This window comes from Rhea americana, unplaced genomic scaffold, assembly GCF_003343005.1.
Source record: "Rhea americana isolate MKP2758 unplaced genomic scaffold, rheAme1 scaffold_258, whole genome shotgun sequence".
NCBI classification, from domain to species: Eukaryota; Metazoa; Chordata; class Aves; order Rheiformes; family Rheidae; genus Rhea; species Rhea americana.
The window spans coordinates 1069004-1141092 of record NW_028186377.1 but is presented as its reverse complement, the minus strand read 5'-3'; the positions used below and the strand labels follow the sequence as shown (position 1 = coordinate 1141092).

The window sequence follows — 72089 nt, the reverse complement described above, 5'->3', positions numbered from 1 at the left end:
AAAGAATAGAAAACTAAATCATGGCAGGACTTTTACATTCTCAGGCTTGATCACTGCTTATATGCTTTATAACATCACTAATTAGGTAAGCTAATAAAGCAGAGAATGGCATGGGGCAAACACATTTCTGGGCAGTGGAAGGAAAGGTGGTGCTCAGGTGGGAAGGCATGGCAAGGACACTGGAAAATGAGTTAAACCTTTCATTCCAGCAGGCACAATATTCATATTTGCTCAGAAAAAATTGCCAAGGAGACTAAAAGCTCTTCTGGCATTCAGGAAGGGTCTGAGACTAAAAAACAGCAGTGGTATTCATCTTTGGCCACAAAAGGACAAGGCTGTCCTGGCTTTGGCACGGTTTATTTCYCTCTTCTTAAAGGGATGACCGTCACTATACCCACATGGGGCCTTTTGGTGAAGAACGAGGAGGAGCACAAGCTATTGCCGGACAAGGAGTAAAGCAAAGAATGCTTTGAAGGGTATCTTTTTAATGTTTTTTACATTATTCTGCTGGCTGGACTGCAACATGAAGCATCTGTTTCTAGCTACAAAACTGCTCATGGAAAATACTCTGATGACTGTAAAGGCTCCCCTTCCCCCTCCCAAGGCCTCCCCCCAAAACCACACAAGTGCTGGCTTGCAGGCAACCACTGCTCAAGGCGTTTTGACTGTAATAATTGGCAACAGATTTATAAGTGGAGTCCAATTATGGCCTAAAATCTATTATTTATGATTATAACAGAGTGATTTACAATGTAAACAAAAGACCTACTGAGTCACAAGACTTGTATTCGTGTGTGTTTCAGCTTGTYTCTCCTTTGCTATTTTTTGTTCTTTCACATTGTTGGGGGGGGTTGTTTTTTGTTGTTTTTTTGCCAGAGAAGCTGCTTCCTCATAGCTCCACAGCAAGAGGGAAAAGGCACGCCAATAGGAAGCAATGACTTGTTTTGACTTGCATACTTAATTGTGTTTAATTTATGAGCTGTGTGCAGACAGTGGCTGCAACACATTCAAGTTTCTTTAGGCAGTAACACAAACTTTTTTTTAACACAAATTTTCAGTGCCTGAAAATTCTGAAATCTGAGTAACAAACTGTCACAGAGTATAGCCCAGCATCTGTATTGGCATAGCACCTGCTGTATAACTGATGAACCTCAGCTGCTGTTTATACTCAGTGCTTTTACTACATAAAGACAACCGAAGWATGAGAATACCAATGAAATCAGAATGGATTGCTCACTTTGAAGGTGTGCACTCTATGTCAAACAGCATAAACGATCTCTGTATCCACTTATCTTCTCTGAACTAGTGAGAAACCTTAAAAGAAAAAGTACAAAGAAACTAGACCCTGAGAGAAAGGAAGAGCTCTTGCTATGAATAAAGGATGCTAGATGGGAAAATCACTACACAGAAATGCAAGGTGAATTACTACAATAGGAATTATGGCTCTTTCTGTATACTCAGACATGTATACTCACTATATACTGTGTACTCAGAAGGCAGATATTGTTGCAGACACTGTATCAGAACCATGGCATATATTATATCTGCCATAAATAAATATTCAATCTCTGCTGATTTGGAACATCTGGATATAAAAAAAAATCTCTGTGAAAAGATTGAGTAGCTCTCTGGATCTTACTACTAACAATGGTGAAAAGGTAGAAAACCTTAAATTTGGTTCATGCCATGAGGACTTCAGCATTAATATCTTTCCACTCCAAACACACTTGACACAGGATGCTGCAGTTGGAAAAGTCTACTTGGGTTTTAGGGACAACTTTACAAGTTCACGGATCAAAAACACATCAAGAGCTATTAAGAACAAAGGATTTCCTCCAAATTGTTGGAGGATAGAGAAGCATCATTTCACATTTGCTTCAGTCTTACCCCATTCCCAGGCTTCCAATGTCAGCAGTTTTAGGGCAGAGTTTGCTGAGCTAGATGAACCTCTGTTCTGACTCACTTGGTTGCTCTTATGTTCCTGAGATGCATTTTAGAGCAAGTTYGGGTCAATGTGGTTATTTGCTGCTATGATTCTTACACTGGTCATTGCTTTTCTTATCTTTTCAATTGTACATCTTCCATAAGTAAAATAATGTTAACTGAGTGGAAAACACACTGACCAAGCTAACATGGAATTCTTGCAGCAAGTCACAGGAATTATTGAAAAGAGAAAGGAAAAAAAAGAGAAGTGTGACAAATGCACTGGCTGCTATCTCACCTCAGAGGATTTCCTGCATTACCCTTCCTCCCTCATTCACCATCAGCAGCCATTGGCCATTAAACAGAGCCAGGATCCAAGGAACAAACATGATTTAGTACTGCGCAGAGGCTAACATCAGCAACAGATGTCAGGTAAATGCTGCCAGTCTCCTCAGCTGCTGTTGTACCATATACGGAGGGATTCCTCCCTCACTTTGCTCCCTGATTCTGGGACTGAACTGCTGTGCTTAACTCCCATTGACCATGCATGCCTGGGGCCTTCTAGTTGCTTGTGGGCCTCCCTTGTGTGGCTCCCAGCAGGCCATCCTACCTATCATCAGAGAATTTCTACTCATGTCTAGCCCAGAGCTCTCCATATTGTAATTTTAGTTCATGTTTTGTCCTATCTAAGAAGGCAGTTTTCCCTTCCACTTCTGTTTTTTGCTTATTGGTAAATTGTTCCCATGCTGCCTTTAAGATCTTCCTTCTATGAAAAAGCATATCAGGTCTTATCTACAGAGTAGTTTGCAGCAGGGTAGCTATCAAGTCTGTTTTAATAATTTTGACTGAGCCAATGAAAGTTCATGCACAGATAACCAAGTACCATAAAACTCTATTTTGGCTTTCTTTAAACCACTTTTTCTTCAACACATTAAAACAAATCAAAACAAGCTACTCAGATCCTATTAGCCTGCACCTACACTGGCCCATCTAGCTATACCAGCTAAGAAATGTTACACAATGCTAATTAGTGCATGGCATTTGCATGTTAAGCAGGCCTTCCTTGTAGGACATTGGGGACACTTTGCTCAGTACCATGAAATTGTTGCTGCTGTAGAAGTGAATTACTTTTTGAGAGGACAGATGGAAGTGATGTACTGCTAGGTCCTGTGAGCTGTCAGGAGTGGTAACAAGCCCCTCTCTTGTCTTTGGGGGGCAAAACCCAGCAGTGTTGACACAGGACCAGTAAGTTCACATTCAAGCGATAGAGGAGATGAAGAGCCATCTCTTCTCTGGAAATGCTGCCTGGTGTAATAGGAAGCCTTCAAGGCATCCAGCCCAGAGTGGGATGAGCACTTTGTTCCACTGCACTAAGAAGAGCAAACTTAAGCTGGGAGTTTGGACTGTTTTGGAATACAAGTATAAATTATAAATAGGAATTATACCCAACACATACTTTGTACCTTGCAGTGACAAAATGTGCTTGAAATTGTACTTTCCATTTGTCTGTCTCTGGTTCCAACATAATGATTCAACTTTGCACACGACTCAGAGCTTTTACCTTGCAGGGGTTATTTTATATCCACATGCTTGCAGAGATGAGAAAGTCTTTTGGCTACAAGTCCATACTCAGGGTTTAAATCAAAATCGTATGGATAATATATTACAAAGAACCATATTGGGAATTTTGAGCCTTCAAATAAGACAGTATTTAAAGCAGCTGGCTTCTGTTAAAGGAAAGGGCAGCAGAAGTTGGTAAAGGCTCATGGTATCCCAAAGAAAGCTCCAAACTGAAGACAACACCTTCCACAATCCCAGTTTGATGTTAACCAGTTTCCTAACACTACAAGTAATACCTACCCCAGGGTCAATGCAATCAGCTTTCCTGGGTCAGTCTCATTCATTCTGCCTTTGTGCTTGAGAAAGGAAAGCATTAAAAACCTTCTGGGCTGAGCCTGAAGAGCAAGACTGTGCCAGTCCACATCTTTAAAAAAGAGAAAGTGGAATAGCAGCACTGTTTATATTGGCACTGCTGTGTGTAACTCACTCCTTGATATTCAAGCCTCCAGAGCAACAGTACAGCAATTGTAGTCAGGCTGCTGTGGAAGCGTTTTGTGACCCCATGGCAAAAGCACCAACAAGGGCCTGTGGTTTTACCCACTGACTGTGCCTCTCCATCCATGCCCTTGTCACCTGCTGGTGGGACTGCCTTGCTCTTCCCAGGGCGCACAGTTTGGGGCAGTCAGCGACCAAAGCTGAAGGAGGTTGAGCTCAGCCGCTGGGCAAGCCATGTTGCTGCCTCAGGGCACAGGAGAGATTTGTTCATGGAGCCATGCTGGCTGCCCATTGGGGCTCCAGCACCGCCTGGGAGTTTGGGAGGTGCCATTTGGGGCCCTCAGTGTTTCTTTCCACTTCAGAAGACAAAGCAAAATGCATGGGAACAGCTCCTCAGTGTGAACGGCAAAGTTACAACAGGTTTGTCTGTGGCAGAAGAGTCCTTCCGAGGCTGTTAACTCTGCTTTCTGATGGGTACTATTTTCCTGTCCCAGGCAGGGGGTGCTTCCATTGTGCACGCGGCAGCCCTCAGGATGTCATCTCATTGCTCCAAGGGCTTTGGGGGCTGCCAGCCCCAGTTCCTGCAGCAAAGTTAGACTGGCAGGGCTGGGGCTGTGCAAAGGCCATGCAAGGCCYCCTCCTTTGCCAGGGAATGGGGCCACAGGTGATGCCAGCCTTTCCCGGACACGAGACCAGAGCACATGGCAGAGCACATAGCAAGCTGTCAGCGGCGCTGCAGAGGGCCCCTGCCTGCCATCAGAGTGGGATAAGCAGAGACGGGGTGCTCACTGAGCGGGCCAGGCCCCTCTCCTCGGGCAGGGTTTCCAGGAGGAGCAGGGGCCATGGCTTGCTGCTCCTGCCAAGGCTGCTGTTTCCTCTTCGGGCTGCTCTTGGCTGCCTCCTTTGCAGCGGTACTTTCCACATCTGAAGGAACTTTTTGGAGAAGAGTGAAATTAGTAAAAATTAATATAATTGAACACATTTTGTTTTACCAGAGAGACTGTTTGTGGTTTGCAAATAGACACGAAATGATATAAAATATTTTATAATAGTACCCTATAGAGATGACTTGTCTGTAAAACATGAAACAAAATTGGCAGGAAATCACCACTTTGATTTAATAAAGAATAACATTAACTAATACCAAAAAAACAACCTAGTTAAGAAATAGAAAACTTTACAACCTCAGTTATTTGAAAAATATAGGGGCAGTCTGACTATAAAATTGAAAGGGATCACTAGGGTAATTTGCATTATTTGTTTTACTGTTATTCAGTATGAAGCCATAAATTCACTGATTTTGAATTTCCTTGACTGTATTATTCTTATGACTAATCCTGCTCAGAAAAATTAAGAGATAAACTGGCATCTTAAAAACACAGAAGGATTTGCAATTCTCATTTAGAAATATTTTTAGCTGAGCTGACCAAGCTTCAGATTTTATGAAGCATATATCATTTCACTGTATAATCACGCATACATTCTTGACATACTCTATGGATCAAATCAGGCAACTAGAGGTATTGCCTAGGTCTAACCTAGGCTTTGCAAGCATATGAACAATTGTATTTCTAATCCTGTCTTTTAACTGAGATTTTTCAAGAACATCTGTGCACAGAAAAGRGGAAGTAAGTACTAGGATGCTAACCTAGAAGATAGTCATTTATTCACAACTATATTTTTGTACTGGTGTAGTCCACAGGAACCCCAGTAATGAACTAGGACTCTAGCATGGCTGGCACTGTACAAATGTGAAACAAATGCAAGGCTTGGAAACAGTCTCCTCTGTATATTGCATTGAGTGTCTGAAACAGATGAATGAAAARGAAAGCAAAACCAGCTAAAGATGGTTTTAACCATTTTTAAGCATTGTAGCCTTCTGGGCAATAGCTTTTAAGAGTGGTTATGAAGCACCTCTAACCTCAACCAACACAGTCATTGTCCACCTGARTCCTGGGACTAATGCAATATGTAAGAGCAAATGATTCAGACTTTCCCCTTAAATTCTAAAATGGTGTGTCATTGTTCTAAAAAGAAGAGACTCCAAATGCCAGCATATAAAGATGTAACATATTTTTTCCCTTAGACTAAACTAAGGAAAAAATTGGCTGGACTTTCCTGGAGTTAACAGCAAACAGGTCACATTTATCATCCTGCCACTKATGTTCAAGAACTAGCAATTTAATTGTTCCTAAATGGGTATGTTCTGAAACCATAGAAGGACTGAGGTTTATATACAAGCTTATCTGCTAGAAATGTCTAATATTAGAATAACACAGCATTATAATCTTGGYATTCTGGAAAACTGGTGAGACCCCCAGTTTCAAACTGTACTGCTTAAATGCTGCTGGTAATTTCAGCTGTGTTTCAGCTGTATTACTATGTTTYATGCATATAGGTCTCAGACAAGTTACCCATCAAAGAAAAATTACTCAACAAATTCTCTGSTAGTCTTCTGAGTTGTTTTTTCCCCTCCCTAGACCAGAATTTCTTTAGAAAAAAAATGATTATTTTCTCTCCACAGCTATAAATTCCTCAGCCAGCTCCTCTGTTACAGTGCAGTCTGCTGGGCAAATTCCAGAATTATTTCTGAAGTTTTCTCAGACTTCCATATAAGATCAAAAATTCCACAGTCCTGTTCTGTGGCAGTATGACAACTGACCCTTACTGCTCGGTATACATTTTTGAAACACTCAGCTCCGCTGATGCTGAGATGTCAATTACACCAATCTGTAAATTAAGGACATAAAATACACACAGGACTTTAGGCCAGTGCTGTCAAAATAACTGCATCTCTCCAGCAACCGCAATATTTTATTGCAAACCAACTTTCCCCAGAAASAATGAGAACAGGAAGTACCAAGCCATCCCCACATGTTCTAGCACAAATAATCTCCAAAGAAAGGGGTGTTGCGGGGCAAGAAGGCAGAAAAAAAAGAAAAAACAGTATTTGAGCACAAATACATAAAAGATACCAAACAAAGCAACACTTCTCCATTGAAGGCAAAGAAATTATTCCTAGGCTCAAAGTTAAGCACGTCCTGAAGTGCTTTGCAAAAACAGATGCATCATCCTTAGCACCGTGGTGTTSCTGGTGCTAAGGGCTTCCTCCTGATACCTGGTGTCACAGATGTAGCGTAGTTCACACACATCCCACTGGGGGCAAAGGAAGCATTTGTTCATGGCCTGTGCATCTGTGTTCTGCTAAGAGTAAAGACAAATTGGCCAAGAATAATAGTGATTCTTTTGTTGCCATCTCAGTAGATGTTCTAATAGAGCAAATAGGAAAAAGAGAGCTCACCAGAGAAGGGAAAGGTCAGAAGGCTAATAAAATAAATGCAGCTATTGTACGTTCACTTGGCAATTCATAAGGGAGTGTGATTTTCTTTTCTTTTTTAATAGTGAGAAAATGCACTGATGAATCTAAAATTAAATTTCAGCTTTTCACATAAGGCTTGTTATTGAAAACCATGTGATTACAGAGTCAGATTTATATAGGCTACAGATTTAGCCTTACACATGTTAGTTTTCCCCTTAATATCATTTCTGGTTTTTGAGTTTTCCTTCCAAACTGTTCTGGCTATCAAAAAGAATCAGTGCAGTCTATGACAAAACATTGGCCAGAAAGGTAATTTTGCACTGAGAGCACTATATAGTTCATATAGGCCATAGCTGGCCAGATGCTGCCCTTACTTAGTATCTCCAGCTAAGCAATTCACTATTTTTAATCTTTAGACTCGTAAATGTTCCTTTGCTTACAGTCAAACACTTGCTGAAATGTTTGGCTGGACTGAGGCTTTGAGCTCTGATTTAGCAGAACACTTGATACATGGTTTATTCCTGACCATACTCCTCTCCAGCACAATATCTACACCATGGCTTTGCTGGAATCAGGAACCCTGTTGCTATTTATTTAAGAGTATATATATATATACCTGTACACATATACAACTATCCTGTGTATCTAAGAGTCACTTGGTACAAGCAGGGCTGGAATTTGATTCTGTTATAGTAGAAAAAACCACCACAGTGCTGGAAAACATGCCCCCATGGATAAGGAATTTTAATGGTGCTGCCTTTACTAGGAAGGTTGCATCTGCTCTCCCCTACCATCCTGCAAGGGTCGAGACTMTCAAAAGGTAAAGGTAGCCTGAGGCTATGAAAATGTAGGCACCTCAGGAGGATCTAAGTACCTGAGGTACCTGCTCTGCAACCAAGCAGAGCAAGTAACTTGGGCAACGCGTTCGCCTGCGCTGTCAGACTTTGGCTCTCTTCACAGCAAGTGGAGAGAAACAGTCCTCGCTCTGAAGTGAGGCAGCTGCTGTAGGGTATCTGAACACAGGCCATGGTATGAGGAACGAGCAGTTACCACTGTGGCAGAAGCTGGGGGAGAAAGCAGTTTGAAAGGCTGCTAAGTAACTTGTATGGCCACACTTAACAGTGCTGGATTGTTCCCAAGAAATAGCAAGAGAAAGTCACCTGTTGCTAATGAAATTTTCCTAGTTTTGCAAGAAAATACACTCAGACTAGATCCCTGCATTTTTATAGTAACCAGCACACTTCCTATTGATTTAATCCTATACAAATGTCAGCTGGAACAGTAGCATCTGTAACTGGCCTAAGGGCCCACAGAAAAAGTCTAGTTTAAAACGCATGAGAAGAGCTGCATCCAGGCTTCTTGCACAGCAGCTTGATGGAARTAAACAACTCCTCCAATGCTCTGTGGTGGAAAGAGGGAAGTGTTTTGATGGGATACACTTCCCTTCAGAGGCTTAAAAGGGAAACCAGTAGCTGAATTACTCTTCATATTTGAAAAGAARCTTTTTCCCTTCTTTCTTTCTTTCCCCCCTCCTTGTTTTTTTTGGAGGGGGGGGAAGGGGTTGCATTCCCTAGACAGTATATGTTCCTTGTTTTAAAAACTCTACCTTGGGATCTTTCACTTCATCCTCTGCTGAAATATGCTAAAATCGAAAAAAAACTCTTTTTGTGCTCTGTTTAGTATGTTACATATCTATTAGTATATGCTTTGCATGTAGTAATATATCCTGCTCCAATTCTCTTATTTCATTCCTCTAAAAAATACTGGCTTGATATTCTGCAAAGAGCTAATGGGATGTTGTGGTAAGTAAGCAGGGGAGTATTAAGTGACAGCAGAGGATGCTTTTATTCTCTGTGCACGGGACTTGTGAAGTCAGTACAAGCAGGGCCTTAAGTACCAGGCTGAGGAGCACACGTATAAAGGGATTTAGAAAACTGGAGCAGGTTCATGGCAGGTTTAGCTAAAAGAAAACTCTCGCCTTTGTTTGGTGTTCACATCCATGCAACCAGTAACAGGAYGTGCTACCAGGTAGCTCAGTTAAATAAACCCAAGCATAAGAGGATGAATTGGCTTGTGAGCACCTTAATTCAGTTTTTACTCTAGAGAAAAATCCACTGCTAGAACTTGTCTTCTTGGCAATCTAGCACTACAGCTCTCTAGGTTTCCCGTAAGGGTTTCATGGGAGCATATCAAGTGTTTGTCTGAAAACAAGGCTGACCTTCTCTTCCAAGCTTCTTATTCTACAGAAAAAAAAAAAAAAAGAAAAGAAATTACGTTATATCAGTGCCGTTTGTTTTCTGGATTAGTCGTTGCTGTTTATAGAACAGAGATTTGCTCAGCTTTTTGATGATGTCTTGTATTATTTGGTGAAGAAAAATCATTTCTCCCATATGCTTCAATGCAGAAGCTCAGAATAGCCACATACATTCTAATAATTCATGTGGAAGACAGGATTACACAAACTGATAAGACGGACACAACGATTTGATCCAAGTSCTCAACTTCTGCAGGATCCCCATCCAGGAAGAAAGGAAAAAAGTTTAAAGTAAAATGTGAGAATTGAAAAAAGAAATTAATATATATATCCACTGGCACCACTCATTTCATGTGACTCCTATGTAACCCAGGCCATGGTATCATTGATTTTGTCTAAATAGGTGGTTAGATTCTCTACAACTGTAATTACATGTATATTCAGAATAAGAGTATTAACTTGCATGCTGATACAGCAGTATTCTACCAGCATCACTCAACAGCACATTTACCTTTTGGAATACAATCATATACCCCTTTGTAAACACTGAATGTGAATTACTGTCCATATGTGCAAAAATACTTCATACCTGGCCAATATATTAATTAGGTAATCTCAGAAGAATATGGGRTGTACCAGACCTCTTAATGAGAGAACACATACTGCTATTTGAACTTCCTTTAAATCAACAGCCTTCAGAGCAAGAACTGCCTCAGATTTTTCAATGAGGTCTCATTACTACAGTGATATTTATGGTTGTGCCTTAGGGAGAGCAAGCAGCCAGAATAGCCTGTCCTACGCAAACCAAATAGTCTTCAGGCCCTACTTGTAATGAATGTTCTTTTAATAWAAATTTCCATTTCCTCTTATGTCAGGGGTTCAGGCAATGGCCTTCTAGACACTACTACAGCCCCTGCAGTAACTGCTTGGGCAAAATTTTATGTTTTCTGTTAAGGAGGAGCATACATCCTATTTGCTTTTCTAATCCAGTGCTATTAATAACAGACCACTGTCATTTTGGATGTGGCCTCAAAGATCTCTTTCAGTTCTCAATGAAACCAGTGGGAGTGGTTCAGTCAGATCTATCACTAAAGAAGACCTGATTCATCCAGTCACTCCACATGTAAAACTCTCCACTCTATGAGTAGGGACTGTCTGCATTGTTACCTGTTTCACTCACTAGCTTTGACTGACCTGAAAGTGAAAAAACAAAAACATTTCTCAAGATATTCAGGCCTTTTCCAAATACATAAGATGTCTTCAAAACCCAATAGCAATAGCAGAGTTTTTCAGGTCTCCATTGCTTGAGTCCTTTCTGAAGTATATCAATATTCTGTCTCTTGAAGAAATTAAAATTGAAGTTGCCTGAAGGACCTGTGAAGAATGAAATTTTTATCTGATATTCTGAATCCTGGTCTTTCACCAGTATTTACATCAATTTATTGCATCACCATTCCTCATCAATTCTCATAGTGTTGTGAATACTGAAGAAGGAACTCATTGATGGCATCAAAAAGTTCAGTTCTCCATGACATTTATACTTCTATTTGTTTGTGAGTATTCTCCTAAATGGCTGCCTAAATTCTGCCCAGTGCTATCAACAGAGCAGCAATTAGGAAGGCTTTGCTTTCCTCCCTGCAGTCACGTCCTTACTACCATACCAAGCAAGCACCTAAGCAAATACCTAAGGCAAGAATGTGTTACACTTCTCACTGTGACTCCTGTAGAAGCCTTGTTYTGCTGGGGACGAAGGACAAGACCAGCAGCAAGAAATGCTGAGATCATTATAGAGATATTATTGAAACAGTCAACTTCTTACTTTATGTCACTCTTGACAATACCATGGAAGACTGATTTATCATAGATTGGTGCTAAATGTATTTGTTGCTTTGTTGGTGGTGATCTGGGATATGAAACTGCTATGAATCAGGAAAGGTGGATATTTGAATTTGGACTGTTGATACGTCAGACAATAAACCCCCAAAACAGCTGCCACGCAGTAATACACACCTTCAAATCAAGAGGCCCAGATTTGTRTAAGGCTGTTTTGGCTCAATTTTCATTCCAAGAAAACATGTTACAACTTCTACTTTCATTCCAGTTAAAAAACAAAACAAAACAAAACAAAAAAACTCAACTTTCCATCCTTGAAACCTGCTCTGGCATAGGGATGCTACGCTCTGGCATGCTGTTTCTGCAAAGCTTTGTCGAAAGAGAGGCAGTCACTCAGCAGTGAGGAAGGGAAGGCTGGGAGAGCTGGGTTCATCAACCTCTTGGAAGGGTAGAGAGAAGATGAAGCAAGGCTTTTTTCAGATATGCACCGTACTACAAAAGACAATAGACACAAGTTGCAACAGTAGAAATTCCTATTAAATATAAGGAATAAAAATTTCATCATGAAGGTAGTCAAGCCCTGGCACAGGTATCCAGTGAGGTGGGGGAAATTTCCATCCTTGACCCTRGGCAACTTGATCTAGGTAGGCCTGCTTCAAACACTGGCTGGATCTCTGGTACCTCACAACTTAACCTCTTCTCTAATTCTGCAATGGACAGATCACTAGAAGGGTTTATGATCAACACAATATACCAGGTCTCGACATTGCATATCACTGTCTTCTAGTTTCATATTCCCGGGTGAGCATGACCACCTGGGCAGCAGAGCAGGGAAGCCATGATTCAAACTACAGGCCCTTCTGGGAGCGAGCATTTTCTTTGGTGAGAAGGAAGAACTACCTCTGGAGGACAACAGAGGGTGCATAGGTACCCTGCTGCCACTCAGTTTAATGTTAGTTATTTCTAAATTGAGAGTGAAAGTTATTGTAGCAATAGGAAACTGTTGAGTCTAGGGCTTTGGTGTGATCTGTCTTTTATTTACTATTTTTCTTAAAAAAATATTAATGTTAGCAAGACCGAGGGATTTTGGATAATCCTTGACTGAAAGCGCAGGATTTGACAGATTAGGTCAATGGAGGCAATGGGTAGTTTCAGCAGGTGTTGGTCTGGGGGAAGCAAGTAACTTGTTTATTGAATACAGGGTGTTGACCAGTTCAGAAGTAACTTCCTAATTAACCCAATCCACCAAATGGTTGGAACAAGAAAGAAGATGTGGGGTTAAATTAACAGAATGATAACATGGTGAGTGTAGATGTTTCCCCTCAAGCAGTCAGGATACTTGTATTAGAAAAGAACTCAGAAATCTAGAGTTCCTCTTTTAGGCAAATAGCTCAGGCACTGGGCTGGAGGTGGTCATGTCTGTCAGTCTGCCTCAGCTAATGAACATTCAGTAAGTTATACAGTTGCAGGAATTGAGAATTCCCTACCTCCCAGATGCTTTGGACACAGTAGGTAGGGCACTCTGGTGGAAGGGGTACATTCAGGTCCATTTAAGCAGAGGAAGAATTCAATGCTAGTCTCTCTTCACTTTGGAGGGGCATCCTAAATGCCCCTCCAGTGAGCAGAGGCAAAGCTGCAGCACTAGCCTACTCCCCTCTAGTATGAATGGTGCTTTTATCTCACCCTTTTACAGTCATCCAGAAAATAACCAAGGAGGGGGGAAGCAGAAGGTCTCATTTCAGTAAGGGGGAGGGGGAGGAACTCAAAACTTTTTTTTGCCTAAACTGTAGTTCAGTGACTAAAAAATGAAAATCATTCATAACCAAGCTGCTCTGGAAATGCCTGAAGTGAAGGGCAGACAGCTTTCCTTTGTCCTGCTCTGTAATATACCCCCCGCCTTCAATTTTGATGATATTTGTGGTGAATGTCCAGTGTTCTCCTAAGACCCAGAAGAGGTTAATGGAACCACACATGCAGAGGTAAGGTCATGAGCATATTTGCCTACTCAGGTGCATACAGATACTATCCCTTCAAATTTGTCATCCCTAAGGATCTGTAATTCAACAGCATGGCTAGGATTTTTGGAAATAAGGTCCTGATCAGATTCTGCAAGAAACTTCAAGTAAACAACAGCCAGATTAGGACTTCTTTGTATCTGTCATTGCCTCAATGCTGGCACCGACTCAAGGATCCAGCCCACATGATCTCTCTGCAGCTCACTCCAGTAGTAAGCAAGCATGCTCCAGGTTGCAGCATATGGCATCAGATCCTCAGGTAGCTAAGAACAGCTTTGCTCTTTTCTACCATGCAAAACTATCTTACAGAAAGCTGTTTGTGATTTGCAGTAACAAATACGGTAGGAAAATCACAGCAGTGCTATGACACACCATCTCCTGATGCAAGAGACTTGGTCAAAGGAAAAGGGCTTAGATGGGACAGTCCTAGATCCCATCACAATCTAGCTCCTGGGATGCTTCACTGAGGCTACAGACACACACCTTGTCAAATGAAGGTGACACTGGAGCTCATGGGCAGATCAGCCCAGAATCAGTAGATGCAGATGCTACTTTCAAGAACCAGTTTCAGAGCTGAACAGTCAGCATCAGTCCACACCTGGATATGGCCCATAGTTTGTATAACAGACAGCCACATCTGGAAGTAACAAAAACATTTAGTTCCATTTAATATTATGTACTTTCTCCCATACAAAACACATCTTCAGATGTCACATACAATGTGCATTGTACAGTCCTACMACAGCTGGAGAGAATGCAATTAGAACAGCAAAGAATATTGGCAGATGGATAGTAACAACTACTTAACTGCTACAACTTATGTTTAAGATAAAAACAAAATCCAGGAACAACTCCAATTCCCAGTTAGATAATACAGTAAAGCAGCAGTTCCGGCTCTGAACCACTTTCAACTGACCTAGATCCTGAGAAAGCAAGGGAAAAACTGCCATAGGAGCTTTTGACCCTCAGACAGGCAAGTTCCAGTCCATTGTTCACATTTTATTCAGTTATGAAAACAAACACTGAACACTATACTTAGAAATAATATTCTTGTATCCCCCAAAAATCTAGGTGAGAGCTTTAGATTTGTGATCCATATTTTTTTGTAAGGCAAGTAAATAAGCAGAAATTCATGAGTATTTCTTCTCTGTAAACATCAGTATGACTACTGTAATTAAGCTCAAGGTATTCTGAGAGCCTGAAATCTTAAGCAGAAGTAGGTAACCCAGATGGAAGAAAAGGGTACCATCATTTTTGACATGCTTTAAGTCTCGAATTACTTGGCAGCYTGGGAAATGCACTTGCAAACACACAAAGGACCCAAGAGACCAGCTATTCTCAGCCAGAGGGAGAAGTTGGTCATATTTGTGAGCATCTTTTATGGAAGGAAGAAGTCAAAAAACAGTTAGTCTATTGATGTATCCTCTGAAAGCTTTTATCTCCTCTCCTCCCTACAGTCTCTTACTCAATAGAATTCTTCTCAAGGGAYAGGAATGGCTGGAAGTTTCCCCATTAAACATTTAGTCAATAGACAGATACATAAATAGACAGACAGATACATAGATAGCTTTCTTAAATGCTACTTTGGTGAGCCCAAAATGCATTGTTTGAAAGAGCCCTATTTGATTGACTTTGGGAGAAGTCTAAGGCTTGAAGCCCACTACAGCTGCTGCAACGGACAGGAAGGTCAGACTCCTCCAGATGCAATAAGGCCTGGGGACTCTCTGGTTTCCTGGAAATYTTGTCAAGTTTTTGATTCAGGCCAGTTTTGACAAAAGCCAAATTACATTTCCTGCAAACTGGAAGCATTTGCTTTTAGCTACCTCAGGTCAAAATTTCTAGGGCTATAATAAGAGTACTGCCTGTTCCTAACAAGACCAAATACTGCAAGGGTACAAATGAGCCTGTCTCAGAACTCTGGGATTATCTTCAAGTCATGACACTTGAATTAACAGATGGTTTTTTTCATTGTCTTCTGGTTTCCAGACCTCTGACGCATGCGTCCCACAGCTCTAATGATTTTCTTTGAAAAAGAAGCATGAAAACTTGCAACCTTTTCTTAAAAATAAGGAAAAACAGAAATTCCTGCACAAAGTAGTCTTCCAATTCTGTCAGTGTTGCAAAACTCACTGATAAAAATACCAGAATTCCAATGCTATATGCTTCTAGATGGGGCTATTTAGAACTCAGCTCTATTGCCAATTGTATAAAGGACAAAACCTTGGTTAAAAAAAAAAGAAAAAAAAAACCCACTAAGTGGCATAGATATGGTTAATGTCTGCAGGCACTATCAAGGCAACAGATGGAAATGAAAACACCTACAAGGAACAAAAGCATTTCTAAGATAACTACAAAGGGGGTAGCCATCCATAAGGGACCTGGATGAAGCACTCTGTGCATGTGGAGAGAAAGGAGGTGGGCTTGGTTATTCATCAGAAAAAAAGGTGAGGAAAAATCAAAAAAAAAATCCAAAAAACTAAGGAATTGGAGTCTAACTGAAGATAGGCCTCAAATTTTCAGTTTGCTACCTCCTCTAGCATGGCAAAACCTCCCAGAAGAGTCAGATTCTCTATGTCTCCAATTTGCCTGCAAACACCTAGAGTTTCTCCAGAGTTCTATGAACACCTTCAAAACAGAACTTGAGAAATTGTGTTTTCTTCTGCAAATTTATGTGTAATAAGAGCCTGTAACTATGGGACTGCCAGCCATTTCATGTAGCCTTAATGCCAAGAGTTCCCAAGTGCTGTATATAGGAAGCTGTTTCCACAGATTTGTCCATTAGACCGAAGAGATGCTTAAAAACATTGCTTAATCTGCCTCTCCAAAATTCAGTTCCAAAATCCTGCGGACAACTGCATAAAGCAGATACACACCTCCATCTAGTGGGAAACATACGGCTCTGGTTCTCTGGAACAGGAGTGGCTTCAGTTCTGTAGTCAAACCCACACATCTACCATGGGCCCCRAAAGGAGCTTTGCTTTTTATATCAAAGGAGTAATAATGACAGCTATGATGGAATCTGAATGCATTACTTTTAATCATTAAGCAGATAGTAGCTTAAGAAAAGACAGATTAAGCCTATTAAATTATAAGAATTAGTTATCTGCTCAATATTAGACATAACTACAAACAGCAGTCTTTTGCCTTACATTCATGTAACGATATACTTTGGCAAAGCCAATGTGATAAGAATGTAAAATGTTAGAGAAACAGAACATCAACATTTTATATTGCTTTTGCTGTTCTAGAGARGACTAAATTCCTGAATGAAAAATATAAAGCCAAGTAAGTCTTCTGCAAATAAAGTTATTACATCTGTATAAGCCTACCAGCTTATTTAGAGGAAGTCTGCATGGAAAGAGAAGTACTCATTTGTTCAAAGTAGCTGAATCTACAGCATGTTCATTTCTTCTTGAGTCACTGCTAGTGTTGTTTGCAAATAGTTTGTTGGGTTTTTTTTTAATATATACTCTAAATAAAGCTGAAATAAATAATTGTGACATGAAAAGCAGAAGCCAGGGGGAAAAAAAGCACCTTTTATCTAGTCCCATTTCTGACTCTCAGTACAGGCATCTATAGATTCTTCATTTCAACAGCAGGATAAAGGCGCCACCCTCCGGGCTTTCTGGGACTGGTCAATACCATTAAGATGTACTAATCGACATAAACAGTGACAGCAAAAAAACTGCAATAGCTTGGTTTGGCTGACCTTAAATTATTTGTCTTCTCTAATTCAGAATGAAAGACACATATTCTGCATCTGTCATTAGCCTTTAAGTGTCTTTTTAGAGGTCAGAAAAAATGTTTACTCACATTTTACAGTAGAATGTTGCCTAAGATCTGAGTGGATATATTTCCAAAAAGTTCCAGCTGTTAGAAGTCTTTTGTAGACTGCACACCTATACCTGTAATTAGACATAGCAGTTTTGCCTCCCATTAAGTATTTTTATGGGATCACCCATATGCACTTGCTTCTGATTCACAATACATAAGCATTTCCAGGAGGATTTTGGTTGGATATTGCACTTATTGTCCCATTTAAAAGTGATACCAAGTTCTTATTTTAGCCTGAAGTGACACCACACTTACACACAATTTAGCTGCATATACACATGCAGCATCTTTACAAGCAACACATTTAAACAGAGACTGACAAAAGCTGAGCTGAAGGGGACTGTTGGGATGCAACTCTCATGCATCAGCTATTTGGCCCGGAAGACTTCTAACTTCAGTGCTTACTGAATCAAACCCATTGTCCCTGTCCAGTAGTTCAAGTCCTCAAGGACTTTCACACTCAGTGATGTGACATACCTTGCACAGTTCAGGTTGGAGACAACCTTCCCTTCCATTTTCCATACACAGCTACTATTTTCATTATTAGGGTCATGCATTTCTAGATGGAAAAAAATTGTTTTAGTAGTTTATTTTTTAAACAACATGTCTTAGACTTGTCTATTCAGACAGGTCATCTGACATTGGCTGTGATTATTTACCCCACATCTGCTCACACAGACCTGCCCCTCTCTACAAAGCAATTTTTGTAATGCAAAGTGCTAGGTCTGAACAGCAACAAAAGCTTCAAAGTTCACTTTCTAACACAGATTATTAACAAGCTTATGTACTTTTCACTGCACAGACAGTTGATAGTTTTGCTAACAGACATGCTAAAATTACAGGCACATACTCCAAATCTAGTTTTAAAAGAACCACTGGAACTTCTTCCAAGTTTCACAGAGGTTTGAAGTTAGGATAGTTTAATCAAACTCTAGCTTCATACACAATCCTTAGTCTTTTATAATGGTCCATTAAAACACATATTAAGTCATTTTCATTGTTTTGCTATTCTTGTATTTACTTTCAACATTTATTAAGTTTTTCTCTTCATATCCACAAACATTCATGTTTATATACAGCCTTGGACTTTCTATATTCGGTCTTATAGACAGAATACAAGCCATCAAGACAAACTCACCAGCTGACTCTAAAATGATGGGTGAAGCTTCCTAACCTAGTGCATAGCAGAGACGGAGGTGTCCCAGCATAGGCTGAGTCTCACCCTACAGGCTTTAAAGCTTCAGTGAGCACTGGGTCTGCTTGAGGAGCTCTCCAAGGTTTGCCTTGTTATGCCCTAAGTTCAATGCAAGCTTCCCTCCGTAGCTGAAGCAGTTCCTTCGGCTGAGCACCAGCATATGAGCATGCTAAATTGCTTCTCAGCAATTTAAGAGTGTGTAGTAGCTGCCAAGCAGATGCCCAATATATGCACTACAGCGCTCACCAACAAAGCTCTGCTGCAGTGTTCACTCATCTTTGAGGAAGACATCCTGCTGGGGTTTTGGCTCCCTTTTGCTCATGCTATTTCATCATATCATGTAGTCTTGAGTAAGGGGAAAAAGAAGATGCTGCTGATTCCTCCAGCTCCAGGAAGATTCCACAGTAAACACAAACTGCTCTAGCTGTACTTTGAAGGTACTTTTGGAAAGTAAAAAACAAAGGATTCTCTCCTTATCTCAAGTCCCTGTTCCTTCTCTAGAAAAAGTACCAGTGTTTCTCTCTCCATCTCATTCAACCCACTCAGAATTTCTGTATTTGAAGCCTGAGAACTGAAATCCAAGTATCTGCCTTTATCCATGCAGATAGCAACTCAACAGAAAAAACAAAAAACCCTGACCACCACAAAAGCATAATCCACATAAACCAATGTTTCCTAGAAATGCACAGGATTTATGAGCAATGATGAATACTGTTCCTTTCTTCATCTTGTAATTATTAACGGTATTCAATTCTGTAGCTAATTAACATTAATTGCTAAAAAGGATTTGCCTCAATGGTCTCATAGCAGGAGTACTATGGGCTACATGATGTATTTTGCATAAATTTAAGGATTAGACTGCTTAGAAAGAAATGTATGAAAAACAGAAGTTGGAAGCATTAAGTTAGGAAAAAGGATTTCAAAACACATTAACTGATCACTCCAGTAGACTACTGCAGCAAAGATTTAGCTGTGTTTAATAATAAGTACCACGCAGGATGTACAACTCTTTCTGCCAGAAGCATCTATCGGGGAAAAAATGTACGTAATGTTAGTGTTTTACTCATGGGAATACAGGCCTCCTCTCTAAGAGGAAAAGCTGAGCATATTTTGTAATACAGAGAACTCTACACCAACTCCCCAAACTTTCAGAAGGTTCTGTAGACAGCATAAATACTGACCTGTCTAAAGTCTGAGTTTTTTTTTTTTTTTTTTTTTTTTTAATACTTAAGTCAAAAGTTTCCAATTGATTACCAGCAGGCTTACTTTTCTTCATCACTGCATATCTCAGCAGCAGACCAAGGATCTGAGGGCCCTGAAGAATCTAAGATTTAAACACAATACTGCTTTGAAGTAGACTTAAGCAGAAGCTCAAACTGTGTGTTTGAGATAAGAACTAGGCCTACAGAAAGAAGATCACATACTAGAAAAAAGATACATTAAATTTGAAATAAGTCATCTTACACAACTCACTTATTTGCAACATAGTTATCTGACTAGTTAAAGCTTTGGATAGAGAGCAAGAGATTACTACTGTAGTAGAAGCAGTTTTCTTGTATSACCTGATGAAAGGCATTTTTTTAAACACTTCTCCACTTAATCTGACCTAACTAGACTGCAATGTTGAAGCATGAAGCAGGTCTTTTCCTTGTTCCTCTCAGAATCCATCCTGAACTTAAAGTAGCATACTGAGTAAGCTCAAGAAAACTTATGTACAAGACATTATATTAGTCCAGTAGCAGCCAGTCTGAAATATTTAAGACAGGGATAGCAGAGGAAACAAAACTCACTTTCTTTTACTTTTCAAGTCCTATTCAGGTATGTTCCTTTGCACCAGATAGTTTTCCATTCTTGCCTTAAGCATTAAGTTTAACTTCTTACAACTGCTTCAGGAACAAAGCTATGTGGGGACAATTTATACTTGATGGATGCATCTAACCAGTCCCTAAAGTTAAAGCATGTTTTAGGATATGCTTTAACAACTAGCATGGAATAAGCACTGCATGCTACCATTAAGTTCCTCTGTGGACCATTTAATCTGATCCAGTACTGCAATCTCTTGCTTGAAGTAACAATTCAGAAGTTAGTACATCAATGCAATAAAAGAAGATCTCATGTAGCAGATCGGGGGCGGGGGGGAGGGAGTCAAAACACAGATTCTTCTGATTACTGAAGACAGTCAAGCCTGTTCAGAAAGGACAACAATGCCCACCTTCCCTTATACCCATCTTAATGTCTAGGAAAATTCCATAGCCTGTAAACAATTACAAAAGGCACTCTGCCAATCATCTTCAAAGCAAGTAAATAACTGGACCAATTATTACCAAAAATGAGCAAGTTTTAAACAGTTAAATAAGATTCTTCTTTTGAGTTTTATTTGTTTATAGCAACATTAAGTACATGTTTCTACTTAGATATTTAAGTGTAACAAGGAAATCCATTACCTCATTAATCTTGAGAAAGGTTATGTTTCTATATGCAGTGGAAAAGATTATTTGAAGTGTCTTTCTTTGTCACACAAGTTTAAAGCTTCAAAAAAAATCTAAGTAAATATCTCCCTCAGAAATAGACAAGCACACATCTTGCTTGATTATGAAATGCTTTTGCTGGATGACCTAAGTGTTTTCTGCAGTAGAGCAATTCATTTGTAAGCCACAGACACTACTACAAGAGTGGTATTAAAGTAGAAGTGGTGCCATTTTAGTAGTCTGTGCAAGAATCCCACTCTACTTTTTGCACGATGCATATCTTGAAGATACATTTTCCCAGTTGATCACATTCCAGATGGCTTTCAAATAATCAGGTCGAACATTTTTATACTGAAGATAATAAGCATGTTCCCATACATCAATTCCTAGCAAAGGAATAAGACCTGTAAAAAAGGAGGATAAACTCTGTAAGTTTACGAAAACATTCTTTACATATAAAATATTATCTTCCATCCCTTAGTTGTACCAGATTTCTAAGTCTTTATCTGTAGGAGACAAAGAACTCTCCAGCACACAGGTGATCATTGTTACATTTAACAGAACTGCTTACTGTACAGTAACACACATATTTATGAATCAAGTCAACTGATTAAGATAAACACCTGAGTACTTTAGAACTATCTTGAAGACATGACTGAAACTAGATAAAGTCTCTTTTGAAACATTTGTATCTTTCACAATTATGCAAGCATTTTCCTTAAACAATGCACCACAGAAGAGTCTCATGTTCTAACAGTTTGCTTCCAGTTAAGTGACCAACTACTTTCCTTGTTTTTGTGATAAACCTTTTTCTTACTGATTTTTTTTAAACTGGACATTTTCAAGGGGGTTAGGGATATGGGGAGTGAAATGTACCTGCCTCATGCTGTACTTCCCTGTTAGTAAAATTATTTTTTTTTCTCCTACCAATAAACAATATGAGGACTGCTGCAGATGTTGACAGTAGATATGAACAATAGATGGTATTCCTGAATAGTCTCTGTGAATTCCATAGAGCATGTTTTAAAGATACCTGCAATAGGATTTGAACAAGCAGCCTCCACAGACAGGATTCTCTCTAGACATGAGATCTTGCCTCTGTGGAAAGTGTCTGGCCTGTCATCATCACTCCTATGTATCTCTACATAAGTAAAAATACCTTTAAGAGGATATAGCTAGCATTACTCTGCTTAGCCATAAGAATTATCTCCATCCAAGGCTGATTTAACTGACAAAGGAAGCATGTTATAACCCTACCATTTTAAATTTAGCCCATTTGAAAACAAGTGTTATTATATATACCTCCTTCTCTCCTGTTACTTGGCCTATTCAAACATTTCTGTGAATAGCTTCTCTGCCAGAGGAAAAAATCTAAAGGTAAGAAGCTTAATCTTCCAAATACTCTTCACAGGTGAGCTACTCCAGTTACTCAGGAACAGTTTGATAGAGCCTCAGATAAAACCACTGCCTAAAAGGGACAGCTTCCATAATATGCCTCATCTATTTTCCTTTTGACTAGACAGACTGTAAACCCTACTGCTCTCCACAGAGCTTCTAAGTCCTTTACAAATGCTGTTTTAAAAACTGCCACTGTTTTTCATTTTTGCTAGAATGATATTCAGACAGCTTTCAGATCTACTTATCCAGTGATTTCTTCTCATTGGTTGTCTTAAAAAAAAAAAAAAAAAAAAAAAAAAAAAAAGCCTTTTCAGATCAGATCAGATACCCTAGTGTCTGAAATCTACAAAGAGAGAAGCAGAGGGGAAGGTGAGAGACCTGACCTGTTGTTCCTTGTAGGGGGTCTTGATTTGCACAGGCTGCAATTTGTAGATGTCCCTGCTCTTTGTTATATCCAAGCCATCCCCAGCCTGATCCTTGAACACCAACTGATACAGCTGTCAGCTTCTCCTTGAAATTTGCAAAGGAACCAAAGTCACGCTTGATGGCTTCCATCAATTCTCCTTAAAAAAAGAAAATAATAATAATAATAATAATAAAAATCAGGTGCTTAACATTCTTCTATTTTCTCCTGTCTCCAGAAGATGTATGGAAAGCTAGAAGTGTTTGGGATCTGATGGAAGAATTCTTTAGACAAGGAAGATGCATCACTAATTAACAGGTCTGTTTCAACCTGCTTGAGAGAGCAAGAAAACAGGAAATAATTTAGTGCAGTAGTCAAAGATGACATTGTCAAAGACACTGTGGTGCTATCGACAGGACACTCCAGAGCTTACATTCTTCACCAAAAGACAAGGGAAAAACAAAGGAAGTCTAGCAAAAACAGTAAGAAAGCTAGTCTGATCTGCGTATTTAAAAGGGCAACACAAAACGGCTGTGATTTCTTTGTCTTAGTACAAAGAAATATTTGGATGTCCTTCATATCTGCATAAATGAATGTATACAAAGTCTTTCAGACTATTTCCTCTCTCCAACATCCTAGTGCACTTTTGGTTTTCAGATGCATGCATGTTTATCCTAGCAGCACAGTCTCCTTCAAGTCTGCTTAGCTGTTTAAGATTACAATGCAGTAATACTTCATAAAGTGCCATGCYGAAAAACTCCTCATTCTTTATCCCTCCAACCCTCAGATAGAAGATTTTGAAAGTCAAGTTTCTTGGTGATAGCTGTCAGTGCATCTCAGAGAGGATTTAGCAGGTTTCCTTACAAAAGTCTTGAGTGATTCAGTTCAAACTAAAAGATGGTATTTTAGGCTCATTGAGTTTTTTTATTGACATAAAGGTTACTGATCGCTCAAAATAGAGCATAAAATCTTTGTTATATTTCATGTATATTATCATCTGAAGCAGAGAATCTACGCCAAAGTCAGTTTTGCTCATCCACATACTACCTCAGATTTTTCTGTTGCTGCTGGATTAGGCTGTAATGCAGCAGCAGAATTATTCTTCACCAAATTACTAGTACAGCTACGCTAATTAGGTTAAGAATAAGAATGAAAAGAGTTGTTCTTCTTACAGTAACAATCATGACACTTTGGGATGATTAACTATACCAAGCTTCATGAAAAAAATTGTTCCTGGGAAGTTCGACAAGAACATACAGAATCATAGAATCAGTAAGGTTGGAAGGGACCTCTGGAGATCATCTAGTCCAACCCCCCTGCTCAAGCAGGGTCACCTAGAGMATGGTAGACAGGGTTGCATCCAGGTGGGCCTTGAAGATCTCCAGAGAAGGAGACTCCACAACTTCTCTGGGCAACCTGTGCCAGTGCTCCATCACTCTCACAGGGAAGAAATTCCCCCTCATGGTCAGGTGGAACTTCCTGTGCTTCACTTTCTGCCCACTGCCTCTTGTCCTGTCACATGGGACAACTGGAAAGAGTTTGTCCCTGTCCCCTTGACACCCTCCCTTCAGGTACTTCTACACATTGATAAGATCCCCCCTCAGTCTTCTCTTCCCCAGGCTGAAGAGGCCCAGCTCTTGCAGCTGTTCCTCATAGGGCAGGTGCTGCAGCCCTCTGATCATCTTTGTAGCCCTACACTGGACTCTCTCCAGTAGCTCCTTGTCCTGGGGAGCCCAGAACTGGACACAGTAGTCGAGAGGAGGCCTCACCAGGGCTGAGCAGAGGGGCAGGATCACCTCCCTCGACCTGCTGTCAACACTCTTCCCAGTGCACCCCAGGAGACCGTTGGCCTTCTTGGCCACAAGGGCACATTGCTGGCTCATTGTCAACCTGTCATCCGCTAGCACTCCCAGGTCGTTCTCTGCAGAGCTGCTCTCCAGAAGGTCAGCCCCCAGCTTGTACTCGTGCCTGGGGTTACTTTTCGCTAGGTGCAGGACTCTGCACTTGCCCTTGTTGAACCTCAGGAGGTTCCTCTCTACCCAACTCTCCAGCCTGTCTAGGTCTCTCTGAATGGCAGCATGGCCTTCTGATGTACATGTATCGCTTGACTGCCCGTATGGCTGAATCAGACATGGAAACAATTGAGATGTACCTTCAGCTGCAGATCTGTTGCTCAGCCAGTTCAGCCCTCAGGCTGTCAAATGCAGAAGGCTGAAATTTTATGCTCCAAACCAGAGTGTAGGCTACTACAGAAAGTAGTAAGTGGTCTGTTAGGGCAACTCAATCCAGCCACTACACTGGGGGGTACATGATTTCTGGATCTCCATGTGAACTGAATATATGCATGTCATATCTTTATTAGTACAGCATTGGGTAACTATTTTGTTTTATGAAGATGGAAGGGACAATTTATAGCAACAGCCAATTATTTTGCAGGATACAGATAATCATTATTAGAAATTAAAAATACTTAGCACACAACCAACTTTTCGTAATTTGCCTTTCATCTAAAAGACCCTGAATTCCTCAAAATGGTGATAATTGTCACAGAAAGGCAACTTGACTCCAAAAAATAAAGATCCTTTGTACTCTTCCAAAGAGAGAAAAGACCATTTCTAATGGTGAATTAAAATTGACTCATTAAACCACAGTAACACGCACTAACCTTTAGGTTCTCCTCCTCCATTAGGAGAAAGGTTTGTCCAGAAGATGGTGTGATTGATATGACCCCCACCATTGAACTTAAGTGCAGGTTGAAGAGACACTTGAGCTGTAACATCACCTAAAGATGCAGAAGATTGAAAAGTAATAATAATAATAACAGCAGCACAGTAGTCACTATGTACCAGCTAGGCACCCAGTGCTCTCCAAAATCTATTAAGTCTTACAAGCCTATATGTCTATAGAAAAAAGAGGTTGTGATTATTACAAATATTTTAAATAATGACTGCCATAAACCACATTAAAGATTTCAAACTACCCTTTCTTATCCTGTAGTAATATGCAGTGTGCCAATATTGCACCTACCAGACCACCCACACTTAAGAGAGTACTTAAGCATCTACTGCTACTCCACAATAGGATAAARCAACTAGTGAAACTAGAACATTTTAAAGACCAGCATCTGTAAGCTTCCCAGCATTACCACTACAAAAGAAGAATACTACTCACCCATTAGCTTCACTAATTTGCAAGTTAAGAACTCTTAAACTTCTTAAAATATTTACAGGGCAAAGAGACTGTGATCCAGAAAAAGTCAATGAGTACAGTGAGTACATACAGGATCAGAATGCTCCTCTCTCTTGAAAGCTTGTATCAGAAACCTCTCCTCAAAATATCACTCTTCAATATTGGTAAACTCCCCACCTCTTCTCACTCCAGGCAGGTTTTTAATTCCAAGATCAAACATCAGGACTCCATTTAGCAGCTTCCACAGACCATATGAGTAGTTTACATGTAATCCCAACCCTTGTTTTGGGCTCTGCGTACAGCTAACTCTTATGTCACCCAAGATCAGACAGCCCTGTGCTTCCTCCCATCCACATGTCACATTCCTTAAAGAATTCACTAGTGCCTCATGTCTCAAAAGGGAGTTCTACTCTTTAGCACAGTTGTTTTGTATGCTATTTTGACTTTAAAAGAATATGACGCTTTTTTGAAGTTCTTTGAAGTTTTGTCCACTGCTACAATACATTCTCTCTTAAGAAATCAATGCAGACAGCTGTTTCCTCAACTCACTTTCAGGAATCACCATTGAAAGTCTTCCTATAGGAATAAATGAGCCTTAGATAGACATGAGGGCAGGCCACATAGCAGTAGCACGTTTTCTAGGATTTTAATATAGGATTACAGATTCTTAGTATTGCCTCATACCCCTAAGAAACTACAACAGCCTCATATGAATGCAACATCTTGTTGAAGATGCTAGGCTCCAGTAAGACTCACAAATCCCCCAAAAAACAGCATTCGTAGCTCTGTTAAAATAAATTACATTACTGCTCAGTCAAGTACCCATGGCTTTTCATTTCTGCTGRAAATCATCACTGTTACAGTAAACAGTTTCCCTAAGACACAGAAGGTAAACACAGTTTTCTATATACTTTCTTGAGAGTAACTTTATCTCTACAAAAATTCATCTTTAAGTGCAATATAGATTGAATTTCTTCCCATTCAGAAATATACCTATGAGTTAAAAAAAAAATACTAACATGTGGTCTCTGTACCTTCAGTCACGGTCATACCTAGAGCAAAAAATCCAGGCAGAAACAGGACTGGAACAAAACATCTAAAGTAGTAGATACAAATAGTAGATGCTGAATTCAGGTAAGAGGTTAAAGGATGGCAGATGTCACACAACACTGAGTAAAATAGCATCTTTGGGACATCTTTCATGAATTTTGCAAAGCTTAAGAAACCTTTAAATCCATCCAGTGCATACAATACATTATAAGCCAGGAGTCCAAAAATAACAGTGGTATTTTTAATGCCTTTGCCATTGTTTATCCTTCCATTTTTTAGAGGCATTCTTTCCCCAAGGACCACTATGAAACAGCGCATTTGATTGCTATCCTTCAAGCATAATACTTGTGGTGCTGCCAGGTGCTGTTGTACCTAACAATGAAAAAGGCAATGAAAAAGGTAACGTGCCCTTCAATTACAACAAAAATATCTAGGAATTTAACTGCATATAGGGCCTCTGGCCCTTGCTCCAGCTTACCACTCCTCAGTATAGCCACGACAATTCAGAAAACCAAGACAGACAGTTTAAAGGCACTCAGGAGACTTGTCATCTTGGTTTCAGAGTTTACCAAGAAGCATTTGTTTTCTTGTAAGAGCAGCTAGGGAAAGCACCACAGGTCAAATGACTGTCAGAAAAGGAAGTGGAAAATTCTTGTAGGTACAAGTTTCACTAAAATTAAGCTGCAAGATCCTTCAATCGACAAATCTTGGACATTTTGATGAGCCAGTAATGAGATCACAGCTTATGTTGAAAACTTTCTGGAACAAAGATATTATTTCCTGTGTTGATCCCAATCACAGAACTGCATACTGATTTTCAAAAGAGCGGACACCATAAGCTTGTGGGACTCGGCCTAGGACAGCTTTTTGTCTGAGTTACCTAAATACATGTAGGTAGATTAAGAACACGTTAAAGATGATCAGAAAAGAATAAATCATTTTCTACTGCTGAATAGAAGTCATTATCAAGGCTGTGTTATCTGGAGGAGATATTCGATGGCAATTAAATGTACTGTGTAACAGAATTTTGAACTGCAGTGCAGAAGATTTTGGTCATGCTCAGTTTTTAAATATGGAAGAACAGTACTGACAGAATTAGGCAGCAGTTTGCTCTTTCCTAAAGCCTGGTTTTATAATGAGAGTAAAAATATTGTATGTATAGTGCATTGGGATACCAACTAGGAAAAGAGCCAAATCAAAACACAAAAAAATATATTGTAAGCAAATATGTACTATGTTCATGACAACAACCAATACACTATTTACTTGCAAAATAATGCCCACAAAAATCCTTATGGAAAGTTTAAATTCTCCATCTAGGTACACTATGTCCAACAGCAAGCTACGAGAGCTCAAAGGGTATACTATCTGTTAAAAATATGTCAGAGGATTCACAATACTGCAGACATTTTTGCTACCCAGTAATTCTGCCACCACCAGTGGCTGAAGCCTTAGGCCAAGTAATTCTGCGCCCACTAGTGGATGAAGACTTAGGCATGAAACATAATTAATAACATCAGCAGTAGGTGTACTGATTTCTTTAAGTTTAGATTCTCTCCTCAGTTCTATCTGCACTAATCAATCTCCGGAATACAACTTTCTTAGATCCACCACCAGCAGGACAGAGCAACAAGCAATCTTGATGTCACTACTTTTAATGGAATGAGTTCATTAATTTAGACTGTACAAAATATTTTTAGGTTTACTTAGACACTCGAAATCCCTTCCCTTTCATAAGTAATCAACATCCACTATCAAGCACACCCAATATTTATTAGGGGCTACAGGGTTTCAGTTTAATCAGATATTCATGATTCCTATTGTCATCCAAGCAATTAAATTACACTGTGGAACCACGTGGCAGCCAGTGAGAAATGAATTTATGAACTGATTGCCTGTCACATATATAGAGAGATTCTTTAGAAAGATCAGTACAGAAAAACAAATGAAATATTTCCATGCTGTTGAAAATGAATGAAGAGTGCTATGTCTTTTTATCAGTCCCACAAACTAACACTGATAGAATTAAAAAGAAAAAAATAAAAAAAAAAAACATTCAACTGTTTCAGTGTAGCTTGGCTAGAATGACTCTAACAGTTTTCAGAGAAGTCAGTGTTGCTCAATACTGAATGTGAGAAGCTAAGAAACAAACCCATGCTGGTCTGCAACGTATTTTAGCATCTCACACTCGCATGTGAGCTAGATAACCTCTTAATTTGACCCCGTGGCATTGCTGGCAGCAAGATTCAGATCTCATCACTGGATGTCATACGTATTAACCACACTTCTCTTACCGCCATCTGTAGGGGACTAAGATTATTCTACAAGAATCAGTAGAACACTTGATCTGAAAAACATCCAGTTACACAAGTTTTGCATCATATAGTTTTGCTACTACACTTTCGTTAGAAAGCATTTGTTCAGTAAAATGACTGCAACTTCCTACTGACTTGCTTTTGGTTCCAGTTACTTCTGCAACTACAGACTAAATTCACAAGAATCACTGCAGTTTTTTCTAGATTTACAGTATTAAAGAGTGCAGAACTCATGCTTTTAGCTACAGCTAATTTCTAAGTATCAGCTGGTGCTTAAGTGCACAGTAACTTTTTTTTCCTTAAAGCATTTCACTTCATAAAGAAAAAAAAAAGAGAGAGAAAGAGAGAAAAAAACAAGTTTGAATTAGATATTTTCTTTTAAAATAAAGTTTTGAAATATTTCTCCTGGAAAGAAAAGTTAACCTATTTTGCCTACAGCATGTATTTTAACTAGTTTCCCTTTTATCTCTTGATTATGAATATACAAACCTTTAGCGAGTGCCTCTTTGTATTTCTCCTCCGCAATATTCAGGTTGTTTACGTAAGTGGCATGATGTTTGCCATGGTGCAACTGCATGATTTCTGCATTAATATGAGGTTCAAGAGCCCCATAGTCATAAGGCAAGTCTGGAAGAGTATGCTTTTGCCTAGAGACCAAGCATCCCAATGGTGCTACCAATTTGGCACTGCTTCTGGAAGAAAAAAACAAAACAAAACAAAAATAGAAGGAAATAGTCTAATTCAGGATTCAGTACTTGTGCTTTAACACTGAAGCAGACAAACCATGACTGTTAACGATCAGCTGCTGTAAGTACACGGGGCAGTATCTTAGATAAAGAAGTCCCATTTTCCTATTTCAAGAGCTGGAAGCTGCGCACTCCACAGCTTGCCTAAAGATGAATTCACCTAAAGGACACAGAGAGAGGGCTCTGCAGTGTAAAGCTGTGGTCCTCACCCTCTGTGGTGTTCCACAAAGCCACCACAAAAACTCACAGGCTGCCACATGCCAGCAGGCACGGGTTGAGGGGGCGGGGGGAAGAACAGCAAGCCAGCAGCAGCACGCTAAATTTCAAAGCTTCACCCAGTTTTTATTGACTGAGTTAGAGCTGGACAGAAAGTCCCTGGTAAATCTCACTCCCTCACCGTCCATAACAGTTAAGTAGTGCCTGTATCANAAAAAAAAAAAAAAAAAAAAAAAAAAAAAAAAAAAAAAAAAAAAAAAAAAAAAAAAAAAAAAAAGTGGTTGGAAAATTAAACATGCAGCGGGTTCCTGGGAAAGAACCTTTACAGTGTTAACCTTCCTTCTGCCTGCCTCACGTATTTCAGCAGACACACGTCCCCGCTGCTCTGTATGCTGAAACTACATACACATGCGTATGTGATCAGAGGGTGGTAGCGGGGCAAGTCCATCAAAGAAAACAGCGTTTCAGGTGACCTCTGCCCRCTTCCCACCTTGTTTTTTAGTGAGACATGACAGCTGTGATGAAGGGTGCACTGCCGGCCTGGGAGGAAGCTCAGCTCCTAAAGCTCTCCTGTTTTCGCCRGTGACCTTGGCATAAAGCAGGACGAGCCGGCCGCGACGAAACCGCGGGGCTGCCGGGCCGGAGGGCGCCCTGCAGCGCCGGGACCCGGCCCGGCAACGACGGGGGAGCGAGGCGGCTGCGGCCTCCCGCGGAGCGCGGCGGCTCCTCGGGGGCAGCAGGCCGGGCAGAGCCGCGGGCAGCTGAAGGAGAGCAGCCCACGGCGCCCGGCGAGGCCGCCGCAAAACCCCGGCACCGGCGCCCGCACCAGCCGCCCGAAGTGGCGACGGGCCCCGCGGCGGGGGGGGGGGCAGCGCCCCCCAGGGGAGGGGAGCGGGCTGCTCCCCACCACCACCCCGCCCGGGCACGGAGGACGAGGGCTGCGGCGGCGCCGCTTCCCACACCGCGGCCTGACGCTGAGCTCCCGCTGCAGCCGCCGCCGCCATCTCGCCTCCTCCCCCGCGGCGCGGCGCGGCCCGGCCCTCACCTGCCCGCCGCGGCCAGGCGGCACAACATGGCGGCGGCTCGCAACCGGCACCCTCCGAGAGCGCAGCGCAGCGCGGCTCCCCACTCCGCGCCTGCGCCCGCGGCCGCTGCGGCGCGGGGAGGAGCCGCCTCGGGGCGGCGGGGCGAGGCTCGTCCTGGCTCGGGGGAGGCGCCCGAGGGCCTTGGCGGCGCGGGGGGCTGGCGCGACGCCCGGCTGGCTGAGGAGGTGGCAGATGAAGCGGGGTGAGAAGCTGGCAGGAGTCACAGATAGGGCCCGCAGGTGGCCCAGGGGCGGTGCGCGAGAAACGGCCAAGCTTCTCAGATAAGCAGACGGGAGAGYGGAGGGCCCTCGGGGGAGCGCGGCCTTGCAAGGCCACCACGCGCCTGGGAGCCGTATCAGCGATGCCGGGTGGCTAGGCGGAGGCTGCCTCCAAGGCCAGGAGGGGCCAGGCGGGAGCGCCGCGGGGCGCCTCGGCCGGCCAGCCGGGGCACGCCTGCACTGCCCTGCGGAGGCACCTGAAGCTTCGTGCGGGTGGTGGCGTGGAAGTGCAAGAGGCCGGGAGCCAGAGGAAGAACCGGCACTGGCCCTTGGGGAGCCTCCCAGTTAGCCACGAGATCATTGCTGCAGCAGTTCCAGCCTGGGGCTACGTTGGGGAGTGGGGAAGAACTCACGAGGGAATCGGGAAGTTCACTCGAGAGCTTCCACCCCTGCAGCATCGCCAAGTTTGGCACTTGAATGGTCACATCGAGGCCCGCCATGCTCAGAGAGGGATGGGCTCTTTCTCCTGAAGAATCCCTTCCCCTTCCTCTTGCCAACTAATGATTAAGATATGGAAAAGGAATACCTAATACATTGGAGGCAAGTGTAATACTCTTTTAGTACTAGGCAGAAAGTCTTTGGAACACAGAAAAAAATAAATGTGGGACCCTAACTTGAAAGTGGCCTTCACGCAACCCCCCCGCCGCTCCTGTAAAGGGGATGATGGTGATTCAGTGTTACTGCAGTATGAAAATATACATCTAGGAGATCAAAAAATATGAATCAGTCTTCCCGCTGAATTGCTGGAATAATGTTGGCTACTATTATAAATGTGAATTTGAATTTGTAGATATTAGCATTCAACTGATGAAGTTTGAGGACAGGTTATTTGCCCCTTTTTTCCTCAGAAGGAAGCTTATGCACAGTTCATTCTGCTGAAATAACTGCTGTAAAAACCTTGCTCTTGAGAAACAATAATCCTGGGAGTAAGGGAAAAAAAGCCTGCTTTTCCCAGCAGATGAGTGACTTATCTTGAGATAAGAGAACCTCTGGTGTGCATGCCACAAGGCAGACTGCTGCGGGAGCTGAGTGTAAGCAAGAGTGCTGCACCAAGGAACAAACAGGTTAAATCTTCTACACTGAATTTTCTCAGTACAGATCTGGTATAGCATGTGCTCCTGACACAGGTGAGTATTTCTGGCTCACAACATGTGGAAGGTTTGTCATTACTTCCTTAACTCTTAGGCTAATGTCACTCTCTTGCTTGTTCAGTTAAAAACAATAGAAAGTCATTAAAATATATATTAGGAATGAAATTACATATAGATGGCAAAATCATAAACAGGGTTATAGGAAAATCAGGAAGCATTTAACACATAAGAGTTCTGTTTCTGGAAGGAAGTGGGAAGATGAATCTCTCTTACATGATACTGATAGTAGACGACTTGCAGCTGTAACAAAGGAGACTATATGGCTTCTTTCACTAAAATTAAAGTAAATTAATTAAAATTGTTCCAGAAAAGATCTTTGAAACTTACTGGAAAGCAATGACTTAGTACTTTGTATTTAAAGGACTTGCCATGTGTGGCATTAACAGGGCACATGATGGGTGGGATTAAAGATTAACTCACTGAAATACCAGGCTAGTAGTTCACTGATGTTTCCTAATAGGGTCAAGACTAACAGCATTCTGTCCCTTTAGGGTCAAACATTGGCCCAACATCCAAATTGTTAGCAGTATGTTTGGGAATATTTTTTCTACTAGGCAGGTAACACAAAGACTAGTGGGAAAACAAAAAAGAATAGGCCACTTCTGCAATGCATTGATTATCAATCATAGCCCATTAAAACTGTTTGAAATGAAAGACAGTATATGAACAAACAGTGAAAGTTGTGTACAAAATAGATGTGTGGTTACAACTGATTGAGAGAAGAAAAATCATTTATGTGTCAACATGTACTTAGAGTGCAATGCCCGCAGTAAAACAAGTAGATCAGTCACTAGATGTTTCAAAGGTTAATATTGGGCAGGCCTAGGAAAAGCAAGATCATCTTTCCACACAAGCACTGCTAAGATCAGTAAGTCTAACATTCTAGTAGAAATTGGAAATTCTAAAAAGGGATGAAAGAAAGTTTCATAAAATAAGTTTAAAGAGCTTAGCTTTGCTCTTTGAAAAGGAGACTGCAAATTCACTAATGGGCGGGCTAAATACACATCTATTACATAGCCTTGCTCCTCTAGGTTTTAAAAGCAACTTGTAAGAGGAAGGAATTCATGTATTTCTTTTTCAGTTCGTAGTTTCATGAGTTTCAGTTTTTGATGGGTAATGCTGCAGTTACCATGTTTCTTTAAATTGGGAAAATACCATTTTTTCATTGCAACATACGTAATTCAACATTAGAACTATTAAATGAACATATTGTTTGACCTTCATGTAGCACAGGCCGTAAAAGTTGTGGTTGAACTAGCCAAACTAGATCTGGGGAATCTTAGATTGATTTTAAATTCAGAGGCTGGCATTTTTTGGAATTCTCCTTTCTCCCAATCTTTTATTGTAATAAAGGTATCATACAAATATTTCTTGATTTTGAAGGCAACAGTTAATGGAGCAGGTATGTAAGATACTTTGCATTGCAATATTTTCAGCCCAAATTTGTGTGAAGTCAGTCAGTTTCTTAGATTGTTCTAAATCAAAAGCGAAGATAAATTTTTGACCTCATTTGTCACATCATCCAAGTTATGTCCAGATATAGAGTAGAGGAATTGACCATTAACAGCTTCCTAAAACTCAGAGTCTCATTACTGCAAGCAGATACAGAAARATAGCTTGTATTTCAGCAAACAAACAATCCTTCATATATGTAGAAAGTCAAGTGTCATAGGGCTTACTACCTCAATTGCTGGGAATGAGGAGTAATGCAACACAAGGCTTTGCTACCAGGAATTCTCTACTAGACAGAATTCTTCTCTTTTACAACTATTTTGCACTGAATAGGATACCACAACAGCACAAAGTAACATATTAAGCTATGAAAACTTGCCTTGCAAAGCAAATGTTTCTTTCAGTTTGCTGATGGTATTAGTAAGTGCAACTGGTCCTTTTTTAGCTACGTTGTCTCCTATTTTATCTTTTCTTTGGTTCATTTCTGGTCCTTTCCTCATTTCACTGCATATGTTGTTTCCCAACTCTCTTTTCCTCCAGGTAGCAATTCAGCTGTCTTAACACTCAGAAAGCTTCATTCTTGTACCGTTACCTCATTAGATAACATAATCAGTATTGAATAGTTAGGGAAAATGATTTAAAAGACCCATTGAAAATGAGCTCTCCAGAAAGATCAGAGGGGAGTTCTTAACTCAAAATTATGAAGCATTCTACAAACAAGACAAACACTAGATAAAATTCACATTGTACTGAGGGTCCTCTTGGCTACCACAATTTTTTTAAAAAAAAAAAAACACTAAGCGTGTATTAAATTCCTACAGAACCCATGTTTATCAGCCTAAAAAAACATAAATCACAAAAATAATACTAATTTGGTCTTAACTACCCTGTTGAAAATAAACCTCATCTTGGTATTTGCCAGGAAATCCACATGAAGTAATCCAGAGAATCAAAGGCAATTGTCATACATAGGTTGTAGGAAACCCACCTTCCAATTTCTTTAGTGATCCTAGAAAAAAACATGTRTAGTTCTGTATCTCTTATCAGCCAACTGTACTCTCTGGAAATCTGAGTAGTAAAAATAAGAAATGATCTATCAATACATATGATAGAAGATTAATTCTCTGAAGTCAACAGGAATTTTGGAAACAGGGTTTTACCCCAAATGCTTAAAATCTATATAGCAAGATTATGCAGTATCTAAAGAGATGTTGTATCTATTGGTAATCAAAAAAATTTGATCTTCTGTTAAAATGAACTAATTACCTTTAAGGTTATTAAACACGTCATAATATAAGCTGCAAGTTATCTCATGTGACAGGACAAGGGGCAATGGGCAGAAATTGAAGCACAGGCAGTTCYGCCTGACCGTGAGGGGGAATTTCTTCCCTGTGAGAGTGACGGAGCACTGGCACAGGTTGCCCGGAGAAGTTGTGGAGTCTCCTTCTCTGGAGATCTTCAAGGCCCGCCTGGATGCAACCCTGTCTACCATGCTCTAGGTGACCCTGCTTGAGCAGGGCGGTTGGACTAGATGACCTCCAGAGGTCCCTTCCAGCCTTACCCTTTCTGTGATTCTAGGTATTCATTGACAGACAGCCAAGAACATTAACATTATAGTTAGCATTTCTATATGTATTGTTAGACTGCAATTCCCTAATGCTTTGCAGCAAATGTTCCAGGAAGTAAGCCAATTGTATGTTTTTGTTTTTTGGGGTTATCAACTGATACAATTGCCAGATTGCTTTCATTTTTGATAAACCAAGCAAGCAAAACACCTCAGCCAGCTTATTTAGAAGACACCATGTGAATTGAGAATGAAAAGGGGAATGCCTTATCATGTCTTACAATTATTTTCCTATACCAACTTAAGCCCAGCTTTTATTCTAACACTGTAACTAAAAATATATTTATCTGTTTAAAATGGTTTACTGTCAAAAAAATTTGCCCCACTTACTAGTGAGAAAACAAACTACTCAGATTATCCTTATGTGAGGTTTTAAAACATCAACATCTCAATGTAATAACTGACAGATGTAAGTGGCAAGTTGTCACTGCTTAAAAGCTATGCATTTTTAGAAAACTGTAAAACAAATTAACGGCAATTACTCTAACTCAAGTGATATTTTGTGATTCTCTATAGCAGGTGAAAGGGGGTCTACCCTTTCCTTGGCCTAAATTTCAAACTGAGTTTTGAACCACCACCATAAATTTCACTACAAGGGTTATTACTATCTATATTATCAGATAAAGTCTGATAGTACCTTCCCTTTCGTGCATTCAACTAGTAACTGCCATTTCCATTCAGGCAGTGAAGGCTAAAGTAACATTCAAAAAACCCACGAGGTATTGCCSGGGGGACTTACACTTCTGTTAAGAAATGCAAACTAGTTTTAACACACCTGTAAGCCCTATGAAATTAAAGCAGCAGTGGTACATGAACTAGCATGTTTCTAACAAACATGAAAGCAATTAATAGTATATTACATCCCTTCATCTTGGACAATACTACTGCAGATGCTAATTTTCATACAATATGCCACTTATAAAAGACTTTCTATGGTACCATTTTTCATCTAGGAATTTATTACAACACTGTAGTTTAAAGTTAACACATACCCAAATATCCCCTAGAACTAAATACAGCTTTTAAACAGGAGTCTCAGTGTCACCAGAGTTAACTGCAAAGCTATAAGCAGTTACTTAAAATTTTTCTCTTCTATAAAACCATTAGAGTAATTTTGTTAGTCATCAGGTAGTGGAGGTTTTCAAGTACAAGTACGGAAACTTAAGTTTACTAGTAAGTATAATACTTTTATTACTCAAAAAAAGTACTTTTATTTTCCTTTTAACCAATATTTATTTAGAGCCAGAGCCTTTTTCATCTCCTTGTTTACATGTCACCATCACTAAAAAAGTAGACAGAAAATACTAYCAAAAATTGAGGTTTGAGAAAATTGTAGCAACTCATATTGCTACTGAACAGTAAAAGTATAGTAGATAACACATGCAGAATGTGAAAAAGTTACTTTTAAAGTCAACACAAGTTGTCCTTCAGCTAAATGTTAAGAAAATAAAGAAAAATAAAACAACCAACCCTCCCACCCCCCAAGGACTAGATACATTTTAAGAAAGAATCTGAGTTACTAACTCTTAACTCCTTGAAGTTTCATAGTTTAATTGGTATATTTAACTACAGGATGCTTTATCACACTAAGTTGTAACTTCGAGTTTTCTTTTATTAGCTTTCCTCATGTTTTTTTTCTTTCTCATCTGCTGATAAAGAAACAATCTGTAGAATAAGCACCATCAGTCTGGCCTGAAATTACTAAGACAGCACACACTGATAGCACAGCCAGTAAGACAGCATACCCCAGGCCTAAGTTATATGATGTAGGATTGAACACAGGGACAAACTCAATTAAAAATACATACTGTAAACACACTGCATACAAATAAGCCGTGTAAACCAATGCAGAACAATGAGGAAATTACATTATTAAAAGTTTTTATTTAGGTTTGGTCAGTACAGGTAAGATAATATTGAAGTCACAGAGCAATATGCATAAACAGGATACAACAGTTCTTAAAAACTGAGTAACTATGCACACAATTCATAAACATTCGGTCACCTAAGGAGAAAATGCACAGATGTATGGTGAGAAAAACTGTAATTAACACTGAAACTACTACAGGACTTCTTCAGTAAGTCCATCTTTTAGTGATAAAACTACTGTACTGGGCAAACTTGGCAGTCATAAACCCACAGCTATTATGACAATTCTTGAAGATGGTGTAAGTATAACAGTATGAGTAAGAATGCCCTTACACAGCACAGGTTCTAGATATACACAGATTTGTACAGACATCATTTATGTTATACTTTGTGGAAATAACTTCCATTTCAACTTCACATTAACTCATATAAAAATAACTTGAGCTACACAAACGTCCTTTTAGCAACATTCAACGTAATTAACTGTTAAAATTTCCAAAGTGGCAGAGGTATTGAAGCAAAAAGAAACCCACAAAAAGGCAAAATTGTGACAAGTATGCACTAATTTAAACGGCTTCTGGACAGTATCCTCTCCCAATTTAAATGACACTGTATAAAAATGCTGCAGAAAAAATGTTACAAAACTGAACCCTGCACATTTACACTGGAGTCCAAACCATTCTGGACATGACGAGAACCCACAGTTCTGTTACCTTTCATGCTCACTGTTTTCTCCTCTTGAGGATCATGATTGGAGTCTGTGTCATTTGAGTGGTGAGTGAGAGAGTTTTCACTGCCAGTGGGAGAGTCTACACTTTCATACCCAGTACTGAGTTGGTTTATGTAGCTACCACCTCCTCTACCAGTTCTATCTTCAGAGTGGTTGGACAGCTTATTACCATTCCCTGGAGAAGCTGGGAAGTCATCTTCCGTGCTGCTACCCTCCCTATAAAATCCAGGCCCAGACGTCCGCTGATGGGAGGAGCTACCATTACTTGGTCCGTTAGCCAGACGGCTGCAGTCTTTACCCACAGCCTCTCCCTGGTCTGTAGGCTCAGAAGATGGAGTCCTGCTGGTACCTGGGGTGGAAGCCTGGGACTGCTGCTGCTGGTACTGAGCCAACTGCTGGCGAGTCTCCTTCAACTGCTGCTGAAGAACAAGAATGGTACTCTGCATACCCTCTACCTCCTCATCAAGCTGGATGATGAAGTCATTCAATTCTATATAAAGAAAACACATTTGTTGCAAATACTTAATAGCACATATATAGCTTCAGTCTCAGACAAGACAAAATCCAGTAGCAACATTTTATGCTGAAATTTTTCAACAAACCTATTTTCCAGTCATCGTCCTTTTTGATACTCTGCCTCTAATGGAAGAAATTCTAAACTCTCATTTACATACTTTTTATAATGCTATTCAGAATACAAGAGAACAATATAGGAAAACACTGTATGAGAAGACATTCATTTATGGGCAAGAAAGAATAATATTTGGAAAACGGGTCAATTCAAACAATGACTATTTTGCAAATAGATCCTACTTTCAAGTGCAAAGATCTCAGCAGAAACACTTTTAAAAGGAAAAATAAATAAATAAAAAGAGTAACCATGAACCACATGGCTGTRTGTAATAGGTTTGAATACAACAACCTATTCAGTGAGAAAAAAAACTATCAGTCACATTTCAAGAAAGCTTCAATTCTTACTGCTTTTAATCCTGTATAACAGGACGATAAAAGTGAATTTTTTGCTGACTTTCATATCAGCAAAATTGTTAATTAATTCCACAGAATTTTTAGTGCTGCTTATGTACAAAGAAAACACTTTTCAATGGGGACTACATTTCTGAGCAGAACAAATGTGACCTGGAAACAGTGGAAAAAATATTGAACCCAAAGTCTCAAACTTCAACCTGTAAAAGCAAGTAAGAATGCACACTACTTATTAAGAATTTATATTAACTTAAAAAGCATGCTTGCTGGTACAAAAAATATTCACTGGAAAGGTAAGAGTGGTACTGTGGTATTACTATAGTCTTAATCTGCTCACAACTTTGCTTACTGCACTACACTGCATTCTGGAGCAGGTATTCACGAAGCATGTCCACAACCTGCTTCAATTACGAACCTGATCAATTTAGATGAAATTCATGCCATTACAGAAAATCATTTTCATTAAGAACTTGATTATATATCACTTTATACTGTACTTGCTCACAAGGAGATAATTCTACRGGAAAATATTATATCCTTTATAATACTGGATATATCAGACTTAAGCAGTGCCAAAACACACCTGTATTGTTCTACAGGTTTCAGTTGTAAAACAAGAACAGTATATTCAGGTTTAAGCAGTAATATCGAAGAGTTAATGTCCCAAGATTTATCAAACACCCTATTGTGTAACACTATCAAAAAGCCAAATTTTAATCCAAAATTAAGAACAACCATCTATCCTGAACTCTCAGTAGAAAATCTGGAAATTAAAAAAATTGCTGTTTTCCCCCTCCATTTAAATTATGCAAGAGGTGAGAGTTTACCGGTAATTTCAATTCAGGCTCATAATGCTGCACAATGTGGACTGTGAATAAAATAATGGAAGGTTTTATTTCAGCTGAGTCATTTAAGCAAAAAGCGCATTTTTGTTGTATTAAGCATAGATAAATCACCCTTCCCCCAAATAAACTCAAAATGAGTCACAGTTGACAAAGAAACATTTTGCTCTCAATGCTTGCTTAGGTTCATGCAATGTTAACAGTTTTGATCTTATCAATTCACCAATAATGTGTTCCATCTAAACATTCCCTAGGCATGTACTAAAATAGAAAAGCCTGGCAATTTCAAATGCAACCCCCTCCCCACATTACGGAAGCAGCAAATCCCCCCAAGGTTAGATTTGTGTTTTGATTTCATAATTAAGGCAACCAGTGAAGACTTACAATTGTCGTATTTTACTTCATACTGTCCTTTCATTCTAGCATAGGAGAATTTACAGTATCTGCATCATCAGTAATTAAGCTAACAGAAGTGCAAGGCAACTTCCATTTTCTTAGAAAAATCCCTTACCATCCTGACTGCTTTTAAGTTCCTCACTATATTTCTTCTGTAAAGCCAACTCTGCCTCAAGCTGTGCAATACGTCCTTGGGACAGCTGCCTTCCAAGCTCTTGATTCTCCTGGATAAGCATTCGACACTTCGCCATTAACTTTTTGCCTGTTTGGCTGCAAAGGAAAGAGCCATCTATCACAAGAAGAACATAAAACCTTCAGTAATCTTCCTCAATCACAATTATAGACAAAAAGGAGATGCAATTTCTGCATGTCACARTTCAAGGAACATTATGCCTCAATATAATTGTCATAGCAGAAAGTCTCCCTATAGTTACCACACGCTGTTCCAATGTCAGTTGATCTTCTGTTGCTGTCCCGTAAAGTGGAAGGCAAGTTTATTACTGCAAATATGAATGAGCATATTGTTCTTTTTTTAATACCAACATCTGGATTATCAGTATGCACAATCTTGCATGTGCTGATTCTCCGTGGAGTGAAATATTTGATTAAAGATGTGCCTTGTAATTGAAAAGATAAAGGACAGCACAAGAATGTGTGAACCGAATCATACACAAACAAAAAGCTTCTTCCTTTATTGTACTTGTGTAATTTAGTAATTACACATGGGTAAAAAGAAGAAAGTTGGTTTGGGGATAACATTAAAATCCCATGCTCATTTTTACAGTGACATCCATATTTCTTCTAGAGGCTTGGATATTCATTTTAATGTTATCTGTGTACTTCTGTTTAAAAAAACAGGTGTCTATTTTTCAATTTAATTTATATATTTTACAGTATTATACACAATCCATGTTACGATTCCTTCAGTCAGCTCTTTCTATGCACATCTTGCATGGTGAGGAGAAATTAAAGTGCAATTAAAAATTGGCCGAAAAGTAAGAAGTATATTACCATTTGTTTAAATGGTCACATTTCAGATCAAGAACAATACTTTAGGATGTCCACTTTCCAAAATAAGTGGGAAATAATCAGACAGAAAAGCTGTTTTGAACTGACAAGTTCTTTGCTAAATAGGTTACATCACACATCTTTAATCTTCATGATAAAAACTATACTGTAGAGCATTATAGGAAGTAGTATGCAAATTAATATATAGGCAATACAGCTGACTCCATAAAAGAAAGAGCTAAAGTCTTCGAAGACTCTTGGTCTGCTTAAGTAAGGAAAGCAACTACCAACAGTTCTCTTTTTATGAGACTCAGCAATGTAACAAAGCTGTCCTCTTTTCTATGGAAGTATAAGCTTTGTTAAAAAAAAGAAAAAGACTTGAGCAGGTTTATTGTGAATTCAATGGCAGGACTTGTGTTTCTTTACAAGACCAAGGAGGTCAGCTTAAAGTTGTTTTTAAACAATTGACAAAGATGAAAAGAGATTTTGCAGATTGTAAAACAGGAATTTCTGCTACTATGATTCACAGCCACGGTTCTCTCCTGCAACCAAAATACCCAGAAGTAAGAATAAAAAATAATCATTTCCGAATCAGCCACCTTTTAAACATTCAAGCCTTAGACAGTTACTAAGTTCTGCCAGCTCTGCCCCATTTTAACATTTTCCGACTGACTCTCCCAAATCTTTCGGATGGGCTGCTCCAGAAGGAATCTGGCTGTGTAAAGTCCTGGAAGCATGCAACTCTGCTAAAGGCAGCAACCTGTTCTCTTTCTCGATGTGATGTCCAATGCCAGGTCCTTGATGTTTAAACTGTGCTGACCTAATACAATCCAAGTAATACACTTAAGATAAATGTTTCCTTAAGATGATCATTCTTTATAAAGCAGGACCACTTTGGAAATAAGCAACGTGGCATATCCCAAAAGCATTTAGGCTGACAAGCAATGATTTTGTCACTTGCAGATTCCTGTTACTGCATTCATCATCACTACAAGTGAAAGTTCACAGCACTTAAGTCATTTAACGTTCTTCTCTTCACAAAACAACATAAAATTGTAGTATTAGCAAGTACCAGTTACCTTAAAATTGGGACAATTTTAGAATCCCATTTTCTTCATGTTAACGCCTGCCAAAATGTAAAATATTACCTGTATAGAAATTTGCATAGTTACCTATAATGCTATTTCTTCCCATCAAGATTTCCAGATGTTCTGAACTAGTGCAGCACAGCACCAAGCAATCTCCCCTTGCAATTTACGTAGAAGACAATACATGCACAAGTAACAAGTAACAAATCCAGCAACTATTAAAATAACTCCTACTAGCCGTAAAATTGAATTTGGCAATGTTTTCACAAATCCACTTGAACATACATGCAACAAAACCTGCAAAAATGTAAGTGGTTATATTTCAAAAGATTACTTTTCGTAGTAAGCTTTTTGCAAATCAAGTTTCTAATTTTTTGTTTTTATTCAAGTGTATACTGTATGTTCAACGATGGTTAAAATGGCTTAGCAGAGCCATTTCTTTGATTACACATCCTTTTATCTTCTGCTCCAGACATCAGCAATGATTATGCTGTACACCCTTATCTATGGTTAAGGTCCAGAATTGACACTGCTTACTGTTGCAGTCAACATGTTACCTCATAACACTGGTTAGAGACTTGAATAGGAGCATCATCTCTTTCAAAAACTAGGTCAGGTGCCATGAAATAGGAGTAGTTGCGTATGAGGAAGGACAAATAGTGTAGGTGGGCTGATGAGGGCAGGAAAGGAGAGATGAAAAATCCTGCAGACCCTTTACATGTGGGTCAGCATTTCTTTACCTTTCCAGAAACATAAATCAATCAAATCATAACCCAGTTTTGAAGGCAACCTCTGTTTACAAGGAAATGAATCTAATTTTCTGTATTCCAGCTACTGCACATATGTATTATATACATTCACCACAGTTAGATTAAATTACATGACAAGTATCAAGGAAAGTTTTAACTGCAAAAGTGACAAAATTTTCTTTGATACTTCCGCTTGAAAGAAAGTAGTCATAGCTACTTGTCTCTCCTCAGTTTGTACATATAACTTTAGAGCCTGAGGACTACTTAAAAAAATAAAAATAAACCCTGTGTCTAAATGCATTAAGTCACTTTTTGAATTCCAAGTTAAACAAGCAATCTGTGTGGCATGCCAGATCAACCATCCCAACAGCTGCCTCTGTCCACACATTATAGTAAATTTTACAAACAGCTTGGTAACACATTAACAATTTATTAATGCAAATCTTACCTCTGTTTTGATGCTAGATCATTAAAACCTTAGATACTGCTACAGCAAAATCATTCCAGATGTATCACTTTTTTAAAGGTAAAGTTTTTCTGAAGGTTTTTCTTTTGCTGTAAGCCATTACTCATGCAAAAAATAAGCTTGCATAAGAACACTACTCTTCCTTTCCATATTAAGCATCTAAAGCACAAACAGTTAAGATATTTCTGAGTTGAAAAATATGTAATGCCATCTTAAAAAAATCATAATTTTACCAACGAAACAGTTTGAATTCATCACCTTCTATGAAAGCTGAACCTCTTAAAATTTTAAGCCTGAATTTTCTAGAGTCACGAAATATCGCCCAACTGATTTAAGTCAAAACGTTAGTTTTCTAAAAAAAAAAAAATTAAAAAAAAAAAAAAAAAAAAAAAAAAAAAGAAATACATAAATGCTGTTATCAAGTCTGCATTTCACTTTACACACCTTAGACATGCACTCCCAGCTGTCCCATATTGCTACTATTACAAGTAACTTGGGACAACAGAACAGAGGCATCAACAGAGTAGCAAAGGTTCCTTTCACTGATTCCACCCAGGAAAATGCATGCATTTAAGCTTTTTGTTTGTTTGTTTGTTTTTAATATTGTCTTCCCTTTTTTCAGAGAACGAGACAATTCAGAAATAACAATCTGTTCGATTCTCGTTCATCCCAGAAGTTTCACAATACAACAGTAAAACCAGTAGTGTTCCTTGATCTATATATTACAACTATTTCAAGGCACATTTAATATTGAAGTGCAATACAAAAAAAGAAAAAGAAAAAAAACAGGTGTACAAAGGAATAAAAATATCCCACCAACACTGAAGACAGTTGCCATTGTATGTGCCTTCTGTAGTGAGCAATTGAGATCGTTCTCAGAACAGATGATTGAAAAAATCTCATTGCTGCATGGAAACATGCAGTGAAATACTTATCACAACTAGTTTCACTTATACATGCTAGTTGTGATCAAATACGTATTACTTCCAACAATTTTACACCTGCAATTAGATAGAACGTACATTTTTGTACAGTCCTAATTTTGAGGCATCCACAGTATTTCCAACCATCCAGAAAACAGTTCATTATTTAGCAACATTGACTTAAGGCTCCGTCAAGTGTCACGGAGCCCAAATGCTAAACAGTCAAATGTGTACACTACCACTGATGTGATATGAAATAGCACTCTCATGGCTATTCAGAACTGGTTAGCAAATAAACTCTTTAATGCAAAATTCACCTCATTTGAGTTTTGACCCAGCAGTTCAGTGAACAAGCAGGAAGTCCACAGTCTTATTGGCAAAACTGACTTACAGTGTCTCTAAGTCACTAGGCTCAAGGTTAAGAGCGAAGCATAATCCACTTCTACATTTTACGGGAATTTTACATGTTCAATTCATGATTTATAATCTCTAGGTTCTCTCTCCTCCAAACTGTCTGTAGACACAGTGTGCCACAGACTTAAGACTTCTGTTTTTCCCTCTATTTTCTTCAAATAGAACAATTTTGCAAATGTCTACATGTTCTAGAAAGGATTTTTTTTCGGAGATGGCCATTTCTTCAGAATAGTCCGACGCCATCAGGCCTCTGAAGCAAAGGGGGAGAAAAAAGCTGAAACACAAGGTTCATCTGGTAAGTTTTACATTAAGCATTACAAGCTGGACAGTATAAGAATGTGGCTTTTGGCTCAAAACGTCTGAGTCTTGGTGTGGAAACGAGTACTTGGTTGTCCCACCATAGCATTCTCGTAGTGGGACTGTCAGGGAAGTCTTGACTGGGGAGTATTTGTTTTGTTTACCTATCAGGCGTAAATTTCCAGGCACTCAGTTCATTTTGGGCTTGTTCCAGTTTGTCTTTAGTCTGTTCCAGTTCACCTTTCATTTTTAGGAAAAACAAGTTGATGGCTGGGTCCACCATTGTTGATCTCAGTTGGGCAACACTAGGCTGCTGGACTTGCTTGAGGTACTGGATCTGATTCTGCATTAAAAAAAAAAAGTTATTTATACATCACTAAATAAAATTCCATAATTATTCAGATAAATTAAAAAATAGTTATTCCAAAGAGAATGTTAAGAAAGCTTGTTTCCCCTTCAATATTTTAACCTGAAGAGGGCAGAATAAAGAAACACTCACCCTCCCTGTTAATATGCATACTCCCCAAATCTCTCCCTACTCCAGCTGAAACTTTCAAGGCTGCTTTGCTTTCCTTCTGCTTCAAATTTAATCTTCTAGACATCAGTTTACATTTGCAAAAGAAATGACTGGTATATTATAATACTCCCTTTCTTTACACTGCCTACATTATTTTGAAAAAAAACCTGTACATACTAAGACTTGTCTGCTTAAAGCAGATGGCTAATGTCTATGTAACTTCAGTTAAAGTTATCAACATTAATTGTTCAAGCCTTTTCTTAAAGCAACCACTAAGAAGGTTTTGCCAAACTTTTTTTTTTTTTTTTTTTTTGCAAAGGCTATAATTACTTACAAAATGAGTCTGCCTCCCTGCCCTCTTTTAAAACCAAAATCATTTAGAAAATTTAGAAATATCAACATCAATTAAATCACAGATCAAATGTGACATTTTGTTTGGATTTAGATTTTCTTCCAATAAGCACAACCCAAAAGACTTGCAATTAGTCATCAGTATTTCAGAAAGAATAACCAAGACTGTTTCTTTTAAATGTAACATTTGTTAGTCAAAACTAGGATAAATTTTAAACAAGATTTTCCTCCTGAACCTTCTCTCCCAATTCAGTCACAACAGCCAATCATAAAATGGACTAAAAAACCCGCACATGATTAGAATCCAGTTAATCACTAAGATCACATTGGCCTACATAAAACTGAACTTTAGAATGAACACTTTCTATTATACTCCCTGTACATACACCACATTTCTCAGTTGTATAGGTAAACATAAAATTACATTAAAAAGAAACAATTAGAATTCAGAGGGTTTGCCTGCTACTATATACATCTTGCAACTAGATGGATACTAACAGACCCTTGCACATACAGTTTCACTGATAAACAATACAAGACATTACCAACAGAACTATGAGACAGAGCAAGGGTCTCCCCCCACATACACTTAAGCTTATTTAGGACAAGCTGACCTTCACAGTAAAAGGTACAGTTCAGTCTAACCATTTTCCTGTATGGTCAATTTACTCTGTGGAATCTTTCACATAGCAAGTGTGAAGAGAACATACAAGTACAAATATCTTAAAGATAAGCATTCATGACTCTGAAGTCACTTCTCAATTTAGGAAGACATAATTTATCAATTAAGTAGCACTTTATATATATATATATATATATATATATATATGAATAACATATATAACTTCATGTTAATTTGATATAAAAATAAAGATATTTAACTATTTAAAGTTTTTTGAAACAATCTTCATACTTTGTCTATTTATTTAAAACTATTAAAAATATTTACATGTATCCAGAAAGAAGTGTAAAAGGAATAAACAGCAAGTACAGTGTAAAAAACTTTCAAGAAATAAAGCACTCGCAAGCTAAGAACCTGCCTATGCCAACTTTACTTAGAAATAGTACACCTCAATTAAGACTATCACAACATGCTTAGGATAATGTTTCCCCCCCGCAGGACCTTTGCTTTCCTGAATGCACAAACAATCCTCATTTAATAAAAAGTTATTTATCTTTACCAAAAGATCATCTTTCCTATCCACTCAACTTTCTGATGCTTGGACTAACGGGAATATTTCAACAACCTGTCCTTTCCTGTTCTTTATGAGAATCAGCACTATACAGGGTGAAACAGCCCATTTAACAGATGTCTGCAGACATGTAGACAATCCAGTTGGTAACTTATTCCAGGAACAGAACTATGCTACTGCAATATGGTTCCCTAACTATTTTTAGAGAGGCACCACTGAGAAAAACAGACAACGTTTCTTTCCTTACCTAGTCCAGCTGGACTGTACCTACCCTCTTCTACTGCCAGGCCAAGAACAGTAACAGATTCCTTGGATCACTAGCACAAAGACTGCTGCCACCTGCTCCTCACTCATGTCAGAAACATGCTAAAATGTTCAGCAGCTGATGCTGTCCAACATCAGTTATATAACTGTTTCACACAAGTATCTCTAGTGCATGCTTCTAGGCCAAGCAGAAACACGTGGGCTCCATGTTGCACCTTATTTGTCATTCACAGAACAGGAGAGTATGAGGAATTTACTTGAGCAGACCAACCCTCCTTTATCCCTCCCCAAACTTAAAACACCATTCATTCATTCCTCCAGTTTTTTCAACACGAATTTTCCTCCATCTCTCTAACAATACCTTCTCCATTCATAACTCCAGAGTTTTCACTTGTCAGTTTTTTCACCTTCCCAGGTCTAACAACCTTCTCTACATCTGACCTAGTCCCAAGGCAAGCCTGTACCTCTTAATCCCTCTGCCAACTTCCTTATTCCATTCATCTTACTGCTTAGCCAGTCCCAGTCACTCACTGTCCTGCTACTTCTAACCACTCTTCTGCTGTCTCCCTCCTCCCCTCTGTATTCCAGGGAGTAAAGGACAGGGAGCAAAAGAATTCAGCTGCCTTCGGGTCCAACAGCTGGACCTCAAGCTAGAATTGAAAATACAGGAAAAATCATGTCCAACATCAGATTTCACCATGCACTTAGCACCTAAAATAACTATTGTTCATATTCTCAAACATGAAAGCACATACTAGCTAGTATTTTTCAAAAGCTTGTAGGTTGGAGAAATAGGGATGAATTTCATAAGCAGAATAGATGACCTTGTTATCAACTCTCTATCTGCTGTAGCTTAAGGGAACAGGATGCTGAAGTATTCTAAATAGGAGGCTGTGTAGGTTTTTGTTTGTCTGGATGGTGTTTCTTCGTTAAGACAGAAAATTTTCAACTCCTCCATGTCTCACATTTTCTTGAAAACAGCCAAATTCTTTTAGCTGAAGGTGTCTAAAGACATCCCCACAGAACAGGCACTCTGACATGAAAAATGATTAAGCAGAAATCAGAATCTTAATGGGAAATGTCAGCAATCTAAGTAAGTACAACTATACATGCTCTCTTTAAGGAAGGGGTAGAAAGGAATTAAAAGGATAATGATGAGGGGAAAAACAACAACAAAGAAAAACAGAACAGGAACCCTAACCACAAGCAGGTTAAGTGCAATGACTATCTAGTCACTATGGTCCAACTGATCATTATCTTTTCCATGGAGGAGATGGGGAGAAGCTACTTGAGGGGCAAATATTTCCAAATGACTGTGTGCTTACAGCCCAACAGTAGATGTGCAGCAGCTTAGGAAGAGTGTTAAGGCCTTTCCCTGAAGCAGCCATCACTCCTTCAGCACCTTCTCTATCAGAAATACAGCTCTACGTAGGAATAGCAGTCACTACATTGCCTTCACCTTCCTAATAAAAGGAGTCTCTTTTTGGGGAGGCAGGAGCATTCTTGCTGTGGAGAAGGCACTATAAAGGCTTCTGCTGACACTGGGGTAGATGAAATATTAAAACTCTAAACACCTGTCTGGCCCTTTAGCTAGCCACTCTAAACCATGCAAAGTAAGTCTGCAATACCAGCCAGATGATCAATAAGCTTCTGTTGCCCCCCCCATCCATTCTGCTGCTACAATCAGCCTAGAGCCCGAGTATGTACTAAACCACTGCCTCATTTTTACAAAAGAGTATCAGAACAATGACTGCTACRTTGACAAATGTAACTATAAATTTTCAAGAGCAACTGAACTGACAACTTTTATAGGGCAAGAAAGGTTTTGATTTTTTGTTTTTTTCAAGAAGGGGTACAAATGAGAACGGCAACTAAGACAAGGCGTATCACATCCCACTTTAAAATGCGACAAGTACTTTTTAATTAGCAAAGTATTTCACATATTGGTGATCAGAAAACTCACCTGTGTCTGTCAACTATTACATTTCAATTTGGTGAGTTTTTTTTTTTTTTTTTTATCCAGTTAAATTTGTAAGAGTTCAATACGGTAAGTTTTTAAGTATTAAATATGTCCTGACAATACATTAAGAATAATATGAACAATCAGTATCAAAAGGTAAATAATTATCTGTAGTTTTAAGAAACTTGACATTTGAGATGTTCTGTCTTTCAAATTAAGTTGGGACAGTCAACACTAAATGCTTATGTATAAATGACAGAGTGTCACTGGTATATTTTACTGCATTTAAATATGAATTACAAAACATGGTTATCTTTAAACTAAAGAGTTTAAGAAAAGTTATTTTGTGGACTCAAAATTAGGTATCTCAAATGCATTACGATACAGTGAATACTTTTGGTTCACTTACCAAGTGACTGAGCAACCTATAGTTTAGCTTTGCATATTGCCCAGCACAATTTACTTTGTTATTGTTACTTCACTGAAAAATATGATCTAATAATACAAAATAAACTCCGCCAACTTCTTCAAACTATTCACATGTTCAGTCTGAAAACAGTAAGGTGCCAATAGCATCTTCATAATTGTTTTTTCTCTTCTTTCAAGATGCATCTTTCTACTTTTATGAAACAGATAACATCTTTGATGTAATTTGTATGTGTCAACAACTTGGAAAAACTGAGCTAGTTTCTTTTTGGTTGTTTAAAAAAAAAGATACACTGTGAAACTAAAACAAGCTCATAAAAAGTTTTTCAAATAGGATGTTCTGGAAAGCCTAGACAACACAGCTGTAAACAAAGTGCAGACAAAAACCCTATATAGTCTTCAAACTTAAGGAGGAAGAAAGGTGAAAAATGTATACAAATATGTACTCGGTGAAAAAGCCTTACGTCTCATTTAATTTTTTAGTATCTATCATTTCAGGTCCATGTCAGAAGTTCCAAGAGAAAAAAAAACCTTATTATTTCTGTTCCTCACAGTAGAGTTTATCGGTAAAAGAAACAAGAGAAATGGAAGCAATACTAGCATGAACACTACAGGAGTGTTTTAGTATAGTACCAACTTCATGGACTTCATGAGCCCAGGATGTTTCCTGGGCTGCATTAGAAAGAATGTTCCCAGTAGGTGAAGGGAGGTGATCCTTCCCTTCTCTTCAGCCTTGGTGAAGCCATAGCTGGACCGCTAGATCTACCGCTGGTCTCCTCAGTACAAGAGATATGGAAGTATTGGGGAGAATCCAGTGCTGGGTCACAATGATGATTAAGGTCCTAGAGCATCTGTCATACAAGGAGAGACTGGAAGAGCTGCAGCTGTTCAGCCTGGCAAAGAGAAGGCTAAGGCAGATCTGATCACTGTGTATAAATATTTGATTTTTGAGGGGGTAGCAGAGGAAGAGAATGCAGCCGCTCTTCTCAGTGGTACCCAGTGAAAGGACAAGAGACAATGGGCATAAATTCAAATYGGAAAAATTCTATTTAAACATGAGAAAACACTTTTCTAATCTGAGGGCAATCTAACACTGGGAAAGGTTGCCAAGAAAGACTGTGGAGTCTTCATCCATGGAAATATTCAAAATTTGACTGGACGTGGTCCCAAGCAACTTGCTCTAGCTGACCCTGTTTTGAGCCAGACGGTTGGGACTGAATGATCTCCAGAAGTATCTTCTAACCTCAGCAACTCTGTGAATCATTCTTTACCAATGCACAGGTAAGTATTACCCCCTCATTTTTTCTTTTCCTAACAGTATTTGCTAAAGGCTAATGTCACATTATTTTTTTCCTAACTCTTAACCCACGATTTTAAGAGTAAAGTCCTACATCACTGTATCTAACTGCTCTGGAAACACACAGGGAAAGAAAAGGAGGCTAAAGAACAAAGTAACAGAAGGAGTGTTACAATGCTAGTGATGGGTTTTGCACAGAATCTCTAATGTTCATAAGCACAGCTCTTAGGAATAGGTTACACCAATTAGCATCAGGCAGCATTTTACAGTATTCTCTCAGGAACTGCCAGTTAAAGAAGCATGTCAAATGATATCAAAAGAGTGCAATCCAAAAGATGATTCTGAATCCYAAATTGGTAAAAGGTAGTTTCAAGAAACCAAAACTGAATACAGAAAAATGAAGACATAAAACCCACAGAAATAAAACCCACAGAAAAGGAAGAAAACAGGAACAAGAAAGCATCTAAAAAAATATCAGAAACCCTGAGAAACAGACCTGTCAAAATTCAAAAGGACTAGCCTCTGAAAAGTCAGTAATGTTTTCCACCTACAATTACACTGTGCTACCTACCCAAATGAATGTAGATACTTGCAAAATTTGTTTACCCAAATTCAGCATAAACATCTGCCTAAAAGCTCCTAAATAAAACAAAAGCTCAATCTTATCCTTAGATTTCAATTCAATTTGCTCCTGTCTCCACTGACAGCTAGAAGTAACATTTTTAGTAAATATGTACAGCTGATAAATGTCACAAAAATGTAAGCRTGGCTCACGCAAGAGTTAGCTACTCCTGCAAATCCATGCAATGGCTATGGAGCAAAAGTCCTTCTAAGCACAGTTGCTGATGAAAAATAAACTGAAACGAGCAATATTAAAAAAGCAAAATTAGAAAAATGATTTTTACCAACTCAATGAAATATTTAAACTTCAGTGTCCTGTCATTTCTTTAGGCACAGAAAACAGGATGCTATAAACAGTTTATGAAATGCATAGGATATGAGTACATGCTCAGGTAAAAGCAGGTATTTTTCTGTAAAAGCACTTATACTCTATGAATACTTACAGTACACTCTTGCATCTCCTGTTCTTTAGTTGCCAGCCTCATCACTAGAATATTTTCTCTTCGGGCAGACTCTTGCTGTTGCTGTTTCAGCTTCTCTTCAGACTCTCTCAACCCCGTCACATCATTAGCTAATGCAAGTAATAAAACACAGAAAGCATATATTATAGCATCTTTTCATAAAGAGTTTTTGAAAAACAACTAGAAAATCTGGATATCTGCAAAATAAGTTATGAACAGCAAACAAGCTAAATAAGCATAAATGTAGTAAGCATAAATAAGCAAAATCAGAAGATCAAAATATCACAGAGTTCTAGAACAGCTTGACAATATTTGGTTTTAAACACATCTCTAGCCCCTCTCTAGATCTTTCTACTAATCTTCAAAAATGTTTCCAAGTTTATATAGGAATTAACTGTTGAAGTGCTAAATTAACCAGCTACTCTATCCTTCACCACTTCCACTTGCATTCTGAGACTGGTGAAGATGGAATTGTCCCAGTATTTTAGAGAAAATTTTGAGGATGAGGGAAGTCAACATTCTGGCAAATTATGTTCCTCAATCTCTAAAACAGTGTCATTTGTGATCAATCCTCCAACTGGTCTTGACACCCCATTAGCAAACAGTAATGCATTAGAGAATTTCAGAAAGAGCAGTTCAGTCACAACCAGAAGAATTCTTCTGAGCTATAAACATTTATAAAGGTTTATATATGAAATATGAATTTGAGGAAGTAACACACAACATTTCCCAATTACTCCAGTGGGAACACATGCAAGCAATATGATAAAAACAGTATATATTTATTCTGCTACTTTTCAACATACAATATGATAGAAACGATGGATGAAACTATGAACCAATCAGAACACAAAAAAATCACTTCAGGACAAATATTTATAAATTATTTTTTGCAGATAATTCAATAATATTGATTATTAAAGTCTGCGTTAGAGTTGCTGAACTTGAGAATTTGTGGTAACATTTCCAATTTATCTATATTAGGATGGTCTGACCTTAGAATGAAATTAATTGCTTACACTTGCTATATTTTATTTTCTCCAAAACTCAAACATTACAGTGAGACAGGGAATGAGGGATGCAAGAGGGAAAGATGGAGGACAGCCACTCAAATTGACAGAGGAAAACAAACAAATGAACAAAACCTTTCAAAACCAGTGCTACCAAGACTTCTGTTTCTTAGACTGAAAATGTGAATGGAAAACAGGAAGAAGTTATTCTCTAGCTGCCAGAGCAATTATTAAAAGTGAGTTAGGATTAGCAACGCAGTCACTTCCAGAAAGTATTCTGCTTTTCACACTGGAGAATAAGGTGAATTTTTTCTACATCCTCTCCTTAGAAAGACTAAAGTACACAAACGGATTTTTCAAAGACTAAAGTGCACAAACAGATAGATAAAATTTTGAGTTAAATTACTTAATCAGATCAAGAGTTAGTTGGGGCTCAAGGTAGACCTTTACAAACTATTCCCTGTCCCATTTGGTTTCCAACTCTGTAAAAATACTGATGGAACAAACATTCATAGGGTATTTTGGAAGAGGATAATTTTCCCTTATTGTTGGTAAAGTCTTAAAACCAAACATATTTTTGGGGTTGTGTTTTGGGTTTTTTTTCTCCCTAGCAGTCTGGGTACAGTTGATCCTACAGGTGCAAAAATGGACCTCTTTGAAGCCATGTAAGATTTGCCAAGGAAAACAAATGTCCGAAGAAAACAGAAAAGGCTGAAAACTTACATTAGAAAAAACACGGATCTTTTAACAAATAACATATGCTATCTAGATTGTTATCTATTATCTCCAATAATTTCAGAAAGCTAAGACATTATCTGAGTGCTCTATTTATATTAACATTTAAGGAATTTGTACCAGTTTGAAACTTGGTTAACTTACAATTCAAGTCTGTGTACTTGCCCTCCAGAGCTTGCACGTATGCTTCATACTGTTTCCACCTATTGCAAACAGGAAGAGAAAAATCGACATCTTAAAACTTACTGTGTTATTTTGGACAAGCATTGGGATCAAACATTTATTATCTTTTACCTATGAAATACCTAAGATGTATCTCCTCCTCAAAGCAGAACAATAAAAACTAAACTATGTAGCAGAAACCGTAACACAAAGACAACAGAAGTCTGTGTTAGGGTTATACCACTCATCAAATGAATAGCAAAGCAAGCTTAAGTATGCAGTAATAGGACACTAGCATTTGCCAAGATTAGGCTAACTAGTCATTCCAACTTGCTCAAATCAACATCATAGTCTGATTATATTCATTGACCAGAAGCCAGTTTAATAACTCTTTGCAAGCATGCTAATAAACTGATCCATACATTGCACAGTTAGGAAACCACACACTTAAAATAATGCTACATATAATGCACACCATCAAGCCATTAAATAAAACCAGTAAAGCTTAGGACAACATGCCTTCCTAACAAAGTTAACAAGATGGCTGACTAAAAATCAGTCATAATAAAATGGCATGTTTCTTTTAAAGTGCATTTTGCTCCTAGCTACACACTTTCCTCCCAACAATACAACTCCACAAGAGGCCAACTGATCTCACAATGTACCACTACAAGAAGGGGAAGGTTTCTGCTCCCTCTTTCCGAGCTACCATTTCTTCCTCCGTCTATTCCGTGCCAATATTGCTCTATTCACCAAACTAGAACAAAACTATCTTAATGAAAAACAATAAAACTAAACTCTAGATCATATGGCTTAGTGAATTCAAGCTGCTCATTAAATAGCCTGAAAAGCATCAGATCTAGGAATGAGTGAGACCACGTGGCTATGAGGAAAGCAATAACAAGATCTCTTCCTTCTGGCAGCAGCAAGATTTCATAGATCTGTTTAGCAGTACATAAAATTACTGCATTAACTTGCTCTTTGAAGCTCTACAAAAGAGAAAAAATGTGTTTCCACTTATCCCCTAAACTTATCATCATCTCTTTGGTTTGAAGAGAAGCACTGATATAGAAACAAAAAAGGAATACTGATACAGAAACAGAAGTTCAACACATATTCAGAAGACATCAATTCCCCAAAAGTAAAACTGCAGTAATCCACCCTATAGCAAACCTAGAAAGAAACAACCTAGTTTTCACATGAAAGATTTACATAAAGAATTAAAGAACTGGTCTTCAAATACAAGTCAATTACTTGACTACCAAGTTATGTCGCACAGCACTGAAAACAACAGTTCAGCTTTAATTGTGACCTCCTGATTGGTAATATTGATTTAAAGCCGTGTAAGTATTTCAGGGCTTYGATTCACTCACAAGTTAGACATACATAACAGACCATCACTAGAAATAAAACAAGTTGCAAACAGTAACGAGGAAAGTTAGAGGCAATACCTTTATGTAACGTCTCAACAAATGCTAATAGCTCAGCAAGAACTCACTCAACTTCTGGAAGAAAAGGTGGGGGTAGGCGTATTAGATCAAGTCATGGACCTAATACATATGCCTACCAACTGCTGCAGAACGATCACTCTTCAGACATTAGAAAAAGTTATTTATGGTGCAATGTTTAGCCAAGATGGACAAAAACTGGTCAAGACTAGTGATTAATCTACAAACAAGCTTAAGAAATTGTGTAAACTTGTGATCAACACAGATGACAAACTTAGAATTCTTCCATCAATCAATTTTAAAGATTTCAAGTTTCTCTACCATAGCAACTTCACTTTCATACACCTCCACGTCAAAAATTTTGGTAGAACTACAGAAAAACTCAAAAACTATTTGCTCTGCTAGCAGTTTATCTGATTTTCATCTCACTTCAAGCAAATCAGAAAAACAGCAAGTGCAAACATAACCCCCCGCCCCCAAAAAAATTCTTTCATGCAACAGTTTTTAATCATTGAAATAGAAACTCTGAAATAGGCTAGAAGTATTGAGTGAAGTAATTAAATTTGAAGTTTAAAAACATCCATGGGATGAAGACTATTCTTTCAAATAACTAGTTCAGGAAAATAAATATGTAAGTAGGCCCTTATTACAGGCACTTCATTCCTTTTCAATCAAACTTGTGGTTGTGATGTTCTATCTACTGTGAATATATATATATATATATATTTAAGCTCAGTAATCCTAAAGATCAGCACATTAAAATACTCATCCTGAATGCATGAACAATAGTTAAGGGAAGAGAAGAGCTTCCATATACTRGTAAGACTAAAAAAGTGTGGTGATGGCCCTAATAACTTAGTTTTAAATTAAAACTGTGTATTAACTGACTTTAGACTTTACACACTTGTTCCACATGTGTTGCAACCTTTGATAACTTCTTGTGGTAACTTCCTCTGTTAATGCCTTTAATGATCCATTTTGCTAAACACTTTGAGCTTATTATTTCACTGTGTAATTGTTTCCCTTTATTGACAATAGTAGCACAGATCATTAACAGAGTGAACTGAAGTAATATTCTGATCTTTGCAATGCTGATGTTAAAAAGCTGAAACTTCTAAAAGCTATACTAAGAGTAAAATAAAAAAGAAAATATGGARCTATCACAGAAGCAAGCATTTTTTAAAAATGCAGCTGCTGAAATGTTTTTTTTCTTTAATGCTCTAATTCTGCATATTGGTAACACCCATCTTTGTATTTCCTTTTTTATTATGTTTAGGATGGTAGAGGAGTCCAGTCATGATTCTACGATGAAACAGGACAGATGTACAACTGCATACCTCTAGGTCTCAAGCCACTGAATGAATGGTGTTAGAGCTTGAAACAATTCTAAGTTCATTAAAAAAATCATTTTTAACCTGGAAATTGTCCTTTATTTAGATGTGCAACTCTGATCTTAAGCTGTATAACTGAATCCTCATGTATAACAGTTTTGCTTTCGTACTTCTTCCAGCAGCACAGACTCCCAGCTGCTGAGAAGCAAGGATGAGGCAAGCTTGTACTCCCTTTACATGAAATCCCTACACTGTTCAGTGTGCAGATTGAATTTGAAAAATGTAGCAAGGATAGCAAGTCTATAAAGCGTAATATGATGCATTTGGTCAGCCATGGCCCATTGAAACTAAATAGCAGAAGCAGAGGCTAGTTTAGCAGCAGGTGCAGCATCACCTAGAAATCCCAGGTATCAAGCATAACTCCAGAGTCTTCCAAGAATTCTTAAAAGTTAGACCATGTGCATATGCAAAACACACACACAAGATCTGCAGGCTCCATTAAGCCTTACTGCAAACAGTAACTGGTTAGAAAAAAAAAAAGTGTCAACTCACTTATATCACATGCCACATTTGGAGTACATCTTTATTTCATTTCAATTAAATTTTTAATTCAAACTGTATTTGTAAACAATATAATTCTCTGCATATAAATACATAGCTTTCCCATAAGACACCGTAACACATTAAAAACATTTGTTAAATTATGAAAAAAATCTCCATACTAATCTTTGAGAATAGAGCTTGTAATTTTAAACATTTTTTCAACTGGCTAACATTCCAAGCTTCAGGGAAGAGATTTCTGCCCCYGATCACATTCTAAATCTCAGTAAACATGTCCTCAAAAAAATCCTGAAGTAATATACAGAAAGGTTTTCCAGAAACAATGTCAGAATTAAAATGTAAAAGTAAAAGCTTGCTACCAGTCCATCTTCTACTACAATGGGAAAGAACTCCCATTCAGGAAACATTTTMACCTTACTTGAAAGCAATACTCCTGCCACCAGGATTCAAGTAAAATTACACCTGCATTAGTTTGAAATGCTTTTAAAATACACCTAAGTAAACTTTGACACTGACACAAAAATAGTTAACCTATTTAAGAATCTGCACATACTTTTCTTTTAATTAATCAGTGATTTACTGGAACTTGCTGGGCAGATTTACATCTGAAGGCTTTCTTCCCAACAGCAAAGATAGACTGTTCTCTTCACCTATCACAGACTCTAACTTTGCATACAATCTCAAGCTTGCTTAAAACAATGCATCTATTAAGAGTTGTCTTGCCCCTCCTTGCCCCACATAACCCTTTCTAGTACACTGGCAGGGGGCTCAGCACAGCTCAACAGTGAATTAGAACAGGGAATTAATGAAGCTTAAAGCCAGCCACCCTCTTCTATCAAATTTGTTTTAATCAATACCAGTTTTGTCATCTGTTTTGCTAGGGCAGTTCATGTCACTATCTGGCCAGCAAATCACTGACAATCTGAACAGTTTCACTAAACTGCTACTTGTGAAGTTGCTACAGAGCAGAGAGACTGGTACACAAAATTGGGGAGATGTTGTGAAACTGATTTACATCTGGGGGACACTTGCAGTCTCACAAGGACTATAAGATAACTTAAAAGTACCATCAGTTAGCTCCATTTATTCCCTAAAAATACTAGTGTTATACAAAGAGATTTGAAGACAGAATGGCTTCAAAGTATCTCTAAATTCCACTTTCAAAGGTAGTTAGTTTTCCTGGACTGTTTGCTTTTGATGCCCAGCTTTGCAGGCCACTTTCTCCCAAGCGACAAGGGCTCTGGGGGTGGGAGGATAAATTGCCCTTAAGCAATTCTAAAAGTAAATGGCTATATGTACACATTGGTTAGAAGTCTTTGCTAAGAGTACTACTCTTCAACATACACTAGAAATACTTTATCACCAGAACTGCTTCTGGRTGCTTCAAGATTTTACAGACTAACCACTTCACTGAACAATTGCAGCAATRCCAAGAGTTAAACAATGAACCAGAGTGCTTGCTCATTGTGTTCCTGGCTCTTCTTCCTTCACAGTAGCTCTACATGTTCAAGGTAAGTGGCTACTGCATTTAAAAAAGGGAGAGTGATGGTTAGAATGAAGGAAATGAGTCCACAGCTGCAAGTAATGAGACAAGCAGGAATCACCAGAAGGCCAGACCAAGACTTCTCAAGTTGTAGATCCAGCTCACTTTGTCAACAGAAGTTTTTTTTTTTTTTTTTTTTAAAAAAAAAAAGCAGACAGACCTAAATTATGTACTTTATAGAAAAGAACAATGAAGTTTGGATTTACTGCACAGGACCTGATAAAATATATGTAGGAAAAATGTGGTTATCAGTGCAATTTATACAGAGTTTATGTATTATCTAAAAGACCAAAACCCATAGATTAATATCTTGAGAACATCWGCCCCACCAAAGCACTGGCCAAAAAACCCATTCCAAGTTTTATTTTGAGATGATCCAGTAGTAAACACATGCTTTTCTATGTCTGAAAACAGTAGACATGCCTTTGAATAAAATACAATATATGTGTACGGCTTAACATTTTATATTCCACTTTACAATCAGGCTTACAATCCTAAAAAATAAGTTAGCAGACAGCGTGGTAATACTAGTTTTACATGAAGTCATAGATAAGGACAAGTTTTACTAAAAATTCATTAAAAACGCAGCCAATTCAAGGAAAAGCAACAGTATTATAGGACTGTTTAATGCAAAACAAACAGTACAGACAGGGCCAAAATGGCATTTAAGTTTCTATCTCCGGGTATGAGAGACAGCTATCCTTTAATCAGTCAAGTGGCTTTTTTGAGAGCACAGTAAGTTTGTCYGCACCAAAAGGAAGATTCAATAACAATACTGCTGTCACAAATTGCCCCATCTTTTCATTAAGATAGCTTAGCTACTRATTTACTTTACCTCCTTGTGCAGGTTCCATCACATTCTCACTCTAACGTATGCTGGAAACTGATCTCTCCTCCAGAGCAGCAACAAATCAAGACACTGATTACAGTCAGAATATTTTTGTTTGTTTTTAGATATAGGTCAGGAAACAAGGTGCTTAGGATTTAGGTTTTGATGCTTTGATAAGAGTTTCACAGTGGGAGGGAACAGCCTGGCTTAGCAACTTGTRAGCTTACTGCTCTCCAGGGGTAAGCCCGGGGTGCATGCATGTACGTTTGTACACGTTGTAAAAACAAAGACTTACAATGCMTGAACCACCTAATCTCAAGGCAGCACTTTTTCTGCTGAAAAAAGTTATTCTTACTACTCAAAAACGAGATACTTGGGCGTGGGAAGCCAGAMGCCAGTTTTAAACATATGAAGTACGACTACATTTACTCCACTGGAAAGAACTGTCCTCCCAATTGGCCACAAGAGGGAGTAGCTGATCCTGTAAGTATTGTATTTGCATCCTCATTTTCCTAAGCAGTTCAGTCTTTGTTAACTCAAACATGAAACAGTAATTTTTATGCTACTTGAGATACTGCAATAATGCTAGTAACTTATGGTGTTAAAGCAGCCAAGAGCTGAAGTTTACTAGAATGCACAGACAGACTACTCTAGCAGATAAAACAGATGACCCCTGAATGCCTAGTTTCCTTAGTTCCTTCATTACAATCAGGAAACTCAAGTATATGGAAACAAGTGCCTTGGGTCTATTTCTTCAAACAGATGGCCTGTACAACCACAAGACCTCTCTTTTTAGAAGACCTAGATGTGCTCAGAACYGTCTCACAGATCTAGCTATGATTACAGTTGAAAAGAATCCAATTACGACCATCTTCACTCTTAAAGYTTAGCTGAAATATGGAGCTAAGAGAAAAAAAATGCCCTTCTAAGTTTGTTGAGGTAAGTTTTTAAATACAATCCACTTAACTATTCTCACTAAACTTACTCTTGTGCTATACTTGCATAAATTCATACTAGAGATGCTAACTTAAAATTGAGGGGAGGAAAAAATATCAGTTCTGTTAACTTTTCCATGGTGACAACCAGCTTYCTAAAAGGTGAAAAATATGTTCAGGCTCTCCTTTGTTCAAGTTTTAAGCAAGAATTTCACTYTGACACATTTTACCTTTACAAAATGAATGTATTAAAAGAACTGCGGTGATCAAGAAAAACTAAAACTGATTACAGAGTAAGGAGTCGACAGTTTTCCAACATTTACAAGCAACTTGCTATCTAGCAAAGAATGTAAGCAATCCAGTCTTCTGAAGCCACAAGCATGGAAAATAAGTTTCTACTCATGAATTAGAAAACAACATTTTTTTTCCCCTTCAGAACAGCACTTGTCCCCAACTCTTAAAGTATTCAGGACAAGGAGAATTTTACAGAAGAGTTGTATGATGAAAAGGATGAAATGGGTTATCAGAACAAGGATGCTATAAGCAATGGAGGGGTAGAGAGAAGAGGTTACACATTTTCCATTAAGAATTCACCAAAATGATGCAACAGAAAGACTGCTTGTTACTTTACCTTAGGATCAGCTCATCTCTAGGCAAAACCTTAAAGTCTGCTTCACTAAGGCGAACCTATGAAGCAAAAGGAAAAGCGCAATTTAACAGGTTGTCATGACTACTTGGAAAAAAGAACAGTAATATTTTTAAACATACCTTCTTTGGGAGAGGTTCTTCATTCGTCATTGTGAACTCTAAAAGGGGAGAAAAGAGGGAGATTTATCTAATGACATTACTAGAGGACACAAAGCATGCAGCAAGTCAGACACTTGTATTATCACTAATAAATACAAATTTAAGGAAGAACTRCATGACTGAAATATTGGAACCATACAATGCAGATTACAAAAGAACACTATGACAAGTCTCCTACTGTATTCCAGATAAAGTCAAAAGACATCTTTACAAAATCTACTGAAGGCATTCTTGTTCTTTCGATATCTGAAAGAGTAGCAATAATCAACTCCTCCCTATTTAACTAAGCAAAACCATTTAAGCTTGTCTGCATCTGTTTTCAAACTGACATTTGAGATTTTATATATATATATATATATATATATATATACACACACACACGTTATATAAAAATAAAAGGTACATGATAATTAGGACCCAAAGAAAGTAAATTTATCCCATTATTTCAGTATCTCTTTGGAAAAGAAAGCAGCAATTTGGAAATATCACTGCTTATATTTGGGAAATGTTAAGATGGGAGTTTTTCCAACTTAACTCTCTTGTATTTTGATAAATAAAGTATGGAGCAGTTATTTTTAAACCCTTCAGTTTTTTGAAGAAGTGATAAACAGCTTGGGTACTCCATCAAATACGCTTCCTCTTGTCCATTTATAATATAATACAATCCTATTACATCTATGTTAATTAGCCACAATTCCTTGTACTACAGAACATGCTTCCTTATCTCAAAGGGATAAAAAATACTTTCTATTACTATGATTATTAAAAATACACATACTTATGATCTTGACAGCTTTTTAAGAAGCAACRGAGGCAAGCTTTGCTGGAGACACACATCTTTATGATATGCCTTCCAACAGAAAAGCTGCACATAACACTGAGAATTTAACCTTAGATTTTTGCCATACACATATACCAGAAAATGGATGTAGCAAATTCCTCACTTATAAACAGCTAGTTTCACAAATATGATGCATTTAAGTTAAAATGATTGTAGGAGGAAGAGAAGGGAAAGGGAAACACACAACTTATACCAAATGCTCCCTGACATTTTCACAAAAGCACTCAAACTACTTAAGTTTTTGAAATTCTAAAGGCCTCACTATTGTCAAAAAGACAAATGCATAYTAAGTGAAAGACAACTCCTTCAATCTACATTAACATTCAATATATAGCACTAYGCCAAACAAAGCTATGACAACACCTACACACCTACGGCGCACAGGTAAAACAGCTTCCAAGCCCCTCAAAGTAAAAAGCAACATCAGAACCAATGGCAAGGTTTCTAGTAACATTCAGGACAGGTATATCTCTAATCAATATTAGTTTCCTGTTCCTGATCTTCCTAGCATAGGCACTTAAGTGCCTTCTCAGGGGAGAAAARGAAAACAAAACAAAAAAAACCCACCCAAACAAAACACCACACATCCCTCCCAAACACTACCTTTCTCTTCCTCATGAGAAGTTGCTCAAGCATTTTGCTTTAACTTCTGTACACAGCTTCCCAYTTCAGATTATTACCAAATCCAATTTGAAATCTATTAAAGTGCAAGAGACTATTGACACAAACTGATGATTCTCAACTTAGTTATCCAAAATAACACAAGATAACTTGAGGTCATATAGGGAATGTTCACAGCTCCCTGTATTTAGGTTGCCTACAACTACAGTTTTCTTAAAGATTTTTTAGTAGTCTGAATTCCTTCAGTATTTGAAAAGAGTCTTGAAGATTTCAGAGGATTTAAGTCCTCAAGGGAGAAAGATCTACCTATTAAACATCCCATGGAACCACACTTAGATGCCATCGTGTGTCAGAAAAATATCAGTAGCATACAAATACCAAGAAGAGTTTTCTGAAGACCTGGCTTATGAACCTTGCAGTAACATACAGCAAGCTATTGACACCTGAGTGCTGCCACAATAGCAAACTGAAAGGTAATTAGGATTGAGCATCAGCTTTTGATTTCTATCTCCGGACCTAGCACAAATTTCGCACATACAGTTTTCTCATGGCAGCACCAAATCAAACTGCTCTTCTCCAGAACACCACCATTTACAATGCCATCTCTTGCTATCTGATAAGATCCTTTAATACAAGTGCTGAAGAAAGAAGATAGTCCAATTTTACTGCCACCTGTTTTCACTTCCAAGGCTAGAACTGTACACTAAAAAACACTGAATATTTTCTGTAAGGTATTATTTGGGAAATCCTAGGTTGATCACACGTGAGCTTACTACTACTACAGTTAAGTGATAGTGCAAATTTTACCTCACTACTCCTATGCAACATTTTTTTTTTAAATGCCTACAGTAATTTACAAACAGCTTAGSAGTTCATTATTGCTATACGTTGTATTTCTACCACTGTGCTCAGTGTTTTGGAAGGATTAGAGCATCAGGCTTACTGTATCACTTAGTTATCACCATGATTTGCCTTAAGTTATTTCTGTGCTTAACAGATAARTCTAGATGCAATAGACATTAACAATATTACTATAACTGAAACATTCTTTGAATTTAACAGAGTAACTTGAAGTGCTGTGCACTAAGAGATGCATCTGACTACATCTCTCCTCTGAAAGATAACAGAATCTTTCTACTAACCGGTTTTGCAAGAGCAGGATGAACTACTATTTGCTGAGTGGAATTATCATTATTTCACTTCTCAATATGAACAGTTTAACCTGTACTATCCTAAGTAGTCACTTTCATTATTTCAGAGCAGTKATACCTGTTAAACTCCAAAACTTCTACACTTGCTCCTAGTAAGTGCAATGTAAGTGCACTTGCAAGTGAGCAATAAAAATCTGTACTTCAGCCTTAAAATAAAAAAGGGTCATCACAGACACTAAAAAAAAAAAAAATCCTCATGTGAGCTCATGAAGTCTTAGGCTTTTACAGTTAATTGAAACATGAAAGGGCTGAAACAGGGAAAGTGCATTTTAGTTTCAGGAACTATAGTTTTCTGTGCACCTTTTACCACAGTGTTTCTTTAAAAAAAAAGAAGAAAAAACCAAAAACACAAGGTTTAAGGATTAAAAAAAAGAAAGAAGCTAAGGGACAAGGCTATTAATAGCAGACATAACTGAAGGTCTGCTTTACTAGTGACAGCTGAAGTAACTCCCAGTTATTTCAACGATATGAAAAAGCATTCCCTGTGAAAAGCCCAGCATGCATTCGAAACAAAAAAAGTTTCGAAATTAGACGCCCGGTTACAGAAGTTTCCGCGTTAGCCCCAATGACCGCGGCCAGGAGCCTGGTCTGGCCGGGCTCCGCGTGCCTTCCCGTCCCGTACCCCTGCAACGGCGGGCCGACGCATAGTCCCGCCTCCTGCGCGGAGACCCCGCCGGCCGCGGGCCAGGCGCAGCTCCAGGCAGGCGTTTGACAGACCCACCGCCCCCTGCCTTCAGGCAGGGCAGGCACTGCCCGCCTCGCCCCGTCGGGCGGGCCTATCTCGGCTTCAGCGGGAGGAGAAGCGGGGGAAACCTAAAGACAAGCGAACGAAAAAAAAAGCCAAAGCGTCCCCTAGCCCAGAGGCAGCGGCGGCTGCGCCCGGGCGTGGCAGAGCCGAAGGCTGGGGGAGGAGGCTTTCAGTGGAGGACCCAGGCCGGGCTCGCGGCCTCGCACAAAATGGCTCTAAAGTGCTTCCGCTCCTCCCCCCACTAGGGGTGATGGATGGAGCCGCCGGAGTCGGRCGCCCCGAGGCCGCGAGGTGCCCGGTCCCCGCCGAGGGCCCCACTACCTCCCACAGGGAGGAAGGCGACGGTACCAGGGAAAGCGGGAGTCTGGCCGAGGGGAGGAGCGCTCGCGCGGTCACTCACCTCCCGCCCGCCGTGCGGAGGCCTCACTCTCCCAGCACACTGGTTGCCTGGGCCGCACCCGTCACATCGATGGCGAAGCACCACCACCGCCGCCACCACTGCTCCCACCTGCCGCCGCCGCCGCCTACCGCGCCCGTAACCGACTCTAGCAGGGCTGCTGCTCCGGAGCCGGGGCCACYGCCGCCGCCGTGTCACCCCCGCCCCGCGCTTCCTCACGCGCCGCTCCCGCCCGCTCTTTATTTGCGGATTCTCTGCGCTACAAAATGGCGCCCAAGGAGGAAATGAGCGCCCAGCCGCCACGCCCCCCGCTTTCGGGCGGGGGAGCTGCGCGCGCAGCGCCGCGCGGCGCGAGCCGCCGCACTGGCCCAAGGCCCCGAGGTGCAGGGCGGCGGCGCCACCCTCAGCGGGGCGGCTGGGTGCCCACGTTTGCCGTGGTGCTTCCCCCGGGGAGCTCGCCCCCCGCTCTTCTGCCCCCGGCAGCACTGCACTGCGGTGCTCCTGCCTTCCCCGTGCGGCGGTTTCGCTCGTTATTTGAATGATTTAAAGCCTCAGTTAAACGGGCAGAGGGAAAAGGCGAGCGCGCGCGGACAGCGAGCCGCAGGGCATCATGGGGGCAGGCGGAAGGAGACGGCGCCTCACGACGGCAGAGGCCGCTGGGGGCGGAGGGCAGCGGCGCCCCGTCCGGCCCGGCCCGGCGCGGCTATTGCCCGCTGCCTCCTGGGGCTGCGCGCCGCCGCGGCAGCGACCGCCTCCCCCGGGCGCTGACGCGCGAGAGCAGGCATCCGCCAGGGGCGACGCGGAGCAGCTGCTTCTGGAAGGCCTGTGGAAATGCTCGTTGGCGCGTTCTTGGAAGACAGGCTAAAAAGAGGGAAGGTTTTGAAAGCGAAGGTTGTAGCTAGTATGCAAGATCAGCATTCATTCCGGAGTGTTCTGCCTGCCTTTCACGTTGTGTAATGAAAATTTTCACTCAGTTAAATTCATCTCGTTGGCATAAATGCATATTAATGTCATCAGTCAGCAAATGGAAGAAAAARTTCCTAGTTGCTTCCAAAGAAAGATGCTGCTTCCAAGGATGTTAAACTTCAGTATTAACACTTGAGGGGGGGGGGGGGAAATACTGTTTGCCCTTAATTGTAGTCTTGCACTGAACAACTGCTTTAAAACTGAATTTCTTTTTTGTTAACTATGATGTCTCAAGCAATGCTATTAGGACAATTAAGTGTGTTCCCTTCTTGACAACAAAGTAATAAAGCTTCTGTATTTTATAGGCTAAATTAGTCTTGTCAGCTAGGTTGTGCGAATGTACAACTCTGAATTTCTGTGGAAGATGCTCTAGAAATCTGTTTTCTTTACTGTCATTACCACTAGCAAAAGTAACATATTCACTGCGGAAGAGATTCCAGTGCACGTATGTGCAGATCCACATACAACATTTTTTTCCACTAAGAAATTCTTTTAATACCCTGACCACACCTTAAGTGACTCGACAGCTGTCCCTTGGAATTAAAAAGAGAACAAGGTTACTAGTTACCAAAAGGACAGTGAAATCAAAAGGATTCCTCTCAAGTCTTACTTTTTCACATGAAAAAGACGCACTGTGGCTACTGTTTGGGGTTCACTGTTTCTTTCACTGCAGAAATACCTCACAGGCACTTGTTTTAAGCACTGAAGATATTAATTAACATATAAAGACCGCAAAGAATATAGCAGCAGAATAGTTCTTACTGTGAACATTAATGTAGCAAATTGATTTTATTTGCTCATGCGCAGATATAAACATTACAATACTTAAAATGAATATAACCAAGTATATAAAAGAGACACAGAAATGTATTTTAGGTCATTTGTATTCGATCTATAAATTACCTAACATTTTCTATGTATCACGATTTAAGCACAAWTTGCCAGTATTTGCCAAAGCTAGAGTTTAGCTACTTTTTGTTAGGCTGGGAAAATGGGTCTCTCTTCAGTCTATCTTTATTAGCACATGTAAAGTTCTAGCTCTAATGAGTCAAGAGATACTGGACCTTAAATCTTCCATTAGTATCTATTGTTCTTCCAGATAATGAGCATGTAGAAARTAATCCTGTATTCTTCTTTTCCCTTGACAGCACTTAGTTATTTTAAATCTAGTTTTACAAGTGTAGATTACATTTATGAGAAATGTGCTAGTTAAGCAAATGGCAAAGAGACAGAAACACCAAGAGGTAAGTGGATAGATTCTGGCCTTCCTTCTATCCCTTAAAATTACCATGTGTATTATCAGCTATCCTTAACACTTCTACGTGAGAAAGTAAAACCAGTAAATTCTTAGTACTAGTACTAGCTAATATACTAGCTTTTGTTAGTACTCTGATACTTTTGGGAAGAACACATTTTACTAAAATAGTCTTTTATTCTGCTTGCACAGTCTCTAACGCAATGAGAACTGTCTGAGTTGGTATTTTTTAGTGCTACTGAAATAAACGCATTAATAAGCACCTACATGGGGTTGTGTTACAATATAATTGGAGTAAATTTCCTTTTCAAATAATACGAATTAACACAACTCTTAATAGTATTGCTTGTCCACAAATGAGAGGACATAAAAGAATCTGTCCAAAAATTAATAAAAAAGCAGAATTCAGAAAGTAGCACAACAATATATGTATTGTTAAGGTAAAACATGAACCAAATTATGAACACTTGGACAATACAGCTTTCCATAAATTAAACACAATAAATAAATGTGTTTAAGATTAAATTAAGCACTATACCTTCATGCAATTGTATCTCCAATTGTTTAAGAGGTCATATGAATTATATTTACTTGTTGGAGACTCTGTTCTACATTTGGCTTTGATGTAAAACTGGATTAAAGAAAGAAGAAAACTATTTTGACAAAAATGCCATTTGGCATTAGAATAACACCCCTTTATTCCTACATAACTTTCCACACTTTTCTAGCTCCATTTTCAAATCTAGGGCCTGCTTAGCAGATATTTATATATATATATATATATATATTTATATATATATATATATATATATATTTCTATTAATCTATTAATATCGTCTCGTCTGGTTTTAAGTTCCTCGAAAGGTAACATGTAATTCATTAACCTAATTATCTTCCTGCTGGAAGGCTTGTGGCTTGTAATGGTTCTTACCTGCTTTGTTCTAGATTTCTTGTTTCATGTTACAGCCAATTGGAACAAAACAAACATTAAGAAACACCTTTAAAAAAAAGAGAAAAAGATGTCAGCAACATAATTGTTTTAAACTTGTAAAAAATGCTCTTTATTACATTTTAGGTGGGTTTTGGGGGGAGGGGGTAATAATTTGTTCTCTTCATGCCTTCTGTTGGACTAATACTGCCCTCTCCTGTACTTACTGCATGTTTCAAATTCTTTGGGTAGCCAGCAGTTGACATAGAGTGGGCAGAACTGARGCCCTGTTTTAATTGAAACACTTGGTATGTGTTGTGGCTATGAAGCTTTGTAAGCAGAGGAGGAGCTGCTGAGCTTTGAGCACAGCACAGTTCTCTTGCCATTTCTTATCTTGCTCTGATTTACAAGATGGTCTTAGCCCAAGTGAGATTAAAACAGTACTGTTAACCCGAAGTATTCAGAATTCATGCATTACAACTCTAAACCCCCAAGCCAGATTAGAAATCACGCAACTGTCCAAAATATTAATGCACTGTATTTTAATACCCTCTACTGTCTTAGGCTTATGCGCCTTTGAGACAAATTTGTTTCAGGTTTCCAAGCTTTTCTACAGGATCATAAGAGCTATTTTTCTCCCTTTTGTTTTCATGATTCAAAGTTGAGATGTGGATGATATACTATGTTACGGGAAACCAAGGCTTTAAGGACAAACATTTAATAGCATAGAAGTCATATCAAATAAATTGCAAGAGATTGCAACTACAGTCTGCAGATCAGGAAAGCTAGGGCACTGATATGGAAAAAAAAGTCAGATAAAAACGTGATTGTTCAGAAGCAAATATGTTTGGAGTACTATTATGAACACTTTTTAGCATTTTGAAAGACCTTAAAGTAAAAGGAACTAAAGGCTAATCAGCTTCTGAAAGACAGTCAGTGACTTGTATGGATGTAAGATTGAGGAAGGCAAAATAGTGGTTTATCTGCAACTGGAATTGAGACTGAGTTTCAAAGGTACTTGAAAAGGCTGCTGTAGGCTACAGATGCAATGGGCAAATAAAATGCATGGATAGCTATACTGGNAAAAAAAAAAAAAAAAAAAGACATATCCTTCACATATCTACCAGGAGAAAATCTGGACAGCAACAGCCCAATTTTAAGTTCAGTGCATGTACACTGTCTCTCTTGCACTTAATACTTTCTTTATATCACTTGGTAAGATATTTCTAAGCATCTTTCTGGAATTATTGCACATTTTTGTTCCATTTCTAAAGCAAGAGGTAGCTAGATGTTTTTTGGACAGTTCCCAGGAAGACTCTTTTTTAATTACTGATAATTGTTTATGACTATTCAGAGGAGCTCATGAGAGCATATAAAATCAGTAGTAACGGGCAACTCTGCTGTCTACACAGCCAAACAGATTGTCTCCAAGATTGCAGCACCTATGATGACACTGTACACCTGTGAATTGTTATGTAAAATATAATGCCCAGGAATTTTTTTCCTGTTAATGGGCTGACCACAGTGATGAGTACATTTCAGACACTTTCATGGAGACATACCCTGAATTATACACAATCAATTAAGATTCGGTCAAATACAAGTCAAATGGTGATTTGAGTTAAACTCAATTTTGGGAATACATGATAAACTCTGCAAGCTTGCATTTGAAGTACRTGTGTGCATATAGTTGCCTAAACATACAGAAACAGGGGTTTACTATGCCTATTTTTAAAATCATAGAAAAACCATAGTAGTTTTARTATGCAAACATTTTGTATCTGAGGAGAAGCCAGCAATTTTTAGTAAACACTGATGAAATTATGAGTTTTCCTGATGACATGGATTTAAGGAAGACACAGACTGCTCCTAACATGGCCAAGGACATCCTTCTCTATCACGAACTTTACTTCCAAGGAGTCACCCAATCAATTAGAATTTGAGGTTCATGAAATTTAGAAAATGGAAATCTCATCTTCTCTAGGAAAACAGTTTGTTCTTTGGGTATACCTTAGGTACCGAACCTATCTGTAGACAACTGAATGTCAACCCACTAGTGAAAAAGCCTGGAAAAAGAATGCATGCTCGCTCTTTCTAGACCTGAGAAAARACTCTAAGCTACTAAAGGTGTCAGCAAGCTAGAATGCCATATACATTATGCCATGATGCCAAATTAGGTGAATATGTGGAAAAGGTAAAAAGCTTCTTCAGATCTTTCTCAAGTTTCATGAAATTATGCTGGTTGTCAAGCTTATTTATTTCTGTAGCTGTTTTAATTTTTTTAAGGATCAGAAGGGTGGATTTGCGTTCTCTTTCTCAAAAACCACAAAACTGCTTTTTGCTTAAACCAACTAAAGAACAATTCCCGTTCCCTGTCAGGGATAAAAATAATTTCAAACACAGGCCAAGCACAGAACACGTTATCTAAAGGGTGAGTATGTCTTCAAGTCATAAGTGTATGAATAAGGCATTCAGATGAAAAGTGTGGATCCCAGAAGTATCAAGTATGATGAGGTGTCTTATGTAACACAACTTACTATGACAAAGGCTGACTCTTGTYTTTGAAGACATTGGTTTCAATGTACACTGTTGCAAGTGTCGAGTGTGTCCTATGCAGCTGACAATAAAAAAAAAGAGACAGAAAAGCAGGATATTCTTATCACTATTAGTAACAGACTCAGCCTCTAATGTTGGCAAATTATTTGACATAAATTTAAGTATCATAAATATAATATTCTACAGAAAAGGGCCAATTCCATAAAATATGAAGAAGGGTCATTTCTGCTTCAAACTTGGGTCTTAATTCTGGAAACACTTCAGTATTTGCATATTTTAGTACCATGAGTGTTCCCATTCAGGTGCAGACCTATTGGCAACACTGATGAGGAAGCAAGTAACATTATACTTTCACTTAGTGACAAGAGGAGAACACAAATTTCTTTTCACTGTGCAATATGGAATGATACAAGATGGTATCAATGGGGGAGAAGCTGCATCTCCTCACATAAGGAATCACATTTAGGTAAACGTAGATTCAGTAAGGATCCCAACAATACAAAGATTAGTAACATTATCTGTATATGCGACTGAAGACGAGAAACC

The 72089-nt window shown here is 38.9% G+C and overlaps 2 protein-coding genes across 2 annotated transcripts; both read right to left on the bottom strand.

Moving 5' to 3' along the window:
* Window positions 1-21068: 21068 nt before the first annotated feature.
* SOD2 (superoxide dismutase 2) lies at window positions 21069-31367 on the bottom strand. The gene is made up of 5 exons (XM_085307434.1): window positions 31259-31367; window positions 29741-29943; window positions 25363-25479; window positions 22678-22857; window positions 21069-21300 (listed from the first exon to the last, which is right to left on the bottom strand). Exons 1-5 carry the CDS (start codon window positions 31285-31287, stop codon window positions 21155-21157), a joined length of 675 nt encoding a protein of 224 aa, XP_085163560.1. The 5' UTR covers window positions 31288-31367; the 3' UTR covers window positions 21069-21154.
* Window positions 31368-37667: 6300 nt separating this feature from the next.
* Window positions 37668-66121, bottom strand: WTAP (WT1 associated protein). The gene is made up of 8 exons (XM_085307433.1): window positions 65842-66121; window positions 61982-62019; window positions 61845-61900; window positions 54549-54607; window positions 52642-52769; window positions 45734-45912; window positions 40740-40894; window positions 37668-38892 (listed from the first exon to the last, which is right to left on the bottom strand). The coding sequence occupies exons 2-8, from the start codon at window positions 62009-62011 to the stop codon at window positions 38309-38311; spliced, it is 1191 nt and encodes a 396-aa protein (XP_085163559.1). The 5' UTR covers window positions 62012-62019; window positions 65842-66121; the 3' UTR covers window positions 37668-38308.
* Window positions 66122-72089: the final 5968 nt, after the last annotated feature.

What these genes read in the sequence shown, in the direction of transcription:
- SOD2 (XM_085307434.1), bottom strand. Translation starts at nt 31,287, where the DNA reads ATGTTGTGCCGCCTGGCCGCGGCGGGCAG. An exon ending in CGCCTGGCCGCGGCGGGCAG is followed by an intron (nt 29,944 to 31,258) that starts GTGAGGGCCGGG and finishes TTTTTCTTCCAG; the next exon opens with AAGCAGTGCCAAATTGGTAG. An exon ending in CCCCCTACAAGGAACAACAG is followed by an intron (nt 21,301 to 22,677) that starts GTCAGGTCTCTC and finishes CCTTTTTTACAG; the next exon opens with GTCTTATTCCTTTGCTAGGA.
- WTAP (XM_085307433.1), bottom strand. Translation starts at nt 62,011, where the DNA reads ATGACGAATGAAGAACCTCTCCCAAAGAAG. An exon ending in CAAGTACACAGACTTGAATT is followed by an intron (nt 52,770 to 54,548) that starts GTAAGTTAACCA and finishes TACTTGCATTAG; the next exon opens with CTAATGATGTGACGGGGTTG. An exon ending in TGGAAATTTACGCCTGATAG is followed by an intron (nt 40,895 to 45,733) that starts GTAAACAAAACA and finishes TTTCCTTTGCAG; the next exon opens with CCAAACAGGCAAAAAGTTAA.